The sequence below is a fragment of the Emys orbicularis genome, chromosome 20, assembly GCF_028017835.1.
Source record: "Emys orbicularis isolate rEmyOrb1 chromosome 20, rEmyOrb1.hap1, whole genome shotgun sequence".
NCBI classification, from domain to species: Eukaryota; Metazoa; Chordata; order Testudines; family Emydidae; genus Emys; species Emys orbicularis.
Window position 1 is genome coordinate 18,230,609 of NC_088702.1, and position 70,091 is coordinate 18,300,699.

The 70,091-nt window shown below is 51.1% G+C and overlaps 5 protein-coding genes and 2 non-coding genes across 8 annotated transcripts; 6 read left to right on the forward strand and 1 right to left on the reverse strand.

Moving 5' to 3' along the window:
- The first annotated feature begins 5,825 nt into the window (after positions 1-5,825).
- On the forward strand, positions 5,826-26,237 carry LOC135892757 (interferon-inducible GTPase 5-like). Of its 2 annotated transcripts, XM_065420554.1 has the most exons (4): positions 5,826-6,020; positions 8,372-8,528; positions 21,793-21,876; positions 24,945-26,237. In XM_065420554.1, the coding sequence occupies exon 4, from the start codon at positions 24,986-24,988 to the stop codon at positions 26,162-26,164; it is 1,179 nt and encodes a 392-aa protein (XP_065276626.1). In that variant the 5' UTR covers positions 5,826-6,020; positions 8,372-8,528; positions 21,793-21,876; positions 24,945-24,985; the 3' UTR covers positions 26,165-26,237. The 2 variants fall into 2 exon arrangements, with proteins under 2 accessions (XP_065276626.1, XP_065276628.1); XM_065420556.1 differs by lacking the exon at positions 21,793-21,876.
- Positions 26,238-37,586: 11,349 nt separating this feature from the next.
- On the forward strand, positions 37,587-38,510 carry LOC135892213 (interferon-inducible GTPase 5-like). Its single transcript, XM_065419922.1, has one exon. It carries the CDS (start codon positions 37,587-37,589, stop codon positions 38,508-38,510), a length of 924 nt encoding a protein of 307 aa, XP_065275994.1.
- A 3,473-nt stretch (positions 38,511-41,983) lies between these two features.
- Positions 41,984-43,177, forward strand: LOC135892755 (interferon-inducible GTPase 5-like). The gene has a single exon (XM_065420552.1). It carries the CDS (start codon positions 41,984-41,986, stop codon positions 43,175-43,177), a length of 1,194 nt encoding a protein of 397 aa, XP_065276624.1.
- A 7,343-nt stretch (positions 43,178-50,520) lies between these two features.
- LOC135892753 (interferon-inducible GTPase 5-like) lies at positions 50,521-54,477 on the reverse strand. Its single transcript, XM_065420551.1, has 2 exons — positions 54,348-54,477; positions 50,521-52,954 (listed from the first exon to the last, which is right to left on the reverse strand). Exon 2 carries the CDS (start codon positions 52,942-52,944, stop codon positions 51,775-51,777), a length of 1,170 nt encoding a protein of 389 aa, XP_065276623.1. The 5' UTR covers positions 52,945-52,954; positions 54,348-54,477; the 3' UTR covers positions 50,521-51,774.
- A 7,930-nt stretch (positions 54,478-62,407) lies between these two features.
- On the forward strand, positions 62,408-67,598 carry LOC135892429 (interferon-inducible GTPase 5-like). Its single transcript, XM_065420208.1, has 2 exons — positions 62,408-62,483; positions 63,668-67,598. The coding sequence occupies exon 2, from the start codon at positions 63,678-63,680 to the stop codon at positions 64,845-64,847; it is 1,170 nt and encodes a 389-aa protein (XP_065276280.1). The 5' UTR covers positions 62,408-62,483; positions 63,668-63,677; the 3' UTR covers positions 64,848-67,598.
- A 1,195-nt stretch (positions 67,599-68,793) lies between these two features.
- On the forward strand, positions 68,794-68,867 carry TRNAP-AGG (transfer RNA proline (anticodon AGG)). The gene has a single exon. It is a non-coding gene; the product is annotated as a tRNA-Pro (tRNA).
- Positions 68,868-68,892: 25 nt separating this feature from the next.
- On the forward strand, positions 68,893-68,966 carry TRNAQ-CUG (transfer RNA glutamine (anticodon CUG)). The gene has a single exon. It is a non-coding gene; the product is annotated as a tRNA-Gln (tRNA).
- Positions 68,967-70,091: the final 1,125 nt, after the last annotated feature.

The window sequence follows — 70,091 nt, forward strand, 5'->3', positions numbered from 1 at the left end:
TAGCGGAGTCGACGGCGGCACAGCAGCGGTCGACTTGCCGCCGTCCTCACAGCCAGGTAAGTCGACCTAAAATACGCCACTTCAGCTACGCTATTCACGTAGCTGAAGTTGCGTATCTTAGGTCGACCCCCCGCTGTAGTGTAGACCTAGCCTCACTCGCTCCATATACACGTCTGTTTGGGGATCTGCCTCTGCATTTTCAGGGTTACTTGGGGGTTCCTCTATGGGGCCATCAGCTGCATCTTCTATGTCAGATGCTATCTGAGAGTCAGACTCTGAGGAGCCACCGTGAGGAATCTTGTTTGGTCAATCTTGAGCGAATCAATTCAGCTCAGCAGGTCATTGAAGCCATACACAGGGGCATACAGTTAGTTCTCGATGATGTTAACGGATCATCAGGAGTAGACGAGGATCCGTCTAGAGAGCTTTCTGGGGAATTTTCTAAATGAGACTGTATGAAAGTCACCACTGTCCTGCAGGTCGGATTCCACCTCCCCATTCTCAGACACATCAGTCTAAGAGCCTCCACTAGGGGGCATCTCTTTGTTTTTTTCTCCTCATTGCCTCTTAAGCCTTTTTTTATAATTTTTACAGCGACCCTGGCCCGTAACTTTTGGGCAGCTGTCCATTTATCCCCCAAATCCTGTCCCCCCTTTTGTTTACACCTTAGCTGGTTTACACCCTTGAGGATGCCCCTTTTACCCAGGCCCCTTTCCATGACTAGTCAGGCCTGCTCAGAGCCCCCCTCTGGAAAAACTGAAGTATTTTTCAAAAAGTCACCTGCAAGAACTTTTGCATTTTTGATATAGTTTCCAGTCCTCCTCCTTTCTTTTAGAACCCCTGAGGATACAGCGTCCATCAGCTTTCTGAATAAAGCCTCATTTTTCCCAAATCTTTTTAGAATACTGAAGAGCTGTGCTGAGCTTACTGTGTTGGAGAATAGTTCATAATAATTTTCAGATACTTCATAAGGAGATACCCCAGCATCGCAGGAGCTTTCAGTGCTTGGTTTTTTATTCACAACCGCTAAAGCGCCTGCTCCCCGTTTGTGAATATCTGTGTTTTCCCTCACATTCACAACCCCTAAAAAGTGCATGCTCTGGGTTTGTGTACATGTGTGTTTTCCCTCAGTTTTCTCAGGGCTTGGTGTGGTGTTGACCACTGAGGAACTAGAGTTGTGTTTGCGTGGTTGGTTTTTACCTGAGTCTTTTGTTTTGTCATTGGGTTTGACGTATACAAGCTTTGGACTCCGTCATCGTCATCACAGCAGATTCCTGGTTCTTTGGCGGTTCTGGTGGAGGTGTTCCTGTAGCGCTGACTACAGCATTGTCAGGAGAGCTGCCCATGCCTGATTAAGAAAAACACAGATGTTCCAGTTTAGCATCAAATAAACATTTTGCAAATTGTAACTTTACCATCTTTCTCACCTACACCTATGTATTTGCTTAAAATACAAAACCTGATAAAATAACCAAACCAATAAGCAAAATGTATTTACTGGGCTTCATCCATCCATCCATCTGCCGTTGATGCTGGTGAATTTTCCTTTTCAGCGGTCTCTTTCCTTTTTCTTTTGAGCTTGTTTACCGTCTGGTCTAAGGATCTCTAATGTTTTGACCGTACTGTGGAGCAGACAACATTATAATTATAAAACATTATAACATTATAAAACATAAACATGAAACTGTTTTGTAAACTTAAAAAACAAAATATTCATTAGGGTATTTTTCTATTTAAAGAGTCATAGCTTTAAAACAAAATAGTCCATTTCAGGCTGTACAACAAACATAAGTTTTGGTTTATTTCTACCACTAGTGTTTCTCTAAAACCTAGACTTTTTTTTAATATGAGCACATGTTTCCACCATGCACCCAAAAACAAAGTGTGCAATAAAATATTTTGTAAATCCCCTACTATAACTATGTCTTGCATAAGCCCTGAATGTCCAACAACAATTTAAACACCAACTAATTTTAAAACAACCCATTTTAAAAACACATCACATTTTACAGAGTAAAAACCAAACTGTTCTGAAACAAAATACTGTAAAACCTAACACACTAATTTCTAGCATAGGCCCCCGGAATCACACACACGCACACACAAACACACACATAAACCCCCAGCAGTTTTAAACACACCAACTCAACAGTTTGCAGCCAAATACTTTAAAAAACCCACTCCTATCTCTAGCAGAGGCCCCCTGAATTACCAACAACGGTTTAAACACTAACTAATTAAAAAACATTTTAAAACACACACACACACACACACACACACACACTTTTAAAAGCCAATTGCAGAAAGTTACCTTTCACCACAGGGTAAAGGGATGCGGGCACATGGTTATTCTGTTTTCCCTCACATGTATTTGGGTCTTTGGATTAAAGAACAATTTTTAGTTAGTATTATTCCCCAATTGCATCAAATCCCTATGCAAACTGTGTTACACCTGGTGTTTGTTAATTTAACAGTATTAAGCACAACTAGAGTTAAAAATGGGGTTTTACCTGGCCCTGGTGAAAAGCAACTTGAAGTTGCTATTTCCGTGCTAAACAGATCACACTGCAATAAAGACAGGAACCATTATTTAGTAAGGACAGCATGGACAAAGAGTGACATTATAGATATATATATTTTCAGAGTTAAAAATAAGCAGCATACCTCATCTTGCAGTCCAGCAGCTATTCTGTTCAAGATAGTTTCTGTTGAAAGAGGACACTCTCCCAAAACCTGAGGTTTTTATACCATCCTAACTCCTTGGGTACGTCTTCACTTACATCCGGGTCCGGATGTAAGCAATCGATTTTCTGAGTTCGATTTATCGCGTCTGGTTAAGACGCGATAAATCGATCCCGGATCGATCCCGGAAGTGCCCCGGATCGATCCCGGAAGTGCTCGCCTTCGACGCTGGTACTCCAGCTCGGCGAGCGGAGTACGCAGCATCGACGGGGGAGCCTTCCTGCCGCGTCTGGACCGCGGTAACTTCGGACTAAGGTACTTCGAATTCAGCTACGTTATTAACGTAGCTGAATTTGCGTACCTTAGTCCGAAGTGGGGGGGTTAGTGTAGACCAGCCCCTTGTTTCAGAGTCTGTAGTTAGCAGGTTGATTCGATCACTTACAACCCTGAACTAACAGATACTTAAGGAAATTAGGCACCACTCCCCAAAGTTCCCTTTTGTGATCGGGGGGGGGGGGGGGGGGGATTAAATTGTCTGCACAACTGGGCTGCTTTTTCTTTCTTTCTTTTTTTTTAAGTTAAAAGACATTTTTTCTGTTTCAGTGAAAAACCAGAGCACTGTAGGGCCTTCTTACAGTATTAAACAGTAAATCACCACACACAACAGTCCTTAATGTTACTGATATCAATGAATGTCTTGGGTTTTTTTAAACATGTTTCTTTCATGCTTAAAGTTTGGGGTTGTTTTGAAATAAAATGGATGTATCACAACCATAGTAAACACCCTACAAATACCCAGAGCTTTTAAATGTTTTTACAAAAAATGCTTGTTTTTGTAAAAAAACACCCCCACCTCCAAACTCCCATTCCTGGGAAAAATAAGTGAGAAATAGGAACCACCAAGCCCCAACAATGTCATTGACAGCAAAGGAAGTTCCCAGGTGGCATAATGAGGGCCTGGAGCCAATATATAGAAATGGGTAGACTTTGGGGAGGCATCAAAGAATGTGATGGGGGGCTGGAGCCCTGTGACATATCCCTTCCCTATTCAAATCAAACAATTGCTGCCTCTGCACACTCCCATCTATTGTCAGTTGGTGTGCATGTAGGGTGACCAGATGCTAACTGGAAAATATCAGGACTGCCGCAGGTGGAGCGCCTTTTCAATTGTTACACTCACCCGTCCGGGTCTTCGGAGGCACTTCGGGGCTGGGTCCTTCAGTCGCTGACGGTCTTCGGCGGCATTTCGGTGGCGGGTAATAAACCTTGCCACCAAAGAAAGAAGTACCCGCCGCCAAAATGGCGCCAAAGACCGTCAGCGACTGAAGGACGTCCCGATATTTTCCTAAGCAAAGCCTAAGCAAAAAGAAAAAAACAAAAAAAAAAGCGCCCGAAACAAAATATCGGGACAAATGGCGTTCCGACCGTACTTTGGTCGGGACACAGGACAAACTGCTCGATATCGGGACAATCCCGATTTATCGGGACATCTGGTCACCTATGTGCATGTGTGCTCTCTCGATATGCTGTCCCAGCCCCAGGCAGACAGTTGGTTCAGCAGATCTCGCTAGTACTACCCAGAAAGAAAGACCACAGGCATGGTTCACTGACAAAGGCACTTGGCCAGGTTTATTGACCTGAAGGCACAGTCCTAGTGCCCTGGCTCCATGGTTATAGGCAGGGACGTCCCTAGCCATTCTGGGGCCTTATGCAGCCCCCACGTGAGGGAGGGGGTGTGGGGCCCCAGGCCTTTGGGGGGGCTGGCCCCAGGCCACTGTGGGAGGGGGGCTGGCTTGGGGGGCAGGGGGAACTGCCCCCCCAGCACTCACCGGTGGAACGGCTGGGAGCTGGTGGAGTGGAGCAGGCCGGGACCAGGTCACTGCACTTCCCGCCGCAGGGTCGGGCTTGAGCAGCATGCAGCTGCATAGGGCACCAGGAAATGTGGTGCCCCAAATTTCCTGGTGCCCTACACAGCTGCGTACTTTGCGTATGGGTAGGGACAGTCCTGGTTACAGGTACATTGACACATTAGTCCCCAATGGCAAGGTGTGACTCAGTCAGCAGCAGGAATCTCTGTTGTCCCCTCAGCCACACAAAGAGTTAAGGTGAGGTACCCCGACATTTATAGACTGAAACAAATGACTTACGTTGCACTTTATGTGTTCCATGACATCTGCTTGTTACCTCCCCTTGTAGCTTGTTCCAGGTGTCTCAGGCAAAACATCCCTGTTCATCACTTCTCTCAAACCCTGTTATCTGGTGTTAGGTCAGGATGTACCTGGGCTAATCTTCTGGAGTGTGTTCACACACATGCCCAGTATCTGTTGCTTCTTATGAATGCCTGTGTTCCAGCAACACCAGCAATACCTTTGCCAAGGTCATATAGAACAGTAAACTTGTAAGCATCTGCTTTAATCCATGGCCTGACTTTAGTTCATGGCATGGCCTAAGTTTGCTGACTATGGTACTAGCCACCAGGCCCAGTGCTCCATGCTCTCTTTCGCCTACACCCACAAAAATCAATCAGTTCCCCCTTTGTTTTTATGGGACCCTGCTGCCGCCCCTGCTCTTGATGGCCTTCTGGACTTCTCTGCCTGGAGATGATAACTTATCATTATTGTAATTGTTGGCTGAGTGAAGCGAGGTTCTGCACCTTCCATCAGAACAAGAGCCCCACATCAGCTCTGCCCATCTTCCCAGTTGAGTTTGACATGGTGACACCCTGAATAACTGGTCTCCAGACAGAGAGAATAGAAATAATAATGGGGGAAGGAGTCGGGGGGGGGGGAAAATGGGTCCATCTCCTGTTGGGGAGAAGCCCCCTGTTTACACCATGAAGGCACCAATCCAGAGCCCCTAAGTGTGACATTCCCACCATGTGTTACTGGGGTGGCTAAGGGAGGGCACAGCCCAGAATCCCAGTAAATGTGCCGCAGTGCCATTTATTTGTGTGAGATTCCATGTTTTTGTGTATTTGTTCTGCTGTTGGGTGTGAAAGAGCGTCTCCAACCTGTTCTAATCTGTGAAGTTTACTTACCCCTCCCAGGCCTTTACACACAAAGTGTAATCTTCCCGAAAATAGAAAGTGAAAATAAAATTCCTTTCGGTAGCAGTGAGTGCGCAGAACTGACTGTCTTGTGGCTGCTTCTATAAAACAAACTGGGACGTGCTACGTTCACTTCTGGCATTAAACAGATCTATGTAGTTGGCTTCCTATATAAAGAGAAGAGAGAAAGCGAGAGAGGCTGAGAGATAGGAGGGTTTTGTGATCAAACACCTGGAGACTGGCCTGTTTCTCTAAGAAAGCTCAGAAGAACTGAAGCATTTGTGGGCTGACGGTGAGAGATTCTTTTGTGCCTTGTTCAACCATGGGAGCAACCCCAAGGGGAAGGGGATGGACGTGTGCATGTGTGGGTGTGGGGGGGACATGTTCCCCCAATATTTTGGGAAAGGCCTTTTTCCAGCATCTGTTTCTTATCCAGGTCCTGATCCAAAGCCCACTGACATCAATGGGAGTCTCATAAAGTACCAAAGCTTGGGTCCTGGCAGGCTGAAGAGGTACTCCTCTGATAAAAGCAACAGAACACGTATGGAGCTCAGTGGGAAAGACAAATCTATCCTTGACTAGATTGTAGTCTCTGTCCCCCGCCCCGCCGCTCAGGAGGCAATGGTGTCTCTGGCTGTAATTCATAATGTGGGAACATTTTATGGTCAGTTAGCAAAGTTACCCATATCCCTGGCCAGGAAGGTGAAATCACTTCCTGGGACTAGGAAACAGGAATGCCAGGCTCATCTGCCTCTTGTGAACATATATAGGGACAAGTTGGACCTTACTGCCAATCTCTAAATAGACAAAATAGAGTCAAATAAGGTGAAACTCTTACAGGAACCAAACAGTACCGTAGAATCCCTACAGATAGAAATTCCACGTTTGAATAATAAGAGTACAGCAGTAGGAATATATTACTGACTACCTGAGCAGGATGTGATAGTGATTGTGAAATGCTCAGGGAGACTAGACAAGCTGCAAAACCTGAAAATGCAACAATAAGGGGGGTTTCAGCTATCCTCATATTGACTTGGTAAATGGCATCTCAGGGCAAGATGCAGAGATAAAATTTCTAGACACCATAAATGAGTGTTTCTTGGGGCAGCTAGTCCTGGAACCCACAAGGGGAGAGGCAATTCCTGATTTAGTCCTAAGTAAAGCACAGGATCTATTCGAAGAGGTGAATATAGCTGGGTATGGAAATTGTACGCAGGGCCATGAATGCTAACGAAATTGGGGGTTGGGGAGCAGGAGGGGGTGAGGGATCCGGCTGGGGGTGCAGGCTCTGGGGTGGAGCTGGGGATGAGGGGTTGGGGGTGCAGGAGGGTGCTTCAGGCTGGGACCAAGGGGTTCGGAGGGCAGGAGGGGGATCAGGGCTGGGGCAGGGGGTTGGAGTGCAGGAGGGGGTCAGGGGTGCAGGATCCGGGCGGCGCTTACCTCAAGCAGCTCCCAGAAGGAGTGGCATGTCCCCCCTCCAGCTCCTACATGGAGGTGTGGCCAGGCTGCCAGGCTGCCCTGTCCGCAGGTGCCACCCCTGCAGCTCCCATTGGCCACGGTTCCCGGCCAATGGGAGCTGCAGGGGCGGCGCTGGAGGCAGGGGCAGTGTGCGGAGCCCCTTGGCTACCCCTACGCATAGGAGCCGGAGGCGGGACATGCCACTGCTTCCGGGAGCTGCACGGAGCGGGGCAAGCCCACGACCCCGCTCCCCGGCAGGAGCTCGAGGGCTGGATTAAAAAGTCTGGAGGGCTGGATGCAGCCCCCTGGGCCATAGTTTGCTCACCCCTGATGTAACCTCTCACTGAAATCAGCCCTGTCGCAGATGACTTGAAGGTAGCTAATGAAAAACTGATTTTTTTAAAAGGCTCCAAAGTTGATCCTGGCAATTACAGGCCAGTTAGCCTAATTTCCGCAATGAGCAAATTGGTAGAAACTGTAATAAAGACACATAGAGGAACATCATTTGATGGGGAAGAGTCAACGTGGCTTTTGTAAAGGGAAATCATGCCTCACCAACCTACTAGAATTCGCTGAAGGTGTCAACAAGCATGTGGAAAAGGGTGATCCAGTCAATATAGTCTAAACGGTGTGACACCGCAGCCCATATTATTCATAGTGATATTATTATAATAGTGTTCTAGCATAATTATGATGCATTTTATGCAAGATACATCATGAGGTGTCAATGGAAAAGTTATGATTTGCTGAATATGATTATCCTATTTGTATGCATGTATCATTTTTGTATCTGAAGTTATTATTGACTATGTATCTGTATTTCAAATGTAGTTACACCTGGGTAACACCCACTAGACAAGATGTTTTCAGTCTAGATAGTGGGTGGGGAAGGGCCTATTCAGGATAATGGACCATTAGGAAAGAACAATAGGCCTTAGGAGAAGCTTAGCTCCCACCTGGGGAGCCTTCCTGAGAACGCTACAGACAGCCTCCGAATAATGTCTGCTAGGACTCTACAAGGACATGTGATGACACCACATGTCTCTGGGCTCCATCTTGGGATGTCAGTATTTTTCCACAGACTGGTCTGGGAACCGAGCTTTGGGAACAAAAAGTTCCCGCCATATGCAAAAGCTATATAAGGCAGGAAGTGACATCATTTGGTGTTCTTCACTCCCCACACAGGAAGACTCCTGGAAACGCGTGAGGAACAGAGACTGAACTGGGGGATGTGCTGGACCCAGGCTATAGGGATTTCTAGCCTGTGAATGGAACACCTGGGATGTAAGCAAGTGCAGCTTGCCCCTTAAGAATCAACTGACTGTTTGTATCATCTCTTAGGGTGAGAATCTGCTACTCATATCCAATCTATTTAGTATATTAAGCTTAGTTTGCATTTTTTTATTTGCTACGTAATCTACTTTGATCTGTTTGCTATTCCTTATAATCACTTAACATCTAACTTTTGTAGCTAAAAAAACTTGTTTTTGCTTTATTTGAACCAGTGAGTTGGAGTGAAGTGTGTGGGACTCATAACTCAGGGGCAAAGGTTGTTGCATATTCCTCTCCACATTGAGGGAGGGTGCGAATTTCATGAGCTTATGTTGTGCAGTTCCCTGTTTAGCACAAGATGGTATAATTTGGGGTTTATACTCCTGGGAGCTGGGAGTTCCATGAGCTGTAGCCTTCCCATGCAGGGGTTGGTCAGAGAGTCTGCATGTAACTGCAGCTGGGTGGGTCCGTACCTGTGTGAATGCTGGTGAAAGTGAAGGATGAAGGGCTTTGCAGCTTGTCACAGCAGCACAGTGCAAGAAGGAGCCCAGGCTGGTGGGTCTGGGGGGCGCAGCGGTACCCCAGTTCCAGATGGCACCCCAGGGGGAACCCGTCACACATGGATTTTCAGAGAGCCTTGACAAGGACCCGCCCTACAGTCTCTGAAGGAAAATGGGGAATCACTGGCTAGGCAGCAGTACTGCTAAAAAGGATCTGGAGGTTATACTGCTGTGCTTTTCAAACTTTTTTTCTAGTGACCCAGTTGAAGAAAATTGTTGATGCCCGCGACCCAACGGACCTGGGGATGAGGGGTTTGGGGTGTGGGAGGATCTCAGGGCTGGGGCAGAGGGTTGGGGTGCCGGGTGGGGCCAGGAATGAGGGGTTCCGGGTGTGGGAGGGGGCTCAGGGCTCGGGCAGGGGGTTGGGGTGCAGGAGGGGTTCAGGGCTCTGGACTGGGGGTGCAGGCTTTGGGGTGGGGCAGTGGATGAGTGGTTTGGGGTGCAGGAAGGGGCTCCAGGTTTGGAGAGGGTCAGGGCTGGGGCAGGGGATTGGGGCATGGGGTTGGGGCTCCCAGTCAGCAGCGCAGCAGGGGTGCTAAGGTAGGCTTCCTGCCTTCTGGCACCGCGGACTGTGCTGTGCCCTGGAAGCAGCCAGCAGCAGGTCCAGTTCCTAGGTGGAGGTGTGCAAGTGGCTCCGTGTGGCTCTCGCCCACAGGCACTGCCCCCAGAGCTCCCATTGGCCAGTTCCCGGTGCTCGGGGCAGGGCAGCACATGGAACCCCTCCCCTCAGGGGCGCACAGAGACATGCATGCAGCCGGCTGCTTCCGGGAGCGGCGTGGGGTCACGGCATGCAGACAGCCTGCCTGAACCCTGCTGCGCCACCGGCCGGGAGCCGCCTGTGGTAAACGCCTCCCAGCCGGAGCTCAAGGTCAGAATCCCCTCCTGCACCAAACTCCCTCCCAGAGCCTGCACCCCTCACCCTCTCCTGCACCCCATCACTATGCACCAGCCTGGAGCCCCCCCTGCACCCAAACTCCCTCCCAGAAAGAAACTAATATAACAGCTGTTCTAAGGTAAGAAATAGGCTCTTTTGAATTAACTTAACTATATTCTACATGTTTTAAGACTGAAATGTAACCACAGAACGTCTTTATGTTAATTAAAAGGCAAGTCTAGTACAGCGTTAATAGCCTCCATGCCATAATTGTGATCATTTTGTTTTAAATTGGAAAAAGATTTGTATACAGGGGACCAATGGGGTTATAGTGAAGATACTAAAAAAAGGAAAACTCTGTGATTGTAATAACTGGCACGGTATCACACTTTTATCTGTGCCAAGCAAACTATTGTGTAAGATCATAGTCCAGCGTATATCAGAGGCCGTTGATAGCGTTCTCAGAAAAGAGCAAGCTGGTTTTCAGAAAGGGCGGGGGTGCACAGACCAGATCTTCACTCAATGAAACATCATAGAACAGTGCTGAGAATGGCAACGGCAACTCTACATAAACTTCATGGACTTTGAGAAGGCTTTTGATAGCATTCACAGGACCAGCCTATGGTGCTTTCTGTGGGCATATGGAATCCCTCTCTGTATAATCAACATCATCAAAAGCTTCTGTCAAGGCTGTATTCCCACTTTGAACTTTAGGGTACAAATGTAGGGGCCTGCATGAGTACTTCTAAGCTTACCTACCAGCTTAGTTCTGGTCCGCTGCCACCATTCCCTACCCTGGGAAGCTTTTAGAAACCTCTCACCAATTCCCTGGTGAATACAGATCCAAACTCCTTGGATCTTAAAACAAGGAGAAATTGACCCTTCCCCGCTCCTTCCTTTCACCAACTCCTGGTGAATACAGATCCAAACCCCCTTGGATCTAAAAACAAGGAAAAATCAATCAGGTTCTTAAAAAGAAGGCTTTTAATTAAAGAAAAAGGTAAAAATCATCTCTGTAAAATCAGTATGGAAAATAACTTTACAGGGTAATCATACTTAAAGAGCTCAGAGGACCCCCCTCTGTCTTAGGTTCAAAGTACAGCAAACAAAGATAAACACTCTAGTAAAAGGTACATTTACAAGTTGAGAAAACAAAGTAAATCTAAGACGCCTTGCCTGGCTTTTTTACTTACAAGTTTGAAATATGAGAGACTTGTTTAGAAAGATGGGGAGAACCTGGATTGATGTCTGGTCCCTCTCAGTCCCAAGAGTGAACAACCCCTTAAAACAAAGAGCACAAACAAAAGCCTTCCCCCCCCCCCAAGATTTGAAAGTATCTTGTCCCCTTATTGGTCCTTTGGGTCAGGTGTCAGCCAGGTTACCCGAGCTTCTTAACCCTTTACAGGTAAAAGGATTTTGGAGTCTCTGGCCAGGAGGGATTTTAGTACTGTACACAGGAGAGCTGTTACCCTTCCCTTTATAGTTATGACAGCTTCTATTTCAACTTTACATGCAGTGTTGATCACAGTGAGCTCAGTTTTGAAGTCAAAACAGGAGTACATCAGGGACGTGTCATGTCTGCAATCTTCTTCAACATTGCCATCGACTGGGTAATGCGATGTACAACAGAAGACATGCCAAGAGGCATTAAATGGACACTCTTCTCATCCCTTGAAGACCTGGACTTTGCAGATGATATCCCTCTCCTATCATATACCCAACACCTGTTGTCCCACAAACTTATACAGGATCGTTTTAGGGGTCAAGGCAAAGATGCCACATTTATTATTAATCTGTAACTATTAGCAAATACCTCAATGCTTATACACATACACACACACACACCCCCCAAAATGTTCTGCAGCTGCTGGATAGTTACCGGTCCTGATTGTAGTTTGAGTTTGCAGCTTGGGATCGGAGCTCGTGGCAGCTAACTGGCCAGGAAGGCTGAGCCCGAGGAGGAGCTGGGTCTCTGTCGGGCGCGCACTGATGCTCCTTGATGTTGATAGCAGAACGTTACCCAAAGTCTCTCATCTCACCCTTCCTTTTTTATAGGAGTTTAGTTTGGATTCAAAGTTCCTAGGTCTCGCTGTGTCACGCCGCCTCTGGGTTTGGTGCTTGATCACCCGTCAATTGCAGGCGTGACTGTCAGCCTGGGACCTGGCTTTGATCTTCCTTCTGTTGTTTCTTTTTAGGGTGGATGCTTCTTGCTTGAGTTAGGGCTATTGTCTAGTTTTTCAGCCGTTGGTATTTGAACTTTATCTCATCAGGACGGGCTGGTGCTGGAGGTTATCACCCAGGCATCCCTCATTCACACATCTCAACTAGACTAATAAAATTACAGCAGGGTTTGCAAAAAATGAAGCTTGCAGCAAGCCCTTACAAAATGGAGTAAGCGTTTTAAAATGGGGTTTGAATTACAATATGGCACAGAAGTTATAATGTAGGCAAAATGGCAGGTGTAATGAAATGGTGAACAGAAGTTACAATGGTACAGGATAACTAAAAACAATTTCATTCACACTGGTTCTACACACCATATACAAAAAAAAACTTGACTCAATGCATTCAGCCAGCAAATTTGACTGAAAATCAATTGCAATAAGACAGCTATCTGAACTTTAATATTGCCTCCCCATCACCAGTACGGATAGAGGATCATGTTCTCACCAATGTAGAAATATTCACATACTTGGGCAGCACCATCAGCCAGGTGGTGGAACAAGCCACGACATCCGGAACAGAATCAATAAACCAGGAACACCTTCAGGAGCTTAAATACAGTCTGGCAATCATCAACATACAACACCAAACCCAAACTCAAGATTTATCAGAGCTGCGTACTTTCGACATTACTTTACAGTGCAGAATGCTGGGGAATGATAAAGTATAACATGGCCAAACTGGCTTCATTCCATACAACCTGCCTCAGAAAAATCCTCCATATCTTTTGTCCCAGAACAATCTCAAACCAAGACCTATTCACACAGTGCAGCCAACAGGATATGAGCACCATTATTGCCAGGAGGCGTTGGAGATGGATTGGCCATGTGCTTCGGATGGAAATTGGTTCCATCACCAGAGTAGCAATAAGATGGACACCTGAAGGCAAGCGAAAATGACGCCACCCGAAAACAACATGGCGAAGAGATGTGGAAGCCGAGCTGAAAAACCTGGGGCACAGCTGGGGAACCATTGAAAGACTTGCCGGAAACAGACAGGAGTGGAGGAGTTTCGTCGCTCCCCTAAACGCCAGAGGCGTAATGGGAACATGATGATGATGATATTAAGGGCTGTTACAACAACAGTGATCAATTGTTCATGTCCACTGAAGGTAGGACAACTAGTAATGGGATTAATCTGCAGCAAGGAGAATTCAGGTTAGATATTAGGAAAAATTGGATAGTTAAGCTCTGGAACAGGTGACCTAGGGATGTTGTGGAATCCCTGTCACTGGAGGTTTTTAAGAACAGGTTAGATAAACACCTGTCTAGGCTTACTTGATTTTTCTTCGAGTGCTTGCTCATGTCCATTCCAAAGTAGGTGTGTGCGTGCCATGTACACAGTCACTGGAAAGTTTTTCCCTCAGTGGTATCCGTTGGATAAGCTCCGGCACCCACTGGAGTTGCACCCTCATGGCGCCGTGTATAGGGGCCAGCCGCCCTCTCAGTTCCCTCTTTCCGCCAGTGACAGTCGCTGGAATGGCTCGTTGCTCTGGAAGTACTCTCCCCAGTGGACTTTTATCTTTTTCTCCTGTAAATAGTTTTAAAATTTTAGAAGTTAGTTATTACAGAAAGGTAATAGTAGTTAGGAATAGAATAGGACTCTACTTAATGGGGTTCTTCCCTGCCTCGGTCTCCAGGGTTTAAGCCACATGAGGCTTGCCACAAGCCTATGCCCATTAGCAACCCCCACTCACTTTGCCTCAAGTGTTTGGGCAAATCCCACCTGCGTGACTGCTGAAGGATTTGTAAAGGTTTCAAACCCCGAACAAAAGGGACCAGAGACTTAAGTTCCTTCTGATGGAGGCAGCTCTTTGCACTCCCTTGGAGCTGGGTCATCCCAACCCGGCACCGAGTACCTCTGCCTCTTCTCTGAGGGACAGGCACCGCAGTCCAGCCTCTCTGGCATGGAGGAGGGACTCCGCATGGGTGTGCCGGGACTCCCAGCACCACCAAAGTTTGCTAGTGCAGAGGAAGTTTGCGTTTGAGAACATGAGGCACGAATCCCGCTCACCGGTACCACATAAGAAACAGCGCAAGATGGACAGGGGGTCACAAGGACACCGGTAGAGTGAGACCTATGCACGGCCACTTGGGCTCCACAGCTGCCAGCACGGTACCGTTGACTCTAGCCCCAGGGAGGGAGCCGTTGTGTCCAGTGCCTTTGGACTCTCCTCCAAGGGAGAGCCACAGGAGCGCAGGACTGGTGCTTCCATCTATGACAGAGGCATTCCAGGCACCGGGGGACCTGATGTTCTTACCGGTACTGCCATTGCCGACTAGGCATGAGCTTGCACTGGAGGCAAGGGCTACTAGAGCATTGAGACCCCAGGTGCTGTTGAAAGAAAAGCCAGTGATGTTGCTAGAGCAACGGTAAACTCCATCTCGGCACCATTCACCAGTACCATCTGGCAGCCCTCCCTCCATGGAGTGAATCCTCAGCCTCAGAACAGGAATCCTACACCTCTCCTGGGAGCCAGTAGCAGTCAGACTATTGGTCCTGGATGGAGGACATGAGCCAGCAGTTCCTGTCAGTGGGCTGGCCAGCCCAGTGGCAGATGACTGTGCAATGGGCCTTTTGGGCTCCATGGGCTTCTCATCAGGCCAAAGGACCCCAGGCGAGGAGGTCGTACTCAGTAGCATCGGAGAGTAGCGCCCCGCTGCCACCATCTCTTCTAGCCATGAAATCCAGATCCCCAGGGATTGGTACCATGGGACCCATCAGAAGCCAATGGACAGAACCAAGGCCCAGTACGAATTCTAGGATCCTCTTCCTCCTCACAGACAAGGTGGTTGTGGGTACCTCGATTGCACGCACACAGGGTGACCACAGGGCGCACCAAGACCTACTAAGAAAAGTGGTCCAAAAGCTGGGGATGCAGATGGAGGAAATTTTGGAAACTTCCTGTGCCCTGGTGGATATTTTGGCACCTTCAGGCCCCTCACAGGTAGCTCTGCCCTGAATAGCGCCATCTTAGAACCTGTCAAGGCACAGTGGCAGACTCCAGTCTCCTTGCAGCCCATGGCAAAGAGGGTGGGCAGGAAATATTTTGTTCCAACAAAGGAGTTTGAGTACCTGTATATCCATCCCCCTCCAGGGTCGCTGGTAGTCTTAGCTTTGAATGAGCAAGAAAGGCAGGGGCAGCAGGGACCTACCCCTAAGGCTAAGGATACCAAGAAGCTGGACCTCTTTGGCAGGAAGTTCTCTGCCACAGCAGGGCTTCAGTTTAGTATTGCTAATCAGCAGGTGCTCCTTATCCGAGACTTTAACTCCTGGGTCGCAATGACTAAATTTAAGGAGTTCTTGGCTTTCGTTGAGGATGGCAGGGCGGTGGTGAAGGCGTCCCTGCAAACTGCTCTAGATGTGGCTGACTCAGCCACATGGACCATGGCTTCGGCTGTGGCTATGAGGAGGTGCTCTTGGCTGCAGGCCTCAGGCCTTCCTCATGAGGTGCAGCAAACAATTCAAGACCTGCCATTTGAGGGCACATCATTGTTTTCTGAACAAACAGACTCCAAGCTCCACAGCTTGAAAGACTCCAGGGCCATGCTGAAGTCCCTGGGACTACATACCCTGGCCCCGTTGAGGAAACATTTCACGCCACAGCTTTTGCCTCGGTTCTACCAGTCTCAGCCAAGGCAGGACTATATTAGGGGGCAGGATGGCAGCTACAAGAGGAAGCCTCCTCCCCAACCCTCATTGACCTATAGATCTGGGCCTGCCAGACAAGCCTCTGGCCCCAAGGCCTTTTGAGGATGTGCCCGAGGAAGCTGTATCAGAACAATGTCTGGATTCAACTTCCCCTATTTTTGTGGACTGGCTATCCCACTTCTATCAGGCATGAGCCCATAATACTTCAGATCGCTGGGTGTTATGCATGACAGGACTGGGATATACTCTGGAATTCAGTTATCACCCTCCTTCCCAACCTCCCTCCCTTTCCCTCTTCAGGAACGCTTCTCATGAACAACTCCTAGTTCAGGAGGTGCAGACTCTCCTACAAATGGGAGCAGTAGAGGAGGTTCCTCTGGAATTAATGGGCAGAGGGTTTTACTCCCAATATTTCCTAATCCCCAAGGCCAAAGATGGTCTCAGACCAATCCTGGATCTGGGAAACCTCAACAAATTCATGAAGAAGCTGAAGTTCCGCATGGTCTCCTTGGCCTCCATTATCCCCTCTTTGGATCCAGGGGACTGGTATGCCACCCTTGACTTGAAGGACACATACTTTCACGTTTCATTTCTACAAGACCACAGGAGATTCCTCTGGTTCATTGTGGGACAAGCACACTATCAGTTCACGGTACTGCCATTCAGCCTGTCAGCAGCCCCTCAGGTCTTCACGAAGTGCATGTCAGTGGTTGCGGCCTTCCTGAGAAAACAAAGGGTACAGGTGTATTCCTACTTCGATGACTGGCTGGTCAGATGTCAGTTCAGAGCTCAGGTGCAGGCACACATTCAGCTAATACTGTCAACCTTCCAGAGGTTAGGCTCTTGTTAAACACACAGAAGTCGACCCTTGTCCTCACCCAAAGGATAGAGTTTATAGGGGCAGTCCTCGACTCAGTCCAGGCCAAAGCCTTCCTACCAGAATTCAGATTCCAGACACTAGATTCAATCATAAAGCGCCTTAGAAAATGACCTACCACCATGGCAAGAAGATGCCTGAAACTGCTGGGGCATATGGGATCATGCATGTATGTGGTAAAGTACGCGAGATTGTGATTCAGATCACTTTGGGCCTGGCTAGCGTCAGTGTACCAGCCAGGCCAAGACTGCTTGGACAATGTGGTCACACTTCCCCCTTTAGGGATCACCTCCCTCTTGTGGTGGTTGGATCCAGGGTCTCTATGTGCAGACGTTGCATTCGCGAAGCCACAGCCACTGAGATCTTTAGTTACCAAAGCTTCCAAGCTGGGGCCTCAGAACTTAAGGCCTCTGGTCCCAGGAGGAGCTCTTGCTACACATCAACGTGAGAGAACTCAGAGCGGTGCGTCTTGCTTACCAAACATTCCAGCCACACCTGGAATGCAGGTGCGTACATCAATGTTCTATATAAACAGAAAGGGTGGAGTGTGTTCCTCTCACCTATTCCAGGAAGCCCACTGCCTGTGGGAGTTCTGCATAACCCATTCAATCCATCTCGAGGCTTTGGGATGAGGTTAGTGGATCATCTCAGCAGATCCTTCTCCAATCACGAGTGGTCCATTAGCCCAGATGTCGTGAAGGACATTTTCCAGAGGAGGGAACTCCCCAGGTAGACCTGTTTGGGACAAAGTGCAACAGGAAGTGTCTGCAGTTCTGCTCCTTTCAGAGTCACAGTCCGGGCTCACTCGCAGAGGTATTCCTTCTCCCCTGGAAGACCCATTTCTTCTATGCATTCCCACACATTCTGCTCATACACAAGGTCCTGCTGAAGGTCAAAAGGTATGGAGCGAGCCTGACCCTGATAGCGCCTGCCCGGCTGCATCAACATTGGTTCCCCGCCCTCCTGGACCTTTTGGTGGAAACACTGATCACCCTACCTCTGTTTCCGAATCTAATCTCTCAGGATCACAGATGCCTACAACGTCTGAACCTTGATTCAAGTCCCTTCATCTCATGACCTGGAAGCTCCATGGCTGAATCCTTTGAAGTTGCCCACTTCAAGAGGTTCTGTTGGGAAGCAGGAAGCCATCCGCCAGGGCCACATACTTGGCAAAATGGAAAAGGTTCTCAATCTCATCAGGGCAAAAAGGGATGTCATCCACTCAAATGCCAATACCGTGTATTCTGGACTATTTGCTACACCTACATCGGTATCTTCAATTAGAGTACACCTGGCAGCTATCTCGGCTTTTCATCTGGAGGTGAGCGGCAGGTCCATTTTCACTAACGTACTCTGTAGCCGGTTTCTTAAGGAACTGGACAGGCTATACCCACAGGTGAGGCAGCTGATCCCATATTGTATCCTTAGCTTGGTACCATTAAGACTCATGGGGGCCCCATTCAAGCCCTTGGCAATCTGCATTTTACTCTACTTGTCCTGGAAGGTGGCCTTCCTGGTAGCCAGTACCTCGGCCAGGAGGGTCTTGGAAATCAGGGCCCTTACTTCAGAATCACCATACACAGTCTTCTTCAAGGGCAGGTCCAGCTGTGTCCTCACCCAGCCTTCCTCCCTAAATGGTGTCGCAGTTCCACAATAACCAGTCTTCCTCCCAAAGCTACATGCCAATAGCCAGGAACAGAGGCTTCAATTGCTGGATGTCAGGTGAGCTCTGGCCATCTACTTAGAAAGGACCAAATAATTTAGGAAGACTACTCAGCTCTTTGTGGTAGTGGCTGATAGGCTGAAGGGCCTCCCAGTTTCTGCCCAAAGAATCTTTGTGGATTACTTCTTGTATTTGCTATGATCTGGCGAAAGACCCTGCTCCAGCACAGATGGCACATTCCACAAGGGCACAAGCATCTTCAGCAACATTCGTGGCACAGGTCCCCATCCTGGATATCTGTAGAGTGCCAACGTGGTCTTCAGTCCACACCTTCGCAACCCACTAGGCCATCACACAGCAAGCTAGAGACGATGCTGGATTTGGCAGAGCAGTGCTGCAGTCCACTTGTCCTTGAACTCTGAACCTACCTCCTGAATCTGCTTGGCAGTCACCTACATGGGAATGGACATGAGCAAACACTTGAAGAATTAAAAACTATTACTAACCTTTCTGTAACCCTTGTTCTTCGAGATGTGCTGCTCATGTCCCTTCCAAAACCCGCCCTCCTACCCCTCTGTCAGAGTTGCTGGCAAGAAGGAACTGAGGGGGTGATGGGGTGGCAGACCCCTATATACTCCAGGGAGCGTCGCAGCCAATCCAACAGATACCACTGAGGGAAAAACCTTCCGGCAACTGTGCACGCAGTGCGCACACGCTACATGGGAATGGACATGAGCAGCACATCTCAAAGAACAACAGTTACGGAAAGGGTAGTAACCATTTTTTTCTGCCTGGGTGCAGGGGAAGGACTTGATGGCAGTCCAAGTTCCCTTCCAGCCTGACATTTCCATGGTTCCATGCAAGTCTGTAGCTGACTGCACTAGAGCAGCTCTTGATGTCACAGGGCTGCTTCTCAGACATTTCCTCTGAAATAACAGAGAAAAGTACTCCAGACCACAACCCGGTGAGAAACTTCTAAAAACCAGGCCCGTCGAAAGGAAACTGGAACTGTGTTTGCCCAAGACATTGTTAGACACGTCTGGGCAGGAGCCAGCTCTGAAACTGGCAGGAAGCTCCTGGTGTGTTGGGGTGATGCCCAGAAAGGGAGGTGTGGGTAGCGTGTGGCTCACTTGCAGCCACATTGTGCCCTCAGAGCCACACACAGCTTGGCTGGCATGAAGTGGCTGCAGCATGGACGTGAATTCCCAACATGGAGGCTGAGTTCAACAGCATTCACTTCAGCCTGTCTGCACGTGTGTCTGCACGTGTGTCGCTGAGCCATGGACGAAAGCTGCAGTGCATACTGTCCTCCCGCGCACGCTGCAAACCAAGGGGAGCTCTGAATTACTGGAGCTCAGGGAGAGGGGCCTGTATGGGATCCTAAGGGGGGGGGAAGCAATGTGGTGAAGGCAGCTCGTCCTCACCTTGAGCCCTTTCATAGAATATCAGGGTTGGAAGGGACCTCAGGAGGTCATCTAGTCCAACCCCCTGCTCAAAGCAGGACCAATCCCCAGACAGATTTTTGCCTCAAATGGCCCTCACAAGGATTGAACTCACAACCCTGGGTTTAGCAGGCCAATGCTCAAACCACTGAGCTATCCCTCTCCCCCTTTCTTTTTTTATTAATTAAAAATAATATTGTAAAAATTTAGCGGGACTAATCCCCAGACAGATTTTTGCCCCAGACCCCAAAACGGCCCCCTCAGGGATTGAACTCATAACCGTGGGCTTAGTAGGCCAGTGCTCAAACCACTGAGCTATCCCTCCCCCCACAGAGCAGCCACTGCTCAAACCACTGAGCTATCCCTCCCCCCACAGAGCAAGCCTTGTACTCATAGATGTGGAGGGGACAATCTGGGCCACATGAGGGGGTGGTTGGGAAGCTCTTGGCAGCTTTTTCCACTGTCATGATGTCAATGAATTCAAAGTCTATTGTGACTCTTGGCAACCAGCAGAGACTCCTCTAAACTTGAGCGGCTGGACTGTTATAGGCTCCTGTGCAGCTCCTTGAACGCTCTCGTTTCTATCTCTTCGGAAATCTCGGGGCACAGCATCAGGTTCCTCACCCCACAGTCTGTGGCCAATTTGGTGTCAGACACGAGGAGATATCGGCAAGAATGTGGTCAGACCCACCACACTGCAGAGACCCTCCCCAGACACAGTTTCTCTCCCAGCCCTTGACAAACTCTTCTCCCTACCCCACTGGAGAAACATTCACATTCTCTCACCCTTGAATCTTTGAACTTCCCGCAGCCTGGCCAGACCAAGCAAACTGACTGGCCCTGGTTACTTCTGCCCTGCCCCACCGTGTTTGCCTGTCTTCAGAGTAGATGCCTCTTCTGATTGTAGGGCCCAGAACCAGCCTTAATCCACAGCCAGGTCCAGCAGCATGTACGTGGCGATATAGTTTTTGGAAGTCACTCAGTGCTGGGGTACATTAAACCCCTGGGGCGCCAGTCATGTGCCAGGTTTACTGTGACTTGGACGCAAGCACTGTTGGTGGGTTCAGGAGCTAGGTCGTGTAGGTGCTGCTAACCCTGGTGGGTCCCAATAACCACTCAGACCCATGGCTCAGGGGAGTTTCTGAGGACTGGCAGGAAAGGGGAAGGTTGCAGGTACCCCAGGTACAGAGGGTAACAGCTACAGTTCAAAGGGAGCGAAAGCGGTTCCTTTTGGGCCCCTGGGGGCCATCCAGTCAAGAAGCAGGGATCTTCAGACTCAGTGCCTGGGGTAGGGTTACCATTCGTCCGGATTCTCCCGGACATGTCCGGATTTTTTGAGTTAAAAATAGCGTCCGGGGGGAATTTGTAAATGTCCGGATTTCCCCGTCATAGAAATTTCTGTCCGTTCCAGCTGAGGAATAAGGAGAGACGGACACAGCTAATCAAGCAAGGAGCCCCGGGAGGGGCGATCCGTTTATTTCAATTGCAATTGGGTTCGAGCTCATAAGTCAGCAAGAACAAAGAAAACACTTACACCAAAGCATTATATGCAGTTGACTATGATAACCTATCGCTCTATGATTGGTCAAAATTTGCTATCATTACCATACATAATTAGCAAGTTACATATATCTGCCCCTCTGGTGACCCCTTATTGTTCATTTACTTGCCCCCTCCTTGCTTATTTTGCAAACTAAGTGGTTAGTTAGCTATAGGATACAGGCACAGGGAGTTCCATTGTCTATAGGTTTGGAGTTTGGCTACATTTCCTCTCGAAGGAACTTCCTGAGTTAAGACAACCTATAGCTGACACTGCATGTTTCCCATGTGTACGTGACAAATTTGCCTCCTGGCCGTTAAGTAGAATAATTCTATATCACCCCCCATGCAGAGCACGCGCGGCTGACAGGGCAGCCGGCCGGATCGTGCCTCTCGCACGGGCCTCAGCCAGAGCCCCTCCTCCGCTTCCCCCCTCCTCTCCCCTGCAGCTTAAAATCACTCCCCTCCTTTCTCTCTCCCTCCCTCCCCCTCCCTGCATTCGCAGATCGCTGGCCGTTCGCCTTGGGCCTCCGGCCGTCTGGAGCTCCTCCCCCTGCTCCCCCTCCCCTGCTGCCCAGCGCGCCACACGGTAAGGGGGCCAGGGGGTCGGAGAAGGGGCAGGGAGGTTCTGGAGGGGGCAGTCAAGAGACAGGGAGCAGGGTTGGATGGGTCGGGAGTTCGGGGGGGCGGGATGGAGGTGTGGATAAGGTTTTGGGCAGTCAGGGTACAGGTAGGGGGTAGAGTCCTAGGGGGGCAGTTAGGGTGGGGGGGTCTCAAGAGGGGGCAGTCAGGGGAAAAGGAACAGGGAGGCTTAGGTAGGGGGTGGGGTTCTGGAGGGCAGTTAGGAGCAGGGGTCCCAGGAGGGGGCAGTCAGGGGACAAGGAGGGGGGGTTGGGAGTTCTGGGGGCGGGGCTGTCGGGGCAGGGGTGGGAAGAGGGATCAGAGCAGTCAGGGGACAGGGAGCAGAGGGGTTTGGATGGGTCGGGAGTTCTGGGGGGGGCTGTCAGGGGGTGGGGAGTGGTTGGATGGGGCGTGGGAGCCCCGGGGGTCTGGCGGGGGCAGGGGTGTGGAGAAGGGTCAGAACAGTCAGGGGACAGGTAGGGAGTGGGTTCCTAGGGAGGCAGTTAGGGTGAGGGGGGTCTCAGGAGGGGGCAGTCGGGGACAAGGAGAAGGGAGGCTTAGATAGGGGGTGGAGTCCCGGGGGGTGGTTAGGGGCAGGGGTCCCGGGAGGGGGCGATCAGGGGATGAGGAGCAGGGGGGTTGTATGGGTTGGGGGTTCTGTGGGGGGCAGTCAGAGGGTGGGAAGTGGGAGGGAGTGGCTAGGGGATGGAGCTACCCCCCCCAATGGAGTGTCCTCTTTTTTGAAAGTTCAGATATGGTAACCCTAGAGGTGGTGATATCCCACTGGAGGCCCTAACAGGAATATTTTGCCTCCCTTACTCCTCACGCAACCCCTCAAAATACTAATTGCTTTATTTTTACAGATAAAAAAATATACCACCATCATACATCCTGATACTCTTGTTAAATACCCTACGTTAATTAAGATGAACAGTTTTTTTGAGGGGGTAATACTAAAATGGGGGCCCCTTGAGCTGCTAGGGGCCCTAAGCACTTGTTTAGTCTGTTTTTGACTATCCCCACCACCGCTTGGCTAGCCCGGATCTCAGGGTATGTCTACACTGTACACTCCTTACAGTGGCATGTAGAGTAACAGAACACTGCACATGCCCCAGCACACGCATAAATAACAATGTAGATGGTTACGCACGGCTTAGGTGAGCAAAGACAGGCCTGAACTAGGACATATCAGGTCTACGTTGCTTTTTTTTGCAGTATAGTGTCACATTGCCTCCCTGCCCACAGTGTGGATGCAGCCGGCTTTTCACTGCCGTGTGTAACTACACATACCTTACATGCTACTGCAAGTGGTGTGCAGTGTAGACATAAAAATATACTGGGAAAGGAGGAGGAGCTATCTAGAAGATCCTGACCATGGGCGGTGGGTGACCCTCTGGCTTGGGGAGGCTAGCCCCCCAGCCCGCCCCTTCTGCCCGAGGCCCTGCCCCTTCTGCACCCACCGGAGCCCAACCCCCACTGTGGCTGCTGGCCTCTGCCCAGTGCCCCCAGCCACTCCACACGGTGGCCACTGGCCCCTGCCCCAGGGTAGCGCTCCCAGCCCCTGGAGCGCTGGAGAGACAGGCGACGTGGCCCCAGCCTCCCTAGGCCTCCCTGGGCCACGCTGCCCAGCCTAACCCCTGGCCGGCCGGTCCCCCTGCCCATGAAGCCCCCCTCCCAGCCGAGCCACCAGCCCCAGCACTGAGCAGGCGGCACGGCCGGAGCGCCCCCAGCCCCCAGCGCTGGGCGGTCGGAGCGGCCCCAGTGCTGGGAGGACAGGTGTTGTGGCGTGGCCCCAGGGGTGCACCACCGCCCCCAGCCTGCCTGCCCCAGCCTCTGGTACAGGAACAGCGGACAGGAGGGGTCTGGAGGTGGAGCATGGGTGGGGCCATGTCAGGCAGTTTGGGAAGGCAGAGCCTTCCCGTATCTACGATACCCGCTGCCCATGATCCTGAAGGAGATCTAGACGATCTTCTGGCCCCACACATGCATAGGGAGCTGGGGGCTACCTCTTGCACGAGGTTTTTGTCAGGGGCTTTAAATCCCTCAAACCAAAGCCCCATGCACCAGGTGGGGAGAAGTGGGCTATTCCCCACCCTGTGCCTGGAACCCATGGCTCATTCACTGCGTCTCTCTGTAGGTCTGTCTCTGCTCCAGGAGGCATCAATCCAGCAGCAGCACAGGCCAGCCTAAGGGGTTAATATTGGTCTGTCAATCACCTTATTTACCTTCCTGATTGGCTAAATCTGTCTTGAGTTTGCAAGGCCTTTGCCACTTAGTAAGATCTTGCTAAGCAGGATTGTAATAGGAGTGGGCCTGCCTCTGGATTTTTCCATTGATGCATATTTGGGAGTGGCCACATTCGGTGTTGCCAATAGAGAAACCTCCCTTTTCCTGGCTCTGTGACGCAGCTTGGAGCGTTATGACTGGTCAGGGTAATATGATGTCAATTGGCTGCCCTGCTGAATTTTTGATTGGCAAGTGAAACCTATTGCTAGACAGAGCAGCCAGTGTGGGGACTTTGCAATGGCAATGCAGGACTGCTTGGGACAACTTTAAATTTCGGGCCAGATATGGGACACTTCAGAGGGTTTCCCTGCCTTCTGCGTGGCCCTGCCTCTGCCTGTGCACATCCAGGCTTGATTTCTGTGGGCACAATTGCAGTTGTAGTCCCTTCTTAGAGATCCATCACAGTTGCCAAAAACCTTTCTTAGCAGAGAGCTACGGTTGGCTGGAGGTGTGCAGGGTGTGAGGTGTTACCTTAACTCTGCATTTCACAGTGTTCAGAGGGTTGAGTTTGGCCACTCTCCAAACAAAAGGCAGAACTGGACAGCCTGAATTGTACATTAACATCATTATTTAGGCAGTGAATATATAGCAAACTTGATCTGTCTTTGTTGAAAACTCATTCACGTTAAACTGAGATTGGTGAAATTATCTTTTTCACCCCCAGCAAACTACAGTTTCCCATGTGAGCAGGTCATTTTGAATTTACCAGTTAATAATACATTGTTAGAATCTTTCTATTCCTTTTCTAAGATTTTCTGGTAAGACCAGCTGTACCATTGCCAGGAGCTGCCATGGCCGGAAAACTCTCCCGAGAGAAACTGGAAGAGCTGAAGGCTGCTTATGAAACAGGAAATCTCAATGGCGTAGCAGCAAAACTGCAGGAGGAGCTGGAATCATTAGAAAAAATCCCACTCGACATCGCCATCACAGGAGAGTCGGGCTCTGGAAAATCATCCTTCGTCAACGCCATCCGGGGCCTGGGAGATGAAGACGAAGGTGCTGCGAAGACTGGGGTGGTCGAAACAACAAAGGATCCAAAGGCTTATCCACACCCTGTACTCCCCAATGTGACAGTATGGGATCTGCCGGGAATTGGGACACCGAGTTTTCAGCCAGGCAGTTACCTCAAACAGGTAAAATTCAGCCGCTATGACTTCTTCATCATCATTGCCTCAGAGCGCTTCACTTCCCACCACATCACACTTGCCCAGGAGATTCGCAAGATGGGAAAGAGGTTTTACTACATGCGCTCCAAAGTGGATGCTGACTTGTACGCAGCTCAGACCCGCCGGCCCAGCACCTACGATGAGGTGAGGATCCTGCAGGAGATCCGGGACAACTGCGTCAAGAACCTGAAGGATGCAGGTGAGGTCTCCCCACAGGTTTTCCTGATCTGCAGCTGGAACTGGGACAAGTATGATTTCCCGCTCTTGCAGGAGACAATGGAGAATGAGCTAGATGCTCAGAAGAGACGTGCTTTCATCCTGGGCCTGCCCAACATCTCGACAAAGATCCTGGAAAAGAAAAAGGCTGAACTGAAGAAACGTATTTGGAAACTGGCCTTTGTGTCATGTGCTATTGCTGTTATTCCTCTTCCAGGTCTCTCATTTCCTTGTGATGTAGCCATTTTGATGGCAAACATGAAACTTTACCTCACTGCCTTTGGCTTGGATGATAATTCCCTTACTAGACTCGCTAAGCAGGTTGGCAAGCCCGTTGCAGAACTGAAGTATGTAATTAAAACAGTTCCTATGGCCAACTCAATATCAAAAGAGTGGGTAGTGAGTCTACTGTCTAAATCTGCATGTACTGCAGTGATGATCGCTGAAGACGTTTTAGATTTTATACCAATCATTGGTCCTTTGTTATCTGGAGGAGTTTCCTTTGGAACCACCTATTACATGCTGAACAGCTTTCTGAATGATGCTGCCAAAGATGCCCAAAACGTTCTGGCCAAAGCTCTGTCTTAAGCAAAAGGTAAAGAGTACAAATATCAGCAACAAAAGATCCACAGCTACCACCCAGAACAAAGGCTGAAATCCCATTTCAGTTGTCAGAATCTCTCAAAGTGGATCAACCAAAACCAGCCTAAATGAAACAAAATTAAAAACAATGAGTGAACGAGAGCAGCAGGAGAAAAAAAAACTTTTGTAGTGATAATCAGAAGGTGTGAGTAACAGTAGGGGCTAAAAATAGCATGAGGAAATAGTTTTTAGTCCGGACACCCTTAAATTAGGCTTGAATAGAGACTGAGAGTGGATGGGTCATTACACAAACTAAAAACTATTCCCCATGCTAATTTTTCCCCTACTGTTACTCACACCTTCTTGTTAACGGTTTGAAATGGGCCATCCTGATTATCACTACAAAAGTTTTTTTTTCTCCTGCTCATAATAGCCCACCTTAATTGATTACTCTTGTTAGAGTTGGTATGGCAAAACCCATTTTTTCATGTTCTCTGTGTATATATATCTTCCTACTGTATTTTCCACTGCATGCATCCGATGAAGTGGGTTTTAGCCCACGAAAGCTTATGCCCAAATAAATTTGTTAGTCTCAAAGGTGCCACAAGGACTCCTCGTTCTTTTTGCTGATACAGACTAACACGGCTACCACTCTGAAACTTAAGTATCAGAGGGGTAGCCGTGTTAGTCTGAATCTGTAAAAAGCAACAGAGGGTCCTGTGGCACCTTTAAGACTAACAGAAGTATTGGAGCGTAAGCTTTCGTGGGTGAATGCCCACTTCATCAGACGAAAGAAACTTGATTTTCATGTTTCCCTTGCCATTAAATGCCAGGTTTGATGGGCTCCACATTGTGGCATTTAGGGACGAGGGCAAAACAAATTAAAATGGAATCTAGCTGTGTGAAGGTCGAAACAAAAACACACAATATATTTTTTCCAACCACAAAGATGACTCTGCCCCACTCCCAACGCTTGTATCCAGCACATCATCTTTGTACTCTGAGACCATGAGGAATAAACTCTTTAAGAAACTCCTGGATGACTGGAATAATTGGGTCATCATGTCCCTACATTTCTGCAGCCTGGGCAGAGAGTTAACCCTGTAATCAACACTTCATTGTAAACTGAGATAGGTTTGGATGTTGTTAAATCCATTTCAAAGGCATTATGGTTAAAATATCTGAGCTGAAATTACCGCTTCCATGCAGAGCTGTGATTTGAGTTATTGGTTAGGATTATTCATTTCTCTGTACCCAGCATCAGATTCCAATGGGGGCTGCATGTGTATCTCTGAACCTGACCCTTTGGATTTACTATATTACATAGTCTATTGCTGTTTATATCAGGTGATCTCTCTCAATTGACTGACTCATCTTGTAGCCTATAGGATTAACCTGCTTGTTTGCGCATATATATATATATATATATATATCTTTTCTTATAGTTTAATTATTTGGTTTATTGTAATAGGTTTATAGATTTATATTAAAGTAAGTTTGGCTGTAACACAAGGGACCTACAGGCCATATCCTGTATGTTGAGCTAAGGCAAAGTTAGCATGTTTGGGACCTTTCACCCAGATAGCAAAATCAACACACATGTTTAAGACCTTTCACCTAGATGGATAGATAATGGTAGAATGGCGTAGGGGGGTTCCAAGTCTGTACCCTCAAACTTAACATGCACACCACAAGGAAAGAACCAAAATAACCAGGAGAACAAAAATAACACGTGTGTATGATCTAATGTCATTAATATGTATATACATGTCATCAATATGTACAAACATACTAGCCTATGGAGTAAGTGACCCTAACATTTTTTGTGGGAGAGGAATGAACTTTGGGCATAGGAGGAAGGATTTCAGGCACCTGTGCCCTATAAAAGAGGTGACCCACCTCTCTAGAGTAGACTAGTAGGTTGTGCTTGTTTTTCTTAAACTTTCTAAGTTCCAAGGGGACTAGGCGAAGCTTGGTTTCCCTAAGCTTTTGTTCTTAGTTTTGTTTATTAGGTTTTAATTTTAAGTTTAAATTAGTTAAATAAACTCTAAGTTAGCTTCGATAGCTCTTAGCTCCAGCTTCTTCTAAGCTTTGCACCTCTCACTCAAGAATTGAGGAACCGGAACCACCAGAGGTGAGGCTGGTTCTATGTCTCTCACCTCCAGGTTAGCAAGGAAGGGTGTGAGTATATTAACCAAAGCTTTATAGCAGGGGTCGGCAACCTTTCAGAAGTGGTGTGCCGAGTCTTCATTTACTCACTCCGATTTAAGGCTTCGCGTGCCAGTAATACATTTTAACGTTTTTAGAAGGTCTCTTTCTATAAGTCTATAATATAGAACTAAACTATTGTTGTATGTAAAGTAAATAATGTTTTTAAAATATGTAAGAAGCTTCATTTAATATTAAATTAAAATGCAGAGCCCCCCGGACCGGTGGCCAGGACCTGGGCAGTGTGAGTGCCACTGAAAATCAGCTCGTGTGCCGCCTTCGGCACGCGTGCCAGAGGTTGCCAACCCCTGCTTTATAGCATAAAATACCATATGGATCTTTTGAATAGCAGTAATGCAATTGTAACTTTGTAACTCTGATTATTTTACCATTTAATTACTACTTCATTTATCTTAATAAAAATTCTTTAAGGCTGTATCGGTCTCAGTATGAACTTCCTGTCATACCCCCGAGGGTCCTTTGCAAATTCTGTGGAGCCTGATTCAGGGCAAGAACCTTATTATCTTCTGATCAAACAGATTGGTGAGCCTAAAACCCATTCTATCCAGATTAATATTATTAACCTCCTAAATCAGCAACAACCCAAACCCCTCAGCTCCAGCCCTTCACCCCAAATCCCTCATCCCCGGCCCCACAGCAGAGCCCATATCCCAACCCCCTGCCCCAGCCCGGTGAAAATGAGCGAGTGTGTGAGGGTGGGGAAAGTGAGTGACAGAGGCGGGGGGGATGGAGTGAGTGGAGAGCAGGACCTCAGAGAAGGGGCAGGGTGGGGCCTTGGAGGAGAAGAGGGGTGGGGCAGGGGGTGCTCAAGGGTGTTAGGTTTTGTGCGAGTAGAAAGTTGGCAACCCTATCCCGATGTAAGGGTCTAAATGAACCGAATGAATTCTCCCGACAGCTAGCTGGGAGGGGGAGAGATTTCTGGAGCAGACTGTATTTGCATGAACACACCTACTTTGCCTAGACATCCAGCAGACAGAGCTGTGCTGCTCAAAATAACCAACTATGATTCTATGATTCTATGAACTTTGGCTGGTGTTGGGTTACAAATCATTTTTTCCTTGGACCATATGAACTGGAATCATAAACTCACTGAATGTGAAATCTCACCAAATGAGGGTCAATCCATCCTCACCATCGAATCCACTCATTATACTCCATACCTGAACATAGCCATTATATGAGCAACATACCCTCATATCTCAATGTCTGTACTTTGACCTGTTAACCTTTTACCCCCAATCGGGATATTGCAGTTTATGTACTCCTTACGCCATCCGATCTTAAACTGAACTTCGCACCCCTTGATAATCTGTATGTTATTCCCTGATAACCAGAAATTTCTATGCTTAAACTCTGTACCGTTCACTTTTTTTAAACATCATCCTAAAAAAAATTTCAAACTGAATGCAGGGGGAGTGAAATGCTGTTTCAATGTTGTTTCATTATTGTATGAATACAGGGAAGCAGAACTGTGCTGAACTCAACTGAAAGAACCTCTTTAAGCCAGGGGCTCGAATGCCAGAGCCCTGTGAAAATAAGAGGGGTGGGGACAGATATCCCAGCCAGAAGGTGTGGGCCCTCCCTCACGGGTCTTCTCTGGATTGGGTTAACCTGTTCCCCGCACTGTTCAAAGAAGAAGCTACACAGAGTTCATTAGGAGTCTCCTTTGTTATGTTAAATACTCAATCAGAACTGAAATTGGTTGTGGTAGGACTGTGTTTCTACCCTGACTGCTAAGAGCTAAAAATCACTCAGAGCTGAAATTGCTTGGCAGGGGGCAGTGTTTCTGCCCAGCCTGCAAAAAACTGACAATTACTAGGGCTTTGGCTACACTGGCGCTGTACAGCGCTGCAACTTGCTGCACTCAGGGGTGTGAAAAAACACCCCCCTGAGCGCAGCAAGTACAGCGCTGTAAAGCGCCAGTGTAATCAGAGCCTGCAGCGCTGCACGCTCGCTCGCAGCGCTGCAAGCTATTCCCCTCGGCAGCGCTGTGAAGTCCCGAGTTTAGTCAAGCCCTAAGGGTACGTCTATACTCACCCGCTGGTTCGACGGCGAGGGATCGAACTTCTGGGTTCGACTTATCGCGTCTTGTCTAGATGCGATAAGTCGAACCCGGAAGTGCTCGCCGTCGACTGCGGTACTCCAGCTAGACGAGAGGAGTACCGCGGAGTCGACGGGGGAGCCTGCCTGCCGCGTCTGGACCGAGGTAAGTTCGAACTAAGGTACTTCGAACTTCAGCTACGTTATTCACGTAGCTGAAGTTGCGTACCTTAGTTCGAATTGGGGGTTTAGTGTAGACCAGACCTAAGAGACTGATGTGCAGAGGTCACAGTAGAGAGGTGGGTGGAAGCAGAAGGTGACTGACGGTCGGTCAGTGCGCAGAGCGAATGAGTGGCTGGGGAGGCAGAGAGGTGCAGTGAGTGGCTGCGGAGAGGCGTGGTGAGAGCAGTGAGCAGGTGGCCAGCAGGATGGCTGGCAGAGAGAGGTGGCAAGCGAGTGCCTGAGCAGCAGAGCGAGTAAGGTGCCTCTTTACCCCCCTCCCCCGCTCCACCCAGGGTGGGAGTTGAACCCTGCAGATGCACCTCTGAGCTCTGCCCTGACCAAGGACAGCAACTGTATCCAAGGACCAAGTGAGTAGGGTTCAGAGAAGGGACGGGCACGTGAAAGTGACTTTTGGTTGCTGGACTTAAGAACCTGAGGGGAAAAGGACACTGGCCAACCTATGTGGGGATGGGTATTTTGCTCATGGTTTATGTTTATGAACATGGGTGGTAGGTGAACAGCTGGCTTCGGAAGACTAGCCCCCCAGCCCCACCCCTTCCACCTGAGGCCCCTCCCCTTCTGTGCCCACCAGTGCCCAGCCCCCACTGTGGCCGCTGGCCCCTGCCCCATGCCCCCAGTGCCCCCATTGTGGCTGCTCTAGCACCCCCCCCGGAGCGCCGGGGGCCAGGCAGCGCAACCCCCTCCCCTCCCCTCCGGCCCCAGCAGAATGGCCCCAGCCTTCCCAGCCCCAGAATGCCAGGGGGCCGGACAGTGCGGCCCCAGATGTCCTTCCCCCAGAGCGCCAGGGGGCCAGGCAGGATGGCTCCAGCCTTCCCAGCCCTGGAACGCCAGGAAGCCAGGCAGCCATGGGAGAGCCAGCCGCCTGCAGAGTGGGCGGGCCACATCTGGCTGTTTGGGGAGGCTCAGCTCCCCTTGCCTCTGATACCTGCCGCCCATGTTTATGAACCCTGTTTGCAGTGTTTTCCCAAATTAACTCCGAATTCCTTCCCTCCTTTTATTAAAAGTTTCTTTTCTACACTCAGACTCTGTGCTTGCGAGTGGGGAAGTTTTACCTCTCAGAGGCGCCCAGGGGTGGTGTGTAATTTTCCCAGGTTACTGGGTGGGAGCTCGAGCCAGTTCTGTGTTGTATCGATGGAAAGGAACCCCTAGATACTGAACCCGGCCCTGGTTGCTGCTGGCTCCACCTGGCAGAAGGGTTACACCAGTACCAAAGGAAGGGGGCGGGGGGGGGGGGGTCGATGGGAAATCAGGACCCTGAGACTGACAGTCCCCAGGAGCAATGGGGAGAGGCCAATGCTCCAGGTCAGCCTGCTTGCTGTTTAATAAATTGTATTTGCTTTGAACTGTATGAAATTATCAGTGGGCCAGGGAAGCGTCCAGTGCAGAGAGAGCACCCCGGAGTGGGCACCCCTCCCCTAAGTGACTACGACAAGGTTGGCTGAGGATGTTAGGGAGATTCCCAAACCTGAGCCGGCTTTTGTAGGTGACAAATCTGAGGAACTGTCACAGATTGAAGTGTCACTAGAGGAGGTTTTGGAATTAATTGATAAACTCAACATTAACAAGTCACCGGGACCAGATGGCATTCACCCAAGAGTTCTGAAAGAACTCAAATGTGAAGTTGCGGAACTATTAACTAAGGTTTGTAATCTGTCCCTTAAATCGGCATCGGTACCCAATGACTGGAAGTTAGCTAATGTAACACCAATATTTAAAAAGGGCTCTAGAGGTGATCCCGGCAATTACAGACCGGTAAGTCTAACGTCTGTACCAGGCAAATTAGTCGAAACAATAGTTAAGAATAAAATTGTCCGACACATAGAAAAACATAAACTGTTGAGCAATAGTCAACATGGTTTCTGTAAAGGGAAATCGTGTCTTACTAATCTATTAGAGTTCTTTGAAGGGGTCAACAAACATGTGGACAAGGGGGATCCAGTGGACATAGTGTACTTAGATTTCCAGAAAGCCTTTGACAAGGTCCCTCACCAAAGGCTCTTATGTAAATTAAGCTGCCATGGGATAAAAGGGAAGGTCCTTTCATGGATTGAGAACTGGTTAAAAGACAGGGAACAAAGGGTAGGAATTAATGGTAAATTCTCAGAATGGAGAAGGGTAACTAGTGGTGTTCCCCAAGGGTCAGTCCTCGGACCGATCCTATTCAACTTATTCATAAATGATCTGGAGAAAGGGGTAAACAGTGAGGTGGCAAAGTTTGCAGATGATACTAAACTGCTAAAGATAGTTAAGACCAAAGCAGACTGTGAAGAACTTCAAAAAGATCTCACAAAACTAAGTGACTGGGCAACAAAATGGCAAATAAAATTTAATGTGGATAAATGTAAAGTAATGCACACTGGAAAAAATAACCCCAACTATACATACAACATGATGGGGGCTAATTTAGCTACAACGAGTCAGGAAAAAGATCTTGGAGTCATCGTGGATAGTTCTCTGAAAATGTCCACGCAGTGTGCAGAGGCGGTCAAAAAAGCAAACAGGATGTTAGGAATCATTAAAAAGGGGATAGAGAATAAGACTGAGAATATATTATTGCCCTTATATAAATCGATGGTACGCCCTCATCTCGAATACTGTGTACAGATGTGGTCTCCTCATCTCAAAAAAGATATACTGGCACTAGAAAAGGTTCAGAAAAGGGCAACTAAAATGATTAAGGGTTTGGAACGGGTCCCATATGAGGAGAGATTAAAGAGGCTAGGACTCTTCAGCTTGGAAAAGAGGAGACTAAGGGGGGATATGATAGAGGTATATAAAGTCATGAGTGATGTGGAGAAAGTGGATAAGGAAAAGTTATTTACTTATTCCTATAATACAAGAACTAGGGGTCATCAAATGAAATGAATGGGCAGCAGGTTTAAAACAAATAAAAGGAAGTTCTTCTTCACGCAGCGCACAGTCAACTTGTGGAACTCCTTGCCTGAGGAGGTTGTGAAGGCTAGGACTGTAACAGAGTTTAAAAGAGAACTGGATAAATTCATGGAGCTTAAGTCCATTAATGGCTATTAGCCAGGATGGGTAAGGAATGGTGTCCCTAGCCTCTGTCTGTCAGAGGGTGGAGATGGATGGCAGGAGAGAGATCACTTGATCATTGCCGGTTAGGTTCACTCCCTCTGGGGCGCCTGCCATTGGCCACTGTCGGTAGACAGGATACTGGGCTAGATGGACCTTTGGTCTGACCCGGTACGGCTGTTCTTATGTTCTTATGTTCTTATGGTTGGCGGTCGAGCCCCCCAGGAATCCTGGGCCCAGCCTTGTTGGGGTTACGAGGACTCTGCCACACAGGAGAGTGGAAGGGGAGCCCCTGAGGTCATGCAGGCCTCTGGGTAAAGGGAGTGGGAGCGAGGACTCAGATCCTTTCACTAGCCCATTTCACCGGGGTAGTGTATAAGCCAGGAAAGTTCCCCACAATAGCGGGGCCATTCCCCTGCTTACACACAATAAGTAGGAATGGGGCTGATTTAGGGGCTGTGTAGCAGATTTACAAGATGTGCTGAGCTCCCGCCACCCCCGCCTTTATACCATCTCTCTCCTTTATTGTGCTAGGCCCTGGGCCTCCACTTTTTGCAGAGCAAGCCACACAGCTCCACTACCCCAAGACTGGGCCCTCTGATTTCAGCACCCCTGTTTCTCACCATGGCTCCCCAGCAGGTCCCAATGAGTTGAGCCCCCCGTGAGAGACTTTAGCCCCTTGGAGAGCGACACAGCCAGCAGGAATTTGCAGCAATGCCGGGCAGCCTTTTCAGAGCAAGCTGGCATTTGTTAGTCAACTGGAATCCAGGTTTTAAGGGTCTTTAGGTTAGGGTGGAAAAAACAAAACCTTAACTGAGAGCCGCGTCTGGCAGGATCACCTGCCCCTCTTTTCCAAAGCCCCCTGGGTTACAGCTCTGTGTCTCTGCCTTCAGTCCTGGGCAGCAACAAACATGCCTCAGTCTGCTCACAGCTTGTGCTTTGTCTGTAGCTGTGCAGCTTGCAGTCCTGCTGGGTTCACATGCTCTGCCTCCCTTGACTCCGGGTTCGGCGGCAAGCAATCGATCTTCTGGGATCGATTTATCGCGTCTTGTGTAGACGCGATAAATCGATCCCGGAAGTGCTCGCCGTCGACACCGGTACTCCTGCTCCGCGAGAGGAGTACGCGGAGTCGACGGGGGAGCCTGCCTGCCGCGTGTGGACCCGCGGTAAGTACCTTGTCGTTCGAACTAAGATACTTCGACTTCAGCTACGTTATTCACGTAGCTGAAGTTGCGTATCTTAGTTCGAACTGGGGGGTTAGTGTGGACCAGCCCCTAGTTGTTAACAGCCAACGCCCGGTCACTGGTCTCTGTTGTGTCTCTGAGTCTGAGGCAATTTCTTTCATATGGGGACAGTTCTTTGTAGTTCCTTCACACCAACCCAGACATGCCTATGTGACACTTTCATGCCATTCCTCAGTCCCACTGTGCCGGAGGAGTAATTAGTGAGAGGGGAAACTGAGTCATGCATATTTCCCATAAAAATATTACAAATATTTCCATGTTCTCCACCAACTGATTTCCAGAGGTTCTGAGCTCCCACAGCTGCAAAGGGAGCTGCAGTTGGAGCTGCCGGTGCTCAGAACCTCTGGGAATCACAGGAGGGCATGAGGGATAAGAAGGAGAGACAGACATGCACAAAGGGGCTGGAGAGAGGCACCAGTCCCCGGAGACTGAAACTCTCTCCCCCTCTCACCAGGACATGGCTCTGCCAATGTACTCCAGCGAGATGTCCCTCGACAGGCAAGAGGGGAGATCCAGATCCATCCAGTCCTTGGCCTCTGTGCTGATGGGGAAGATTAGTGCCATTGACGGGGTTGGGGGTGCTGGGTGGGAGCCCTGGGAACTGAGCTGAAACCCCCAATCTCGCTGCACCCAGGTGACACAGAATGGCTGTACGACAGGCCTCAGGCATGGTTGAGACTGGTAGCTGGGCAGTGAGGGGGTGTCTCTCCTGTCTGCCATGTTGCGTAGAGCTTGGTGAGGGGAGAGAAGACTCATTAAAATTATTATTACAGTAGCACTAGGGGGCCCCAGTTATACACTCATATTCACGGAGTTATAGATTTTAAGGCCAGGAGGCATCCTTGGGATCCTCTAGTCGGACCTGCTGTTTAGGTCAGAGAGTAATAGATCAGCACCCCTTGGTGCTCGGTGCTGTACAAACACAGAGCACAGCAAGATGGCTCTTGCCCCATAGCGCTTATAGACACAAGACAACAGGTGGAGACAACAAAGAGACAGGAAGAGCACCAGGTAACAATGAGACAGCAGTGGCCAGCGTGGCAGGCAGAAGTCACAGCACACCAGTCACCTAACCACCCTCAAGTTTCCTGTCGGCCCCACAGCAGAGGAGACTGTTACAAACTGGCCCAGTTACACACTGTACAGTCCCCAGTCTGGTGTGAGTGGAGCCAATTGCTGCTTCCACACCAGCTGAGTCTAGGCGGGGGCTAGTCACTGTTTCTGGGTCTACAGAGCCTAACCCCAGGGTCAATCTCTTGTCTGATGCCCTTCCCTGGGATGTGGGACACTGTCATCCAGACCTGTAACCAGTGCAGAGACCTCCCCCAGATCCAGCCATTTACACACGCTGCCCCAGAGCTCACCCAGCTGGGGGCACTCTGGCCTTCTCATTTAACCCCTTCAGGGACAGCACGGTGGGGGAACCAGGCACACAGGCTTAACCGCAGCCACTTGACTCTTAAAGCACTTGAGAGCTACAGATCTCTGAAAACAACAGAAGTCCTGAGACGCCCCCTCCCCTCCTCTGATCTGCCCCTGTTCCCTCAGCTCATCTGTCCTGCCTGTATAGCTCATAGCCAGGTAATACAGCCCCCCACTGATGTCTGTCCTTCCATCTTGTCCTTCCATCTGTCCTTCAGCAACTTCTAGCGGAAGGGGAGGGACAATCAGGGCCATATGAAGATGCAGCTGAGAAGCACCTGGCAGCTGTCTCCACCCATATGAAGAATCCAAAGACCAATCTGCTGTGATTGCCAGCAGGATGGGAGATGCTGCTGATTTCTGATTGCCCCCTGGGCAGGGCTACTTGCTCTGAGGGTCGTTACTTGCTCTGAGGGTCGTTATTTCCTTTCTGGAAGCAGGCGGTGGAATCGGACTCTGAGAGTTTGGTGGCACTGTGACGGGTTCCTCACCCCCAGTGTCTGTGGCTGATTCAGTGTCAGGCAGAAGGTGGTGCAGGGAAGATGGGGCTTAGACCCCTCAACACCTCAACATAGTGATCTGGCTCCCAGCCCATGGCCAATTCTGACTCCTGTCTCTGCTACCTGCCCCCAGAGACGTGCTGATCTTTCCCTCCTCTGTCCCTCTTTGATCTCCCTGCAGTCTGGCCAGTCCAAGCTCACCCCAGCAGCTGGCTGGATGATGCCAATCAGCAGGGCCCCATGCATTGCCAATAGCTGTTCTGCTCCTGACTTATTGTCCTATTCAGATTGTGGGCCTCAGATCCCAGAATCCACTTTTAATCCATCTGTTGTACCCGATCAGTTGCTCAGATATCACTGTGATGGGCGTTGCATAGGTACCTAAGTCGATAGGGCAGAGCATTCTCTCAAGATGAGGCCGTCAGTAAAGGAGGAGAAATGAGCGCCGTTCTGGAAAGAGGAAGGTTCAGAGAGGGACTAAGCTAGGAGCTGGGTTTGCTCACTGGCCAGACACAGATTTCCCCCGTTCAGAACAAAACTCCCTCTGCTTTTACTTCCTCCTCTTAACTCTTATCTTTGCTGAAATCAACCTTTTCCCCTGACAAATTTTAGTCGAATGAGCTGTTGTGACTTTGCCTGATGAAAACAGCTAATTGCAATATTTCTTTCCCTTTCCTAAGACATACCTGAGACTGATCGAACCGCTGCCAAGCTGCCATGGGTGCTAAGTTCTCCAAAAAGGACATTGAAGAATTAGAAGCTGCTGCCAAAACAGGAAACCTCGCAGAAATAGCAGCAAAGCTGAAGGTGTCTGTAGAGTTGATAGAAAACACCGAAGTCCACATCGCTGTCACGGGAGAGTCGGGCTCCGGAAAATCGTCCTTTGTCAACGCCATCCGGGGACTGGGAGATGAAGATGAAGGTGCCGCTGAGACTGGGGTGGTAGAAACAACGATGGAGCCAAACGCTTACCCTGTACTCCCCAATGTAACAATATGGGACCTGCCAGGAATCGGGACTCCCAATTTTCAGCCAGACAAATACCTCAAAGAGGTCAAATTCAACAGCTATGACTTCTTCATCATCATCGCCTCAGAGCGCTTCACTTCCCACCACACCAGCCTCGCCCAGGAGATTCAGAAGATGGGGAAGAGGTTTTACTACGTGCGCTCCAAAGTGGATAATGACTTGAATGCTGGGAAAAGGAAAAAGAATTTCAACAAGGAGAGACTCCTGCAGGAGATCAGGGAGGACTGCATAGAGAACCTGAGAGAAGGGGGTGAGGCCTCCCCACGGGTTTTCCTGCTCTGCAGCTGGGAACTGCATAAGTACGATTTCCAGCTCCTGCAGGAGACACTGGAGAGGGAGCTGGACGCTCACAAGGGACTCGCTTTCATCCTGGCCCGGCCTGACATCTCGGAAAAGATCGTGAAAAAAAATAAAGTGAAACCACTGAAGCATAGATCGAAACGTGCCCCGGTCTCATCTGCTATCGCTGCTGATCCTGACCCAGGTTTTACTTTTGCTTGTGATATTATCATAGGGCTTGAATCAGGGGGTTACATAGCAGGATGGTTTATCAGCACCTGTCCCGTGAGGCCATCTTGTTCTCTAAAATATCCACTATTTGCAAAATTTTAGTCTCTGGCTCTAATACTTACATAGAAAACCTTCAGAATGTGACCCGCGTATAACCATTGCTGTGTTGTCTGCCTGAGTCTGCAGAGAGACTGAAACAATCACTCCGAGAGTGGTGACCTGCCCCATGCTCATCAGCTGAGGTGTTAACCTCAGTGATGATCGTTTAAATGGTGCCTTTGTGAATGATTTCGCTGCTGTTGACAGCAGGGGAGAGGGAGGAAAAGGAGTCTGCACAGTCTGCTGTGAGAGATGTCTGAAGTGGGCAGAGTTTAGTTTGAGGGCAGAGTTTGGGAAGGAACCACTAAGTCGTTCCCCAGTCAGACTGCTCTGTGCCCTTGGGGCCATCCAGGGTTATTTACTGAAGAGCTTTTGCCTGAACAAGGCATTGGACGTTGATCTTTCCGATAAGCTCAGATGCCCGTCACAGAGCTGACATCTGTTATTAACACACAAAAGTCATCGGTAAAGTTAAGGTGGCTCAGCAGAACCTCTGATCCCTTCCAGAGTAGGGAGCTGAAACCCTAACAGTAAAACCTCTGAGAACAAGGAAATGCAGAGTTAATCTAATGCCTCCCACACCCCATGCCCCCTTTGATCCTCACCCCAAGGAGTTCCTCACCTCAAGGAGTTCCTCACTGAGATCATGTTTAGTCTTGAAGAAAGAAGACTGAGGGGGGACCTGATAACAGTCTTCAGACATTTTCAGGGCTGTTATAAAGAGGACGGTGATCAACTGTTCTCTGTGACCACTGAAGATAGGACAAGAAATAATGGACACAAACGGCAATAAGGAAGAATTAGATTAGATATTAGTAAGGCTACAATTTGGCCACGGAAGTCTAGGAATCCAGACAGCTCCATGACTTCGGCCCACGGCAGCTGGGAGCTGCAAGGTCCCCCTGCCACCTGCGGTGGTTCCCAGGAGCTCTGAGCCACTGTGGGCGGTGGGGGTAACCCACAGCTCTGAGCCGCAGGCGATGGGGGACCCCTGATCTCTGAGCCAGGGCCCCTGCAGCTGTCCAGCCGCTGCAGGCAGTGTGGGGACTCTGTAGCTCCCCAGTTTGTCACAGATGTTTTTAATAAAAGTCACGGACAGGTCACGGGCTTCCATGAATTTTTCTTTACTGCCCGTGACCTGGCCGTGACTTTTACTAAGAATACCCATGCCAAAATCTTAGCTTCATTTATTAGGAAAATCTTTCCAACTCTCAGGGGAGTGAAGCTCTGGAGTTGGCTGCCAGGGGAGGTTGTGGCAGCCCCACCACGGGAGGTTTTCAAGAGCACGTTGGACAAACACGTGCCAGGGAAGGTCTAGGTCCTGCCTCAGCGCAGGGCGCTGAACTGGAGAACTGCTCGAGGGCCCTTCACGGAGGTGGCAGTAGGAGAGACGAGGGGATGGGAGCTGGGGCGGATAGAGGGGAAGCGAGACCAAGGGATAGGAGCTAAGTGGGGTAGATGGGATTTGGGAACACAGGGGCAGGACCGCAGGTGGGGTGGGGGGAGCAGGATGAGGGGGAGGAGCCGAGGTGGGGTAGAGGGAAGTGGGGAAAAGGGAGGCAGGAGTTGAAAGGAAGGTGGGGGCAAGGGGGAGGAAGGGGGAGCTGACATGGACATAGAGGGAAATAGAGGCCAATAGAGGCAGGAGCTGAGGTGGGATGGGGGAACAAAGGGGAACCAGGGTGCCGGGGATGAGGTGGGGTGGGGGGATAGAGGGACATGAGTAGGATCCTACTAAATTCACGGTCCATTTTGGTCAATTTCACAGTCATAGGATTTTAAAAATAGTAAATTTCATGATTTCAGCGATTTCAATCTCAAATGTCACGGTGTTGTAATTGTAGGGGTCCTGACCCAAAAAGGAGTTCTGGTGGGGGTTGCAAGGTTCTGCTACCCTTACTTCTGCACAGCTGCTGCTTGCATCTGAAGAAGTGAGGTTCTTACCCACGAAAGCTTATGCTCCCAATACTTCTGTTAGTCTTAAAGGTGCCACAGGACCCTCTGTTGCACTTCTACAGCCACTCCTAGCTGCACCTGCCCTCCTGGGCTCCTCAGGGGCTGTAAGAGCATCTAGTGGCCCACCAGGGGGTCAGGACTTCACTCCACAAGCTGCTCCAGCCTCCTGCCCCTTTGACCATCCCAGGGAGGGGACATGCAGAGCAGGGCGAGAGCAGCTGCAACAAAATTCTCCTACTCCCTTTGCTCAGCATCCCACCTCTTCCCTCTCTTGCCATCTCCCCCTTCTCTCTCTCTCTGGAGATTGTGGGAGCTCCCGCGGGTGAGACTGTGTTGGGGAAGTGCCGTGAACAGGGGCTGGCTCTCTGCTAGTTTGGTTTGCTTTGTAACTCGTTAGTTTCTTTGTGGCAGGGGTGTTGTTATCTCCCCATATTTTTGGGGGGAGCCTTCACCATGAGGTCCAGTTCAGATGGGCTCTGCATTCTGACCCGCAGACGTGGGGTCCCGCCTGTGCCTGCTGTCTCCTGCTCTCTGGGAATGTATTGGAGCGTAGCTAAGGTTACTGACTGTATTAATATGAAATCTGTCTCAAATCAATAGTGATGTTTTTGGCCTAGGAGCAGTTTATGAATCTCTTGGTCCAGGATCGACTCTGTGTCAAGGAATCTTTTGTTCCACTTTTCCCTCAGTTACTCCTGTCACTACCGTTGTTTTTCTTTTCAATGCCCCCCCCCCTTCACAATGAGACTCTGACGTCTGTGCTCTCCCAGTATGGGCAGGTAGCTTCTGCCATTAGGATGGTCCTACTGGGCTGTGTGAGCCTGGATGTGAGGCATGTCATTGTGATGTTCATTGTGATATGTAGGAAGGGTGGATGAGGTCATATCTTTTTTTGGACCAACTTCTGTTGGCAAAAGAGACAGGATTTCAAGCTCCACAGAGCTCCAAAATGGATGCTGACTTGTATGTGGCTCAGACCTACCGGCCCAGCACGTACAGCAGAGCTTGAAAGCTTGTCCCTTTCACCAACAGAAGTTGGTCTAGCAAACGATATTACCTCACTTACCTTCTCGCTAATATCCTGGAACCAACACAGCTACAGCAACACTGCAAACAATAGATTGGAAAATCATCCCATCCAAGGCTGGGAGGGATAGCTCAGTGGCTTGAGCATTAGCCAAACCCAGGGTTGTGAGTTCAATCCTTGAAGGGGCCACTTAGGGATCTGGGGCAAAAATCAGTACTTGGTCCTGCTAGTGAAGGCAGGGGGCTGGACTCGATGACCTTCCAGTTCTATGAGATAGGTGTATCTCCATATATTATATTATTATCCATTGTTACATTTCCATTACAAACTTGTGCATTTTAAACTCATGGTGTTGAAATTAACCTTGTCCCTCAACAAACTACAGATGAACCAGCTGTTGTGACACTGTCTGATAAAATAACTAATTGCAATCTTTCTTTCACTTTTCTAAGACTTGCAGCTAAAACCAAGTGACCCATTGCCAGCAGCTTACATGCCAATGTTTTCCAAAGAGGACAGTGAAGAATTAGAAGCTGCTGCCAGAACAGGAAACCTCCCAGAAATAGCAGTGAAACTGAAAAAGTCTCTAGAGTCATCAGAAAATACCCCACTGCACATTGCAGTCACAGGGAATTCAGGCTCTGGGAAATCATCCTTTGTCAACGCCATCTTGGGATTGGGAGATGAAGATGAAGGTGCCGCTAAGACTGGGGTGGTAGAAACAACGATGGAGCCAAAGGCTTATCCACACCCTGTACTCCCCAATGTAACAATGTGGGACCTGCCAGGAATCGGGACACCCAATTTTCAGCCAGACAAATACCTCAAGCAGGTAAAATTCAACAACTTCGACTTCTTCATCATCATCGCCTCAGAGCGCTTCACTTCCCACCACACCAGCCTCGCCCAGGAGATTCACAAGATGGGGAAGAGGTTTTACTACGTGCGCTCCAAAGTGGATGCCGACTTGTACGCAGCTCAGATCTGCCGGCCCAGCACCTACAATGAGGAACAGATCCTGCAGGTCATCCGAGAGAACTGCATCAAGAACCTTAGGGAAGCAGGTGAGGCCTCCCCACGGGTTTTCCTGATCTCCAGTTGGGAACTGCTTAAATACGATTTCCACTTCCTGCAGGAGACGCTGGAGCGGGAACTGGATGCTCACAAAAGACTCACTTTCATCCTGGCCCTGCCCAACATCTCGGCAAAGATCCTGGAAAAGAAAAAGGCTGAACTGCAGAAGCAGATATGGAAACTAGCCCTTGTGTCTTCTGCTGCCGCTGCCATCCCTCTCCCAGGTCTCGGTCTTGCTTGTGATATTACCATCCTGGTGACATCCATGAGACGTTACTGTAAGGCCTTTGGACTGGATACAACCTCACTCACTAATCTCGCCAACAGGGTGGGGACGACCGTCCCAGAGCTGAGGGCGGTTATAAAGTCCCCACTGGCTGCAGAAATATCTAAAGAGCTTGTAATCAAGCTGCTAAGCAAGGCTGCATGTGGTGCAGCGATGGCAGCTGAAACGGCTCTGAGTTTTATCCCAGTGCCAGTGGTGGGGTCTCTGCTAGCTGCAGGAGTTTCTTTTGGGACCACATACTACATGCTGCAGAGCTTTCTGAATGAGGCCGCGGAAGATGCTCAGAAAGTTCTGAGCAAGGCTCTTGAGGATGAAAAATTCAAATAAGAGCAAACAATCCAGTGCATCAAATATCATAAGAACATAAGAACGGCCGTACCGGGTCAGACCAAAGGTCCATCCAGCCCAGTATCCTGTCTACCGACAGGGGCCAATACCAGGTGCCCTAGAGGGAGTGAACCTAACAGGTAATGATCAAGTGATCTCTCTCCTGCCATCCATCTCCACCCTCTGACAGACAGAGGCTAGGGACACCATTCCTTACCCATCCTGGCTAATAGCCATTAATGGACTTAACCACCATCAAAAATTCTTAAAGTGATTGCAAAAAAATGAGAGAGAAACCAGATGAGATTTCCAGGGTTTCTGATTGGGATGTTTTAACCATTGCATTAAAGATGTATCAGTGAACTCCAGTTATATACTCCATAGGCTTAGCTGAGGAAATGATTATCTATCACCAGTGCAGAGGGTCTTCTGAAGCAGATTCAGTGCCGGAAACACGTTACCAGTGAACAGCATCACCAGCAAGGGATGTTTTCTGCTTCCATTTCTGTTTTCTTTTTCATTTTCCCTCTGCCATTAAGTGTCAGGTTAAATAGTTCCTGTCTTCAGCCCCTGGGAAAACAGTTATTTGGAGAAGTAAGATGATGCCCCAGAAAATCTTCTTTTTTATTTTCTGTATTGCTGCAGCATAAATCAGTCATCAGGCCCCACTGGGGTAGGTGCTGTGCAAACACATAAACGGTTTAACTCAAGTGTGGTGGTGCTTTCAACGTGGCGGTTTAGCTGGCCTGAGAGGCGCTATAGGCTAAAACTGGAGTGACTCCTGTTCATCAGCTGCTAATGAAATGGGGCAAGGGGAGGCAGGAGCAATTATCCTTCATTGATTAACAAATCTTATTAATGCAGAGTTCAGCTTGTCTGGCAATAGCTCGGGCCCTTCCAGAACAGCGAGTTCAGCAAAACTCCAGCCTGTGAACACCAGGAAATACAGAGTTAGCTACAAGCCCCCACACCCTTAACTCTGCCCTCTTTGAGTGATGCCCCAGTACACCCCTAACACACATACTCACCCTCTGCCTTTGCAGACAGTGCATGTCCCTCAGGGAATAGGGCCCATGTCAACTGCAGCACAAATTCAAACACCTTCCCTGTGCTAAGGCAGACCTTCTGTTTAGATGAGCTGTACTGACCAGGAGCTACCTACACCTGTTCTACAGTCAGACACTGAATCTACCCCCAGAAACAACCCCCCACTTGCTCAGTTTTACATCCCCTTCACCCTTCTGCACACACTGCCATCTACCATTGCACTTTTGCTTACTCTTCCAAGAAGACCACTGTGTCCCACTATGACACAACCAATACAATGGAGCACTGAAATGGTGCATACTGGATCCCCCAAGGAACATGTGCTCCTCTTTCCATTGATCACACACCCAGAGGGGAGGAGGGATCGCCTCATATCACAGTCATTTCTCTACCACGCTGCTCCAGCTAATGTCTCCATCACTCAGTACAGCTGCACCTAGCAGGGTGATTGCACAGCTGGAGTTACAGACAATTCCCAGTGGGTGTTGCCAGCTCCGGGGTGCCGAGTTCGGGTTGTCTGGGCGTTTACCTCTACTCTGTATTTCCTGGCTTTCAGACGTTTGAGCTGTGCTGAACTGGATGTTTTGGAAAGGCACAATGTACCTCTGGGCAACCACAACTCTGCCGGAACCATGTTTTTAGTCAATCAGGCTCCTGGGTGTTTCCTACAGGAAGAGAAATGTTTGTAGGAGTTCATGGTCATTTAGGCAGTTGTAATTATCATGCAGATGTGCAGCTGAGGCACCCTATGGCCAGGTAATGCTAATACCTAGACCTTACACACCATCTCAAAGAATTTTATATCATTGTCCCCATTAATGGATGGGAAACTGAGGCACGGGGAGGGGAAGTGACTTGCCCAAGGTCACCCAGCAGGCCAGTGGCAGAGCTAGGGATAGTCCCAGTCCAGGGGTCTCTCCACTAGGCCACGTAGTTGCCATGTGACTCCTCAGGGCTCCTCCCCTCTCCTGTACATTGTGTTACAGTGTGATGGGGATAATGTTTGCAGTGTGTAGCTGCTAATAGGGCCAGTGAGAGAAATCTCAGCCATGGTCTATGTCCCAGACCTTTGACAGTTTTAGCGTTACCCTATTTCAAGTTCCCAAATGGAGGACACTGTCAAGGGCAGAGGGGGGTGGAGGGGGACGAGGGTACAAGTTTCTACTATACAGTTTCTTTTTACCTTGACTACCTAACATTTATAAACAAGAAGTGTAAAGGCCTCAAAAATAAATGTACAGCAAATTTAAATGTACCTTTTTATATGCAGTCAGTCCTTTCTTACTGTGCCTCTTCCTGTCGTACCCAGGCATATTTCTCTGTAGAGCGTATCTTTCTCAGCAGTGGTTGATTGCTCATCAAGTAGCCATGAAAATCTTTGAAAGTTGTGTGCCTGAAGCTGTACTGTACAAGCAGGAACTCGTTCAATGACTCATCAGTCAATACCATGCCCACTGTGACTTCGGTGCAGCTGCCGGCAGCAGCACTGCCTCCAGAACTTGGGGCCCAGCCAGCAGCTGCCACTTTCTGGCCACCCCACTCTGAAGGCAGCCAGTGCGCTGCACCACACTGCCCCCATGCCCAGAGACCGTCCCCCACAGTCCCCTATGCCCAGCACTCCTGCCGCCCAGAGACCTCTCCAAGACCACGCCACCACCCTCCGCCCAGCGCCTCTCCATCCACAGATTCCCCCACTGCCCAGCGCCCCCCCACAGATCCCCCACTGCCCAGCACCCCAAAACACACAAACCTCCCCCCGACCAGCACCCCCACCCCCTAACTGCCCAGCACCCCCCCACAGATCCCCCACTGCCCAGTGCCCCCCCCAGATCTCCCACTGCCCAACACCCCAAAACACACAAACCTCCCCCGACCAGCACCCCCGCCCCCTCACTGCCCAGCACCCCCCCTACAAACCCCCGAGACCCACTTCCCTGCGCCCTGCCCCCCAGCCGCACTCAGCGGCCCCATTACAATGTCCAGCAGGCTGAGCCGGCAGCACGGCCAGGGCCGGTCCCAGTTGGGAATCGCTCCAGCCCCCCGCGAGTGGCACGATCAGCCAGGCCAGAGCTGGAGTGGGGCCTTCAGTACCCACTTGCCTGGCTGGGGGGGGAGAGAGGAAGGGGGCAACGACAATGGGTTAAATAACTATGCTCAGCTGCTGCCACGCTGGGAGCAGGGCAGACCCCTGGGACGCAACCCCCGAGAGCCCACCTAGCCCGTCCACAGGCAGCATCCCTGCCCAGCCCACATGGCAGAGCCCGGCTGCTGGGCAGTGAGCCCCCTACAGGCAAGCAGAACCTGCTGGCTGGGAGCCACTGGCACAGCAAGGCCTGGGCACTGGACTGCCCTGGGCGAGGGGACAGTCCCAGCTGTGTGGATGGGCTAAACGGGTCCATAATGGGCCTCTTCCCCGTGTGGGCCTGGCGCCATTGGCGCCATTATAAACCCGGTACTGGTCACTGCTCAGCCATGGGGCAGATCCCATCCCCAGGGCCGGCCTTACATGTGGGCGACCCCCAGGGTGCCATGGTCAAGAGGGTGTTAACAATAACCATTTTGATTCAAAGAGTTCAGGCACAACTATCTGTGCAAGCTAGAAAAGTTGGGGCTAAAGGTTAAGGGTCAAGTACATGTTCATCTCGGATACTGTGGTTTTATATATCAAATGAAAGGGCTGTCAGGAACCTGTTAACCAGGCCCGTTTTGGTGGCGAGCAGCGAACGGAGCTTCTCGAAGTTGAAGCTCATCAAAACCTATTTGCGATTGACCCTGGGAGACGACAGGCTATCTTTGCTGGCCACCCTGTCTATCGAGACTGCTGTGGCTCCAAACAGAGACCTGTTACAAGCAAGGGCCTTGGACTCCTGGGGAACAGTCATTCATTGGTTATTATTTGCTAGCTTAGTGTTTAATGTAATGTTTAGTTTGTCTAAGAGCATATGCTAAGAATGATACCATAGATGTCCCCAGTACTGTCTTATTCCTATCTGGTTATGTGGGTTGGAGCGTTTCTGGCTTTATCGCTGATTTTAATAAAAATCATCGAGGCTTTGCTTTGCCTTCATTGTGTGTGTCCTCGTCATTCACCCGGAGGTTCCCAACGAGATATTGAACCGGTTGGTTTAGTTCTGTGTAGCCTGATTCTGGGACAAGAACCCTCTTCCCCTCAGCTCATTCATCACTTCAGTTGGCAACCAATACAGGTGTTCTGAACCATTAAATGGATCAGGCAACATGGAAAAAAAGACCGAGTGGGAATCCAACTGTGCAACAAGCTTCTTATATCTGTCTGAGCTACAGGCACGGTGCTCCCAGAGCTCGGGTGCTGTGTTCCTCCCCACTGCAGGGTGAGTGGAAAGCAGAGTTGCCCCCTGCCCCCAGTGCAAATACGCTGCAGACATGCCAGGCCCCTGCCCGAGAGAAAAGGGAACGCAGTGTTTGTGGCCCATTCAGGCTGTGCCATCACTGCTCAGCACAATCCCCTCCCCCAGCTAGGATAAGTACCCAGGAGTCCTGACTCCCAGCTCCTCTCAACCCCCTGCTCTAACCCATTAGACCCCATTCCCCTCCCAGAGCTGGGGATAGAACCCATCAGTCCAGACCCCCAGCCATTCCCGCTGTAACCCACTAACCCTCACTCCCTTCCCATGGCTGAGGATAGAACCCAGGAGTCCTGGCTCCCAGCCCCCCGCTGTAACCCACTAGACCCCCACTCCCCTCCCAGAGCTGGGGCTAGAACCCAGGAGTCCTGGCTCCCAGGCCCCCTTGCTCTAACCATAGAGAATCCCCACCATGTGAAGACTCTAATTATAGAGAGGCCGCGCACACCCCACGGGAGAGCCGTAACCATAGAGAGACCCCCCCACCATGGCAGGACTGTACCCATATTTCCACAGCACCTCCAGCATTTCAAACCTGCAGCCTGTCCATGCACGGGGTGCAAACAGGCAGCTCCCTGAACCCCCTCTCCCTTCCCGGTGCCACTTCCCCCCCCCCCCGCCCCCAGCCACAAAATCCTGGGTCGGGGCAGCTCCGGCCCTTTCTCTCCCCAGCCCGGACCCCCCGTTACTCTCCCCTTGTACGGGGGACAAAGTCCCTGACACACCATGTCCCAGGGCCGCTAGAGGGCAAATGCAGATGGGAGAGGTGGGGAATTATTTTTAGTCTGAATTTGTCTAGCTTCAGCTTCCAACCCCTGGGTCTGGTTCTGTCTTTGTCTAACCCTGTCAAAAATTCCTCTAATACATGGATGGGCGAACTACAGCCCTCGGGCCGGAGCCATTTTAAGCTGGCCCGCAATCTCCTGCTGGGGAGGGAGGTGGGGGCCACACCACGCGGCTCGGCCCCGCTCCAGCCGGGGCACTGGGTCGGGGGCCGCACCACGCGTAGGAGCCGGAGAAGGGACATGTCACTGCTTCCGGGAGCCACTTGAGGCAAGTGCTGCTTGGAGCCTGCACCCCTGAGCCTCTTCCCAGGCCCCAACCCCCTGCCCCAGCCCTGATCCCCCTCCCGCTCTCCAAACCCCTCGATCCCAGCCCAGAGCTCCCTCCTGCACCCCAAACCTCTCATCCGCAGCCCCACCCCAGAGCCCGCACCCTCAGACGGAACCTGCACCCCTTCCCGCACCTCTATCCAGCCCTGATCTCCCTCCCGCCCGAACCCCTCGATCCCAGCCCCGAGCACCCTCCTGCACCCCAAACCTCTCATCCGCAGCCCCACCCCAGAGCCTGCACCCCCAGCTGGAACCTGCACCTCTTCCCACACCCCTACCCAGCCCTGATCCCCCTCCCGCTCTCCAAACCCCTCGATCCCAGCCCAGAGCTCCCTCCTGCACCCCAAACCTCTCATCCGCAGCCCCACCCCAGAGCCCGCACCCCCAGCCGGAACCTGCACCTCTTCCCGCACCTCTACCCAGCCCTGATCCCCCTCCCACCCGAACCCCTCGATCCCAGCCCCGAGCACTCTCCTGCACCCCAAACTCCTCATCCGCAGCTCCACCCCAGAGCCCGCATCCCCAACCAGAGTCCTCACCCCCTCCTGCATCCCAAACCTCTCATCCGCAGCCCCACTCCAGAGCCCGCACCCCCAGCCGGGACCTGCACCCCTTCCGCATCCCAACCCCAATTTTGTCAGCATTCATGGCCCGCCATACAATTTCTATTCCCCAATGTGACCCTCAGGCCAAAACGTTTGCCCACCCCTCCTCTAGTAAAATCAATCTCCCCACAGAGTTTCTTACAGACAATGATCAAGGCACCGCTTAACCTTCTCTTGGATAAACCAATCCGATTGTGCTTTCAGGGTCCGGCATGTTATCCTTGTAGCTTTTTCAACACCCTTTTGGAACGTGCCAACACCAGAACTGGACCCCATATTCCAGCCGAGGACTCTAACTGGAGCTGCAGCTGAAATCTGCCCAGATGATGAAGCCGGTGCGGCGTCTGGGAGTTTGTTTATTAAGGGTAGAGCCCTGCACCGATACAAAAATGTGTCTCCATATCCGATGTGCGCGCCGCAAAAATTATCTGTGGAGATCTGCAGATATGAGCGGCTTTGCAGGGCTTTACATCGGGGCAGGCTGTTTCGAGGCACCCTCCACCCCTGCCAGAGCCGGGCCGGGGAGGGCTGCATGGGCAGCTGTGGGGAGCCGGTGCGGAGTCGTGGACCCTCCACCTGCCCTCGGCCGGGTGGGGAGCCTGGGGGGCGGGAACACGGCAGGGAGTGGAGGGTCTGCCGCGGCCCCCCAGAGCTCCCCGGCTGGGCTCCACGCTGGCCTGGCCGGGGGGGGAAAGGAGGTGACCTGTGGAGCTGTCCCGGGGCTGCTCAGGGCCCCCATCCAGGGCAGGTGGAGGGTCTGCAGCTGCTCCCTACAGCTGCCCACCCGGCTCTTACCATGCCCAGGCTGAAGCTGCAACCCCCTCCCTTCTCCAGCCACCGGAGCCAGGCCGGGGAGAGCTGCGCTGGCAACTGTGGGGAGCCTGGGTCCCTCCACTTGCCCAGGGCAGGTGGAGGGTCCACACCGCGGTTCCTCACAGCTGCCCAAACGGCTTTTACTGTCAGAGCCCTGCACAGATACAAAATTGGTATCCGCCTCCACTCTGGTATCGCAAAAATGGTCCAAGGTATACAGCGGATCCCTACGGATTTGCAGGCTCTAGTGATGGGTGCCCGTTCCCAGCTGCGTATGGCTGTGATACTGAAGGCTCTTTCCCCTGCCGAGCGCGACTGTGGATACCAGCGAGATCCCTGTATCTCAAGCCAGAGAGATGCCCAAGAAGCTGCAGGCAGCGGTGTGTGTTTAATGTACCTTTATTAAACCAGCGCGGTGACTGTCAACCCAAAGGCAAGAAATACCGAGATTAGGGAATGAAGGTAAATGCGGATACGCGCTGGCTGGCGGGGGTGGAATGTAACGGCGTTATTACGTTAAACATAATCTGCCGCAGGGAGTGAATGAGTCAATAAAGCGTCGCATGATGGCAAGACGCTGTGATTAGAATCGATACTGACTGTCAGCCTCTCGATACAGCGATGGCACACGGTACCCGGCCAATCATTGTGAGTTGTTTGTATTACAGTAGCAAATAGAAACCAGGGCCCCATTGTGCCAGGCGCTGTACGAAGATATAACACAAAGACAGGCCCTCCCAGAAACACTTTCAATCTAAGTGTAAGACTATTGGCAATAGGTCAATTCAAGAAACAGGCCAAGAAAAAGTGCAAGGAAACAAACAGACGATACTGGTCAGCATGAAACACCCCACACAGCACACCACTGCCCCAGCATTGCAGCTAAATGCCACTGGCCAGATTTACAGGGCAGGATTTTAATGAGGCTTTTAGGCCTTGTCTTCAAAGGACAGGTGTACTGGGTCCACTGCTCTAACCCCCTGCCCCAGGGACGCTCTTGTGCCGGTAGAACAGTGACATTCTCCGGCTCAGCTTAACTCCCCCCACACGTGACATCAATGAAACTGAAAGAAAGCCACTGTTCTGCCGGAGTGAGAGCGTCCACACACGAGGTTACACCAGGATCATTCTATCGGTTTCAATTCACACCTTAGGTTATACCGAAAAACTTTCCCATGAGGACAAGGCCTTTAGCTTCTAACCTGCAATGGAGCGACGGCCGATTGACCCCAGCTGGGATCTGGCCCCATTGACTCCAATGGAGTGATGGCTGATTTGACCCAGTGTGGGGATCCGGTCCATTCATGGTTGTAAGGTGCTCAGATACCGAAGGGATGGAGGAGCCCAGCGGGACCTAGGTTGATAGAACCGGATTCAGTATAATTTTATTTTTGTTGTATGCATGTCAAGAAGGAAGCTGCCTCATTCCTTGTGCGGTAAAACTTCAGGAGCGTTGAGCTGTCACCGAGTCTGTCTCCTTCATGATGGGGGCTTTGATTGGTGTGCAACGGCGCCCCAGATGGTTTATGGGGGCTGAACATGCAACTCCTGGAGGGAGAAGCATGAATCTTTCCTGCCTGAAATCAAAGATTGTGTCTTCTAGACAGCAGCAGGCTCATCCAATGCAACACCAAATCCTAGATGGTGTTTTCCCTTTCTGCCTCCAGTGCTTTGCTCAGAACCCTCCAGGTGTCGTCAGCTACAGAGGCCAAATGCTTCCGCAGCATGAAGGATGTGGTAACCAGTGCTACCCCTCCTGACACCATGGCACCTGATACGGGACGGCGCTCCGACGAATATTCCGCTACCATCACGGCGGTCCCCACCGAATCCAACAACAGCTTCAGAGCCGTCATGGCGGTTATTCCCAAGGACGTCATCACGGCCGTCAGCTCCAGCACAGGCTTCCCAATCTGCCGGGCGAGAGCAGAGAGGGACCTGTCATCCACGCCGAAGATGATATAGTATCGGGACAGGTGTTTCCTGAAGACGAAGAAGGTGCCCAAGAAAGCGAGGCCTGGGACAGGAATGGCAGCGAGAAGACATAAGAAAAGGGCTATTTTCCAAATCTCCGCCTTCAGGGCAGCTTTTTTCTGGTTGATGATGGGCGAGGCGACAGCAGGCAGGCTAAGCAGGAAGGCGTGTCTCTTCAGGCACGGCAGCGCCGTCTGCAAAGTTTGCCGCAGGAGTGGGAAATCATAGCGGTTGGGTTCCCAGCTGGATACGACAAAAACCTGTGGGTGGCCCACTCCTTCAGCTTCTACGCCTCTCCTGCAGTCCTCCCTGATCTGCTGCAGGATCCTCTCCTCGTTGTAGCTGGAGGGACGCTGCCTCCTGGAAGCGTCCAGGTCCATGTCGGCTTTGGAGCGCACAAAGTAGAACCTCTTGCCCATTCTCTGGATCTCACGGACCAGCCTGGCGTGGTCGGAGCGGAAGCGCTGGGAGCCGACGATGATGAAGAAGTCGTATTGGCTCAAATTGAGCTCCTCACAGTAGGTGTTTAGAGGGAAATAGGGCGTCCCCACCCCTGGCAGGTCCCAGAGGGTGACGCCTTGAAGGACGGGATCTTGATAAGCCACCGGCATCGTCATGGTATCGACCATCCCGGTTTCAGCAGCGCCTTCATCACCAGCACGTAGCCCCCGCATAGCGTTGATGAGGGAGGACTTCCCAGAGCCCGACTCCCCCGTGACGGCGATGCTGAGGGTGTGGCTGTTAAACGACTCCGGTGTTCTCTGCTGCACATTAGAAATCGCATCTGTCAGGCTCCCTTGATAGACAGCGGCTCTGAACCCATCGAGAGCCATGGCGCTCAGTCTGCGGCAGAGAAGAAGAAACATTTCAGCTCCTAGTTAAGACTACCCCCAGAAAATCCTGGGCCGACAGCACAGTGTCAAGCCCTCAAAAGTTAGGAAAAGGCACATTTATCATGGCCCATGTAACCTTAACTCTGCCCCTTGCGTATCTGACCCGTGCACTGAATGAGGCAGGGGCAGTGTGGAAAAAACAGGAGTTGTTTGGTTTTAATCCTTATTTATTATTTGTAGTGTAGTGCATAGAAACGCCGACCGAGCTCAGGGCCCTGTTGTGTCAGGTGCTGCACAGACCCTGGCTCAGCTCAGGGCCCCGTTGTGCCAGGTGCTGCACAGACCCTGGCTGAGATCAGGGCCTCCATTATTCTGAGCGTTGCACAGCCCCACAGGTGAGAATTGTCACAAGATCTCAGCTCCCACGAACTCTCGGAAATAAGTGGGGAGATTTTCGAGCCAGCCCAGCACCCTGCCGCTGACGGGGACAATATCTCAGGCTTTGTCTTCACTACCCGCCGATCCGGCGGGTAGCAATCGGTTTTTCGGGGATCGACTTACCGCGTCTAGTGAAGACGCGGTAAAATCGATCCCTGATCGCTCTGCCGTCGACTCCGGAAATCCACCTCGGCAGGAGGCGGCAGCGGAGTCGGCGGCAGCGCGGCAGCGGTCGACTTTCCCGCGTCCTCACCGCTAGGTAAGCCGACCTAAAATACGCAACTTCAGCTACGGTATTCACGTAGCTGAAGTTGCGTATCTTAGGTCGGACCCCCGCTGTAGTGTAGACCTAGCCTCAGCTGTGAACAGGCAGAGCCGTGCTCAGACCCAGCCTTCTCCCTTGGCTGCCCTCTAGCGCAGAGGAGCCGCGGGGAGCCCTGCAGCTGCTCTCGCTCACCCCAAAGTCCTGGCAGGAAGACGGGGAGCGCGCAGCTCTCTCGGCCCCCATCCCAGCTCCACGCACAGGAACAGGGGACACTGGAATTGGGGCCCGGATATTTCACGTGAAGCCAAGGGGGAGTCTGAGGACCCAGAGCTGGGCGCAGTTTTTTCAGCCACAACTTTTGCAGGTGAAAAATGCAGATTCATGGATTGCGGAGCCGGAAGGGGACTGCCCTGGGGCCCATCTAATCCGCCCGCCCACGGGCCACAGGCCAGACACCGTCTCCAGCACGAGTTCCTCTGCAGGGCGGCCTAGCAGCTGCCCCATACTGCAGCCACAGCAGGGGAGGAGCGAAGGGGGCCCAGGGCCGGGTGTTCCCCAGGGACTGACAGGAGAGGGGATGTGCCACTGTACAGGGGGGTGGGGAAATGGCTAAACTGGCAACACTGCAGCTGACCGCTAAGGGGGGGAGGGGGTATTTGAGGGGGAGGGAGGAAAATCCCAAGCGGGGGGAATCTCTTACCTCCCCCCAAGCTGGGCTGCGCTCAGGTGGGGCTGATGGTCTCCGGGAAGGGGCAGCAATCTGTGGGCACAGCTCACCCCGTCCCGCCCGCAGTGTCTCAGCTGCTCCTCGCTCCCCTTCTTCCTGCCAGCCCCCCCTTTGCCGGGGCCTCCCCTGCCTGCCTTTGTCTGGCCCCGGCTCTCTCCTGCGGCTCTGCTCCAGCTCCGGCTCCGGCTCGCTCCGGGTCAGCGAGCAGGGGAAAGGGAAAGTGAAAGCAGCAGCTGGCGGAGGAAGCAGGGCCGGGGCTCACCCCGAGGGGAGGGACAGAGCGGGGCCTAGATACCTGCCCCCCCCCCCCCAGCGCGTTTCCAGGTGGACACAGCCCTAAATGTCACCAAGCAGTCAGGGGGTGACAGTGTGTACTTACAACACACACATCATACCCGCAGGGGGACCCCCTCTCTCACCCACAGAGAGAGAGAGAAAGAGCAGACTCAGCCCCTCCAGCATGGGGCGGCAGGGAAACCACACACACACACACACACACACACACACGCTGGTGCATGGCAGACTCACAGAGTGCAGATAGCACACACGCTCAGTGCAAGGCACAGACACACAGTGCAGAGACCGGACACGCTCAGTGCACGGCACAGACACACAGTGCAGAGACCGGACACGCTCAGTGCACGGCACAGACACACAGTGCAGAGACCGGACACGCTCAGTGCACGGCACAGACACACAGTGCAGAGACCGGACACGCTCAGTGCACGGCACAGACACACGGCGCAGAGACCGGACACGCTCAGTGGACGGCACAGACACACGGCGCAGAGACCGGACACGCTCAGTGCACGGCACAGACACACGGTGCAGAGACCGGACACGCTCAGTGCAAGGCACAGACACACGGTGCAGAGACCGGACACGCTCAGTGCAAGGCACAGACACACGGTGCAGAGACCGGACACGCTCAGTGCACGGCACAGACACACGGTGCAGAGACCGGACACGCTCAGTGCACGGCACAGACACACGGTGCAGAGACCGGACACGCTCAGTGCAAGGCACAGACACACGGTGCAGAGACCGAGAACGCTCAGTGCAAGGCACAGACACACGGTGCAGAGACCGGACACGCTCAGTGCAAGGCACAGACACACGGTGCAGAGACCCGACACGCTCAGTGCACGGCACAGACACACGGTGCAGAGACCGGACACGCTCAGTGCACGGCACAGACACACGGTGCAGAGACCGGACACGCTCAGTGCAAGGCACAGACACACGGTGCAGAGACCCGACACGCTCAGTGCAAGGCACAGACACACGGTGCAGAGACCGAGAACGCTCAGTGCACGGCACAGACACACGGTGCAGAGACCCGACACGCTCAGTGCAAGGCACAGACACACGGTGCAGAGACCCGACACGCTCAGTGCAAGGCACAGACACACGGTGCAGAGACCGGACACGCTCAGTGCAAGGCACAGACACACGGTGCATAGACCGAGAACGCTCAGTGCACGGCAGACACACGGTGCAGAGACCGGACACGCTCAGTGCAAGGCACAGACACACGGTGCAGAGACCGGACACGCTCAGTGCAAGGCACAGACACACGGTGCAGAGACCGAGAACGCTCAGTGCACGGCACAGACACACGGTGCAGAGACCCGACACGCTCAGTGCACGGCACAGACACACGGTGCAGAGACCGGACACGCTCAGTGCAAGGCACAGACACACGGTGCAGAGACCCGACACGCTCAGTGGACGGCACAGACACACGGTGCAGAGACCCGACACGCTCAGTGCACGGCACAGACACACGGTGCAGAGACCGGACACGCTCAGTGCACGGCACAGACACACGGTGCAGAGACCGGACACGCTCAGTGCAAGGCACAGACACACGGTGCAGAGACCCGACACGCTCAGTGCAAGGCACAGACACACGGTGCAGAGACCCGACACGCTCAGTGCACGGCACAGACACACGGTGCAGAGACCGAGAACGCTCAGTGCACGGCACAGACACACGGTGCAGAGACCCGACACGCTCAGTGCACGGCACAGTCACACGGTGCAGAGACCCGACATGCTCAGTGCAAGGCACAGACACACGGTGCAGAGACCGGACACACTCAGTGCAAGGCACAGACACACGGTGCATAGACCGAGAACGCTCAGTGCACGGCACAGACACACGGTGCAGAGACCGGACACGCTCAGTGCAAGGCACAGACACACGGTGCAGAGACCCGACACGCTCAGTGGACGGCACAGACACACGGTGCAGAGACCCGACACGCTCAGTGCACGGCACAGACACACGGTGCAGAGACCGGACACGCTCAGTGCACGGCACAGACACACGGTGCAGAGACCGGACACGCTCAGTGCAAGGCACAGACACACGGTGCAGAGACCCGACACGCTCAGTGCAAGGCACAGACACACAGTGCAGAGACCCGCCACGCTCAGTGCACGGCACAGACACACGGTGCAGAGACCGAGAACGCTCAGTGCACGGCACAGACACACGGTGCAGAGACCCGACACGCTCAGTGCACGGCACAGACACACGGTGCAGAGACCCGACACGCTCAGTGCAAGGCACAGACACACCCTGGGTAGCAAAACATCTTGGCCTGGCCCTGACTCCAGATTCCGGCTGTTGACAGCTGCTACTTGCTCCCCCATGGGGACGGCTTCCAACAGGATCCCAAGAAGCCAGAGGTCCACAGGCCCGGGCAGTACCGCCGGCATGAAATGAACCCTGCTAAGCTGAATGTTCAGCCAAGAGCCAAAGCCAGGTTCCTGTGTGAGTGACACAATTGTGGAGCATCGGTATTCACACCACAGCTCCGGCTCCATAATTAACCAGATGTTGGCCCCTGGACACACACTAGGGTGACCAGACAGCAAGTGTGAAAAATCGGGATGGGGTGGGGGGTAATAGGCTTCTATATAAGAAAAAGCCTCAACTATCGGGACTGTCCCTATAAAATCGAGACATCTGATCACCCTAACACACACACACACACACACACACACAGCAGCCCTCTTTCCTGGGTCTGCCCCAACTGAGTTGTTCCCCCTCCCTATTGTCTTTTCCTGGCCCTGGTCCAGCTGGGGTCACCAATTATCATTAAGTTGCCCTATCACCCCCAGCGGGGGGCTCGCTGCTAGCTCATAGGCCAGACCGAGCTTGGCTTGCCTTAAAGGGCTGGCCAGCCTGTGACACCTCCCACAACAAACCACCTCATTGCACACACAGCGCAAAGAGAGGATAAGAGGCACCGAATCACATGTGACAGACGTCAGTCACCTCATTTAACATCCGGCAGGAAAGTGAAGAGAGTCCAGGCCGGTCTGGGAATCACAGAAACCTGCCTGAGTCTCAGGGGAAGAATCTCCCAGTCACGTACTCAGGTTTGTTCTGAAATCATAAGACAAAATTAAGGTCCCCTCTCCCCTCACACCCGATTTCTCACTGTCTTGTGAACTGTTTGTCTTGCTCCCACTGCCCTTGAATTACTGCCTAATAACGACCTATTCCTGAGCCTTTCACCACAGAGCTTTCTACATATGAATTAACCCTGTGATCCCTCTCTGGGCACAGCACTGCTCCCATTGGAGCTAGTGGGATTTGTGCCATAGACCTCAAAGGAGCAGGATTCCACCTTTCACAGCGGGAAAAGTGCAGCACAGAGAAAATAAGTGACTTGCTCAAGATTGTACAACAGCTATAGACATCGAGCTCACAATAGCAACCAGGAGTCCTGGCTCCCAGTGTCCGAGCTCTAAATTCAGATTTTATTACTTAATGAAGCAGCAGTACCATGCAATGCACAGTCACTGCTGTTCCACTTACAAAATACACGCTGTGCATTACCCGAATTCACCACTGGATGTCACTGCTGTGCTAATGAGGGAAACGTTACCCAGACTGGCCACCAGGTGTCACTGTTGCTCCGTCAGAAATACCCACTGCCCCACCTCCTGGGGACGGGCAGCCAATCAGAGCTGCTGCAGGAGACAGGCAGCACTCTCCCCTTCCCCCCAGGAGGCAGTGGGTATTTCTGATGGTTTATTTCTAATGATAATTAGTGACCCCAGCTGGGCCAGGGCCAGGAAAAGCCGACACAAGGGAGGGGGACTCAGTTAGGGGCAGACCCAGGAGAGAGGAGTGGGAGCCCTGGGGCCTGAAGTCCACGAGAGAAGGCAGGTACCAGAGGGAGCTCTCTGCTGCCATCTGCTGGAGGGCAAAGGGACTGAGTGAGGCCGTAGCTCATTTACATATCAACTGTGGATGGTTTGGGGACATCAGGGTTAAATGTGGCTAAGTTCTGTAGTTGGGCTGATACTCTGGAGAGTTCCCTGGTGGGAACCAGCTGGGCAAAGCCTGAACAGTGACTGGGATCAGGGTCTACGTTCACCTAAAGACTCTGGTGTAGGCTCCCTGTCCTAGTTGCTGAAATAATCCTAAGAACCCCAGAACGGCTGAGTGGTGGCAGTGATAGGTTTAAGGTCCAATGGACTTGTCTCCGCACAGGTTTAAACCCACTTCTGAAATCATCAGAGCAGGACGGGGGTAGAGCCCCAGGGACCCTGATTCTCCTGCAGCCACAAACTGTGAGTGAGGGGCTGGGAGGCAGAACAAACTGCATCAGCCGATCAGGGGGCAATTGGTCGGGGCTGTGACAGATGCGCCCTGAGACAGTAGATGGGGGAAGGTGTTGAACAGTAAAGGTTTGTCCCAGCTCACCCCGTCCTTCCTCTTTCCTCCGCCAACAAAGTTCTTCTGTTTAACCCGCTGGTGACTGTGCTGGTGAGTGGGTGCAGATTTGCCCAGCAAAGGTGCCCAGAGCGGATACAGGTTCCCAGGTTACTGGTGAGGGCTCGAGTCACAGTTAAGGAAGTGTAGAGAATCCCCTCAGGTAAAGACCCGACCCTTGTTGTTGGCGACGCTGCTGCTTCAGGGTTTTGGTGCTTCTCCTCACAAACACCCTACGGCTGCATTCCCCCCCCCCTCGTTAAACCCCCCAATTAGTGACACTCGGAGGGAAGAGCTCCTGTCTAGTCAGAGCAATGCCCTTAAACCATGGGCCTTTAGCAATGGTGAAATTCAGAGACACGGGCTCTTAGTCCAGATTAAATGCAAGTTTATTATAATTGAAATATTAAATCATTTCTACAAGACAAGAGGGGCCCGTTCTGGGGGTGTGAAAGGATCGCAGAACTGGACCGCTAATCATTATGGAAACAAAATCAACAAATCAATGGGTTATTGAGGGAAGGCAGAGGCTGATTCACTGGCTATACATATGGCCAACCAGCAGCAATTTATCCGAGTCTCCAATTGCTCAAATGAATTGTTCAATATGGGAAACTGTTGAAAAATTCACAATACCATTAACTGCATCACTGTGTTTGTGACCAATAATGCCACGTACATGGGGGAAACTTAGGATCGAGGTTTGAAACCTTTGTTTTAAAATGTTGTACATCTTACATGTATGGCATATTTGCTTAACATTGTGGGCGATCTGTGGAAGCAGATACTTTTGAAAGTAAATGAATTAGTTGTGGTTATACAATGTGCTTTCACTGCCTGTCCTGCAAGAAAAGCCCCATTCTGCATGTTTCTAATGGAAAGAGGGAAAAGTCCTTCCCTCCCACCAACCCCATAATAACCAGATGGACCAGCTGGTTCAATGCTTCTCTTTACCACAGTGAACACACTGAGGATTGGGTTTCATTGTTTACAGAGGAGAATGGTCACAGAAGCAGTTCAAATGTTCAAGAGATTGTTGATCTTTGCCAATCCGCAGCAGTTATTGAAGAAGTCCCAGCTCTAAAAGAGTTTGCACCCTGAATCAGGAACATGCTTACAGCTTATGAAGAGCCCACAGTTCATGAGCTTGCGTTGTGGGCAGAGACCTGCTCTGAAACTTGCCAACACCCAACAGCAAAAACAACACTCTTGGAAAGCTCAAAAAAGAACAAGTCAGACATGGACACTGACTGAACTTTTTGCCAACCTGATGCCGCTTTCTTCACTGCATGCTGTGTATGTGTCAAATCAAGTCAAATACCTTGGCACATGTGAGACCACCGTATTTGGAAATATACCACTGTTTGAAGACAACATTCCAGCCCAGAGAATATCGGTCTTACTGGGAGTAGTACAAGAACTGAGGAACGAGGACGTTTTCCAGTTCTGGAGAAGCAGGATGGACAAATTCCCAGCTCTGCCCGTAGTTACCCTTTGATGCTTAGCAGTACCCGGCTACAGAACGCGCCTTCTCGTCTTATACAAATGTGCTTGGGGACAACAGACGCCGCATAAAAAATAACAGTCTACCTACGTGTAACTTGTTACACCAAAATCGCAACAGTTTGCAAAAGGGCCTTTACTAAAAAGAATCTGTTATTTTTGTTATATAATTTTTCATTATTTTTGTTTAAAAAATGATTGCACAATATGCATATCTCATTTCAAAACCGTTTACTTTGACAAGGAAATGAAAACTCTTGCATTAACATTGTTTCATGTAAATGTGACACTGTAATACTTTATTGTTAAACTGTTACACATGTTTTGTTTCTGTGACTATATCCTGATTTTGTACATTTTTACCATGACTGTTATGTGAATTTTGCCTAATTTTACCATGACAAAAATCATATCCATAATTATTATTGATCTTACAGCAGCACCAGGGGGTCCCAGTTATACACTCATGCTCACAGAGTTATAGATTTTAAGAGCAGGAGGGACCCTGGTGATACTCTAGCCCAGGGGATCTCAAACTGGGGGTCGGGACCCCTCAGGGGGTCATGAGGTTATTATGTGGGAGTCGTGAGCTGTCAGCCTCCACCTGAAACCCTGCTTTGCCTCCAGCATTTAGAATGGTGTTAAATATATAAAAAAGTGTTTTAATTTATAAGGGGGGGTCGCACTCAGAGGCTTGCTGTGTGAAAGGGGTCACCAGTACAAAAGTTTGAGAATCACTGTTTTAGTGGGACGTGCTGTCTATCCCAGGTCAGAGAGTCATAGATCAGTGCCCTATAGAGCTCAGTGCTACACAAACACATACCACAGGGAGACGATTCATAGATTCTAGGACTGGAAGGGACCTCGAGAGGTCATCGAGTCCAGTCCCCTGCCCGCATGATCCTTGTCCCGTAGCGGTTACAGAAACAAAACAACAGGTGGGGACTGTGACACTGCCCCCCATATTCTCCATACGGGAGCAGAATTCACACCCGTAAGAGCAAAAGCATTTAGCTCTCAAATGCCTAACTGCTGAGAGGCCAAGAGGGTTTATAGCCATGACTTGGACAGCGTGGGGGCAGGGGCGCTGGAACAGGGAGGGCCAGGGGCCATAGCGCTCCCACTTTTTACCGGCCATAAGGAGGAGCAATGGGGGGGGGTTATAGGGATCTTGGGGGGAAGGGGCGGTGTGGGAGCGGGGCCTCAGGGGAAGGGGTGGTGTGAGGTCAGGGGCTTGGGAAGAAGGGGCAGGTTGGGGCTTCGGGGAAAGGGACGGGCTGGGGGCAGGGACTCAAGGGAAAGCCCATGCTTTCTCCTAAAGCCCTAAAGAGTGTGTGTGTGTGTGTCCCTGCTGCATGAGATGAGTGCTGCTCTGTGTGTGTGTGTGTGTGTGTGTGTGTGTCCCTGTCCCTGCTGCCCCCTGCTGGGTATGATGAGCCCTGCTCTGTGTGTGTGTGTGTTGTAAGTACACACTGTCACCCCCTGACTGTTTGGTGACATTTAGGGCTGTGTCCACCTGGAAACGCGCTGGGGGGGGGGGGGGCAGGTATCTAGGCCCCGCTCTGTCCCTCCCCTCGGGGTGAGCCCCGGCCCTGCTTCCTCCGCCAGCTGCTGCTTTCACTTTCCCTTTCCCCTGCTCGCTGACCCGGAGCGAGCCGGAGCCGGAGCTGGAGCAGAGCCGCAGGAGAGAGCCGGGGCCAGACAAAGGCAGGCAGGGGAGGCCCCGGCAAAGGGGGGGCTGGCAGGAAGAAGGGGAGCGAGGAGCAGCTGAGACACTGCGGGCGGGCCGGGGTGAGCTGTGCCCACAGATTGCTGCCCCTTCCCGGAGACCATCAGCCCCACCTGAGCGCAGCCCAGCTTGGGGGGAGGTAAGAGATTCCCCCCGCTTGGGATTTTCCTCCCTCCCCCTCAAATACCCCCTCCCCCCCTTAGCGGTCAGCTGCAGTGTTGCCAGTTTAGCCATTTCCCCACCCCCCCGTACAGTGGCACATCCCCTCTCCTGTCAGTCCCTGGGGAACACCCGGCCCTGGGCCCCCTTCGCTCCTCCCCTGGTGTGGCTGCAGTATGGGGCAGCTGCTAAGCCGCCCTGCAGAGGAACTCGTGCTGGAGACGGTGTCTGGTCTGTGGCCCGCGGGCGGGCGGATTAGATGGGCCCCAGGGCTGTCCCCTTCCGGCTCCGCAATCCATGAATCTGCATTTTTCACCTGCAAAAGTTGTGGCTGAAAAAACTGCGCCCAGCTCTGGGTCCTTAGACTCCCCCTTGGCTTCAGTTGAAATATCCGGGCCCCAATTCCGGTGTCCCCTGTTCCTGTGCACGGAGCTGGGATGGGGGCCGAGAGAGCTGTGCGCTCCCCGTCTTCCTGCCAGGCCTTTGGGGCGAGCGAGAGCAGCTGCAGGGCTCCCCGCGGCTCCTCTGAGCTAGAGGGCAGCCAAGGGAGAAGGCTGGGTCTGAGCACGGCTCTGCCTGTTCACAGCTGAGATATTGTCCCCGTCAGCGGCAGGGTGCTGGGCTGGCTCAAAAATCTCCCCACTTATTTCTGAGAGTTCAGGGGAGCTGAGATCTTGTGAAAATTCTCACCTGTGGGGCTGCGCAACGCTCAGAATAATGGAGGCCCTGATCTCAGCCAGGGTCTGTGTTAGCACCTGACACAACGAGGCCCTGATCTCAGTCGGGGTCTGTGCAGCACCTGACAGAACGGGGCCCTGAGCTCAGTCGGGGTCTGTGCAGCACCTGACACAACGGGGCCCTGAGCTCGGTCGGGGTCTGTGCAGCACCCGGCACGATGGGGTCCCGATCTCGGTCGGCGTTTCTATGCACTACACTACAAATAATAAATAAGGATTAAAACCAAACAACTCCTGTTTTTTCCACACTGCCCCTGCCTCATTCAGTGCACGGGTTGGATACGCAAGGGGCAGAGTTAAGGTTACATGGGCCACCATAAATGTGCCTGTTCCTAACTTTTGGGGGCTTGACACTGTGCTGTCAGTGCAGGATTTTCCAGACGCAGCCTTAACTAGAAGCTGAAATGTTTCTTCTTCTCTGCCGCAGACTGAGCGCCATGGCTCTCGATGGGTTCAGAGCCGCTGTCTATCAAGGGAGCCTGACAGACGTGATTTCTAGTGTGCAGGAGAGAACACCGGAGTCGTTTAACAGCCACACCCTCAACATCGCCATCACGGGGGAGTCGGGCTCTGGGAAGTCCTCCCTCATCAACGCCATGCGGGGGCTACGTGCTGGTGATGAAGGCGCTGCTGAAACCGGGATGCTCGATACCATGACAGAGCCGGTGGCTTATCCAGATCCCGTCCTCCCAGGCGTCACCCTCTGGGACCTGCCAGGGGTGGGGACATCCTCTTTCCCTCTAGACAGCTACTGTAAGCAGCTCAGTTTGAGCCGATTTGAGTTCTACATCATCGTCGGCTCTCAACGCTTCCGCTCCGAGCACGCCAGGCTGGCCTGTGAGATCCAGAGAATGGGCAAGAGGTTCTACTTTGTGCGCTCCAAAGCCGACATGGACCTGGATGCTTCCAGGAGGCAGCGTCCCTCCAGCTACAACGAGGAGAGGATCCTGGAGCAGATCAGGGAGGATTGCAGGAGAGGTGTAGCTGCTGAAGGAGTGGGCCACCCACAGGTTTTTGTTGTGTCCAGCTGGGAACCCAACCACTACGATTTTCCCCTCCTGCGGCAAACTTTGCAGACGGAGCTGCCGTGCCTGAAGAGACACGCCTTCCTGCTTAGCCTGCCTGCTGTCGCCTCGCCCATCATCAACCAGAAAAAAGCCGCCCTGAAGGGGGAGATTTGGAAAATAGCCCTTTTCTCATGTCTTCTCGCTGCCGTTCCTGTCCCAGGTCTCTCTTTCTTGGGCACCTTCGTCATCTTCAGGAAACACCTGTTCCGATACTACAGCAACTTCGGCGTGGACAACAGGTCCCTCTCTGCTCTCGCCCGACAGGTTGGGAAGCCCGTGGAGGAGCTGACGGCCGTGATGACGTCCTTGGGAATGACCCCCATGACGGCTCTGAAGCTGTTGTTGGATTCGGTGGGGGCTGCTGTGATGGTAAGGGAATATTCGTGGAAGCGCCTCCCCGTATTTGGTGCCATGGTGTCTGGAGGGGTGGCACTGGTTACCACGTTCTTCATGCTGCGGAAGTGTTTGGCCTCTGTAGCTGACGACACCCAGCGGGTTCTGAGCAAAGCTCTGGAAGCAGAAAGGGAAAACGCCTTCTAGGATTTGGTGTTGCATTGGATGAGCCTGCTGCTGTCTAGAAGACACAGTCTTGGACTTCAAGCAGGAAAGATTCATGCTTCTCCATCCAGGAGTTGCATGTGTAGGCCAAAAGCCTAGTTGGAAGAAATTGTCTCAAGTAAAATTTTGCTTATTTTGCCTTATACTCCATTTTGCCAGCTTTGAATTAGTACGAAGAAATTGTTCTGAGTTTATTTTTTCCTGATTGTGTTAACATTTGTTCTTAGAAGGATAGACGTTCTATGGCTGTAACTGCCTTCTTTACTGTTTGGTGTGAGGGAAGAATGTATGGTAATTAAGTGAGATAGGACAACTGGGCTGGATGGTCAAGAAGGGAGTGGAGGAGTCAAGAGGAACCAACTTTATTATCAATCCCCGGATGGCAGATTGACGACCCTAAACCAAAGGCATATACCCCGCGGACGAGATAAAGAGTTGAGCCAAAGGGACGAGATAAAAAACAGCTGCGGATCCTCCCAATAACAACTCAAAATAATGCTAATTAAGAGCAACCTTGACTACCTCGTGATTGACAGCTCCAGTGTGACACAGCAAGGTCCAGAGACTTGTATGGGAACTTATCACTATAAAAGGCGGGTGTATTGCCATAGGACTTTGGGTTCGTTCAGCATCAATATCGGAGCTTCGAACGCGTTTGACAGAGGCCCAGCTCCCCTCCCTCGTGTGCAGGTTCAGCAGGCCACTGGAACTGACCGAGCAACACTAAGGACTGGTAACTATAAGATCCAACTGCAACCTTTGTGTGTGTGTGTGTGTGTGTGTGAGTGTGTGAGAGAGAGAGAGAGAGTGTGTGTGAATGGAAGCACATGCTGATTTTAATAATTAAACTGTACTCTCAGGAAATGTGGCGTATTGCCTTATCCCCTTTAAAAGATTCCATGTGATTCCTATAAGCATAACACGTGTTCAGTCCCCATAAGCCATCTGGGGCGCCGTTGCACACCAGTCAAAGCCCCCATAATGAAGGAGACACATTCAGTGTCATCTCAACGCTCCTGAGGTTTTACCCCACAAGGAATGAGGCAGCTTCCTTCTGGACATTCATACAACAAAAATAAAATTATACTGAATCCGGTTCTATCAACCTAGGACCCGCTGGGCTCCTCCATCCCTTCGGTATCTGAGCATCTTACAAACATGAATGGACCAGATCCCCGCACTGGGGCAAATCAGCTGTCACTCCATTGGGGTCAATGGGGCCAGATCCCAGCTGGGGTCAATCGGCCGTCGCTCCATTGCAGCTTAGAGGCTGAAGGCCTTGTCCTCATGGGAAAGTTTTTCGGTATAACCTAAGGTGTGAATTGAAACCGATAGAATGATCCTGGTGTAACCTCGTGTGTGAACGCTCTCACTCCAGCAGAAGAGTGACTTTTTTTCAGTTTCGTTTATGGCACTTGGGAGAGGGTTAAGCTGAGTTGGAGAATGTCACTGTTCTACCAGCACAAGAGCATCCCTGGGGCAGGGGGTTAGAGCAGCGGAGCCAGTACTCCTGTCCTTTGAAGACAAGGCCTAAAAGCCTCATTAAAATCCTGCCCTGTGAATCTGATCAGTTGCATTTAGCTGCAATGCTGGGGTAGTGGTTTGCTGCGTGGGGTGTTTCAATCTGACCAGTATCGTCTGGTTGTTTCCTCGCACTATTTCTTGGCCTGTTTGTTGAATCTACCTATTGCCAATAGTCTTACACTTAGAGTGAAAGCGCTTCTGGGAGGGCCTGTCTTTTTGTTATATCTTCGTACAGCACCTGGCACAATGGGGCTCTGGTTTCTATTTGCTACTGTAATACAAACAACTCACAATGATTGGCCGGGTACCGTGTGCCATCGCTGTATCAACAGGCTGACAGTCAGTATCGATTCTAATCACAGCGTCTTGCCATCATGCGACGCTTTATTGACTCATTCACTCCCTGCCGCAGATTATGTTTAACGTAATAACGCCGTTAGATTCCACCCCCGCCAGCCAGCGCGTATCCGCATTTACCTTCATTCACTAATCTCGGTATTTCTTGCCTTTGGGTTGACAGTCACCGCGCTGGTTTAATAAAGGTGCATTAAACACACACCGCTGCCTGCAGCTTCTTGGGCATCTCTCTGGCTTGAGATACAGGGATCTCGCTAGTATCCACAGTCGCGCTCAGCAGGGGAAAGAGCCCTCAGTATCACAGCCATACGCAGCTGGGAACGTGCACCCATCACTAGAGCCTGCAAATCCGTAGGGATCCGCTGTATACCTTGGACCATTTTTGCGATACCCGGGTGGAGGCTGTGACGCACTGGGAATGTTCTTAATGTTTTCTCTGAATACTGTGTGGGTGCCTCAGTTTCCCCTATGCCTTTCTTAAATATCTAGGTGGTGGGATAAGGATGTATGGTTGCAGCAGATCAAAGGGCCAGTGTACCTAAATGCCCGACACTCTGTCTCCTAGCAGCTGATGGCCTGGGCCCCTCTTCTGCAAAGGTGCCAACTGAAGGTGTTGGAGACAAAGAGATCAGGTGACCTCCTGGCCCGGGGAAAGAGACAAAGCTCAGAGAAGGAGGGGTTGGAGGGGGTTTCAGGGTTGGAGCTAGCTGGGGACGAGGAGTGAGAGCAGACGTGGATGTCTGGCTCTCTGAACCCCATAATGGACCCAGCCGAGGGGTCCCGTTCGCTGCTGTACCTACAAGCTCTGTTTTAGACCGTGTTCCTGCCATCTAATAAACCTCTGTTTTACTGGCTGGCTAAGAGTCACGTCTGACTGCAAAGTGGGGGGTGCAGGACCTCTGTCTTCCCCAAGACCCCGCCTGGGCGGACTCACTGTGGGAAGCGCACGGAGGGGCATATGCTGAATGCTCCAAGGTCAGACCCAGGAGGTGAAGGCGTGTGAGCTTCTTGCCCTGAAGACGGTCTGCTCCAAGGGAGAGGAGGCTCCCCAAAGTCCTGACTGGCTTTGTGGGGAGCAGTTCCAGAGCATCGCCCAAGGACTCCGTGACAGAGGCGAATACCAATTTTGTATCCGCGCAGGGCTCTGACGGTAAAAGCCGTGTAGGCAGCTGTGAGGAACCGCGGTGTGGACCCTCCACCTGCCCTGGACAGCGGGTCTGGGGGGCAGGGTTGAGAGACGCTGGGCGAGGGCTGCTCAGGCCTCCCGCCCAGGGCAAGTGGAGGGACCCAGGCTCCCCACAGCTGCCAGCACAGCTCTCCCCGGCCCAGCTCCAGTGGCTGGGGGAGGGAGGGGAGTCGGAGCTGCAGCCTGGCCATGTTATGCTTATAAGAAGCACACAGGATCTTTTTCAGGGGAAAAGGCAATACGCTGCGTTTATTGGAAATACAACAATTAGCATATGCATTTAATTACACCGCACACACACACTGTCCCGCCAGTCGATGTTATAGTTACCAGTCTAGAGTCCGGATCAATCTAGTGGCCAGTTAGGTTGATCATGGGTAGGGAGGAGCCGGGTTCCGTCGGTCGCGACACGATGCTCCGGGGAAGTCTTGGCAGGACGGCAAGACCCCCTGTTTATATAGTGATTCTCCTTCATTGGGACCAATTAGTTTTGCACCGTCATGCTGTAATTAATTGTTATTTGATGAGTGCTTGTTTTTTTAAATTTTTTATTTTTTTTAGGGAGTTACCCCCATGCTGGTTTTGATTACAGCTATTTTGTCCCCATTGATAGGTGCCTGTTTTAATTTTAGAGTTGTTATTTGCTCTTTTTGGACATTTCAATAGGGGTGTGTTGTAATTTTCTGGCACCTTTGCGTCTGTCCTCGGTTCCTCCCTAGAACATCTGGTTCGGTGATGGCCTTCACACTTATCTCCTAACACACACATTCCTTATTTGCACACAAAACAGAATTGATTTACACAGAACATTTGAACAAGAACATCAAATTGCAATGCAGGAGAAAACAATCATTGAATTCAGGCACCATGGCTTAGCTGGCTAAAGCACCTGTCTAGGAAGCAGGAGATCCTGGGTTCAACTCCCAGTGGTGCCTTGGTCTTATCTACTTACACTTGGGTGACCCAGTGGCCTAATGGATAAGGCATCAGCCTCTGAAGCTGGGGATTGTGGGTTCAAATCCCAATCTGGGTCATGCTAATCACACATTGCGGGGGGAGAGATAGTTCAGTAGCCTACTCAACTTGGGGTTGTGAGTTCAATCCTTGAGGGGGCCATTTAGGGATCTGGGGCAAAAATCTGTCTAGGGATTAGTCCTGCTTTGAGCAGCGGGTTAGACTAGATGACCTCCTGAGGTCCCTTCCAACCCTGATATTCTATTATACTTATTTTAAAATGCTAAACCTATAACAAAGTGGTGACCCTAAAAGGTCTGTTACTGCCTTGAAATCAGCTCAGACACAGGTTCTGGCTGATGCATCTTTACCAGTGGCCCATTAGGCCATTCCTTTCTGCTAATCAGAAAGGGTGGCTGGCAGGATATGGTCAAATCATACACCAGTACATTTAATACATGCTACATTATTATTCTTTATTCTTCATTCTAAATTATATAAAATACCAACATAAAATCCTACTACTACATGTCCCCCTTTTGACCCCTCAAGAACAATTCTTGAGTGGGTCCTATTTTATACAACTATTTCATAGCAATATACTGAGAGGCTATTTGAGCTTGTGGTTGTAATTTAACAAACATTCACTTTGTCCAACAGCACATACAACACATTCCTAACAAGCAAACACAGGACAATATTAACACAACTACTAATGGGTGAAACATAATGCACAATATGCCCTTAGAAGTCGGGGACCAGCCTGTAAAAACGTCGTACCAGTGATAGGCTGTCCGTTCTTTTCAGACCTAGCAATGTTTAGCATGTCTCCATTTGCATGTAATATCTGAATGACACGTTTCCCTACATCTCTCTGTGTTTGTTGTAAAAACGGAGTCACCTTGGTTTCTGACAACAAGTGATCAGTTAGATCTCACCAATCAGGACCAAGGGTAACAGAGAAATTAACCAGGGTAGCGGTTATAATGCTCTGTGCTTTTTCTATTTTTGGTAAATAGTACGTGTGATTGCTAGTATATAATACACAGGCATTACATCTACATTCATCCACTGAGGGTTGGCTGATACTTGCATCATCCCAAAATACTGTTTTCCAGGTTGTAACACAGACACATTGTCCGTTGTACAAAACACGTGTCACATTCTCTAGTTCGTCCCAAACACGTTTCCAATGATGTATCTCT

What these genes read in the sequence shown, in the direction of transcription:
- LOC135892757 (XM_065420554.1), top strand. Translation starts at nt 24,986, where the DNA reads ATGGCCGGAAAACTCTCCCGAGAGAAACTGGAAGAGCTGAAGGCTGCT.
- LOC135892753 (XM_065420551.1), bottom strand. Translation starts at nt 52,944, where the DNA reads ATGGCTCTCGATGGGTTCAGAGCCGCTGTCTATCAAGGGAGCCTGACA.
- LOC135892213 (XM_065419922.1), top strand. Translation starts at nt 37,587, where the DNA reads ATGGGTGCTAAGTTCTCCAAAAAGGACATTGAAGAATTAGAAGCTGCT.
- LOC135892755 (XM_065420552.1), top strand. Translation starts at nt 41,984, where the DNA reads ATGCCAATGTTTTCCAAAGAGGACAGTGAAGAATTAGAAGCTGCTGCC.
- LOC135892429 (XM_065420208.1), top strand. Translation starts at nt 63,678, where the DNA reads ATGGCTCTCGATGGGTTCAGAGCCGCTGTCTATCAAGGGAGCCTGACA.